This window comes from Ruditapes philippinarum, unplaced genomic scaffold (assembly GCF_026571515.1).
Source record: "Ruditapes philippinarum isolate M1 unplaced genomic scaffold, ASM2657151v2 ctg1081_1_1_1_1, whole genome shotgun sequence".
NCBI lineage: Eukaryota > Metazoa > Mollusca > Bivalvia > Venerida > Veneridae > Ruditapes > Ruditapes philippinarum.
The window spans coordinates 129,594-201,682 of NW_026858454.1; the positions used below are offsets into that span (position 1 = coordinate 129,594).

At 32.8% G+C, this 72,089-nt stretch overlaps 3 protein-coding genes and 1 pseudogene across 4 annotated transcripts; 1 reads left to right on the forward strand and 3 right to left on the reverse strand.

Moving 5' to 3' along the window:
- Positions 1–2,340: 2,340 nt before the first annotated feature.
- Positions 2,341–7,864, reverse strand: LOC132753225 (uncharacterized). The gene is made up of 6 exons (XM_060743670.1): positions 7,216–7,864; positions 6,772–6,969; positions 5,056–5,156; positions 4,619–4,735; positions 4,113–4,244; positions 2,341–3,811 (listed from the first exon to the last, which is right to left on the reverse strand). The coding sequence occupies exons 2-6, from the start codon at positions 6,956–6,958 to the stop codon at positions 3,506–3,508; spliced, it is 843 nt and encodes a 280-aa protein (XP_060599653.1). The 5' UTR covers positions 6,959–6,969; positions 7,216–7,864; the 3' UTR covers positions 2,341–3,505.
- A 171-nt stretch (positions 7,865–8,035) lies between these two features.
- On the reverse strand, positions 8,036–11,566 carry LOC132753226 (copine family protein 1-like; annotated as a pseudogene).
- Positions 11,567–19,919: 8,353 nt separating this feature from the next.
- On the forward strand, positions 19,920–43,806 carry LOC132753221 (uncharacterized). Of its 2 annotated transcripts, XM_060743667.1 has the most exons (10): positions 19,920–20,060; positions 24,255–24,498; positions 24,544–25,705; positions 26,046–26,181; positions 29,536–29,676; positions 31,788–32,108; positions 32,877–33,692; positions 38,560–38,676; positions 41,377–41,559; positions 43,471–43,806. In XM_060743667.1, exons 2-10 carry the CDS (start codon positions 24,291–24,293, stop codon positions 43,621–43,623), a joined length of 3,237 nt encoding a protein of 1,078 aa, XP_060599650.1. In that variant the 5' UTR covers positions 19,920–20,060; positions 24,255–24,290; the 3' UTR covers positions 43,624–43,806. The 2 variants fall into 2 exon arrangements, with proteins under 2 accessions (XP_060599650.1, XP_060599649.1); XM_060743666.1 differs by having other exon boundaries at positions 24,255–25,705.
- A 1,457-nt stretch (positions 43,807–45,263) lies between these two features.
- LOC132753224 (uncharacterized) lies at positions 45,264–55,536 on the reverse strand. Its single transcript, XM_060743669.1, has 6 exons — positions 54,763–55,536; positions 51,196–51,390; positions 50,004–50,352; positions 48,145–48,566; positions 46,649–46,843; positions 45,264–45,797 (listed from the first exon to the last, which is right to left on the reverse strand). The coding sequence occupies exons 1-6, from the start codon at positions 55,345–55,347 to the stop codon at positions 45,447–45,449; spliced, it is 2,097 nt and encodes a 698-aa protein (XP_060599652.1). The 5' UTR covers positions 55,348–55,536; the 3' UTR covers positions 45,264–45,446.
- Between the last annotated feature and the right edge of the window lie 16,553 nt (positions 55,537–72,089).

A 72,089-nucleotide genomic window follows, 5' to 3' on the forward strand; every position in this document is an offset into this window, starting at 1 on the left:
TTATGCCACCGCATGATATTACACCAATTTATAGATGGAATTACAGGTTTATTATTTGCTTGCATGCATCACCTAAAAATGGTCAATGCCCTATAGAACTCAATGTGTTAAAACACACACTCATGTACTTAATGTTAACATAGACTTAGTTCAAATTTCTTACATGTAGATCTGATGGCCGCCGTATTTGATTTGCCTTCATTGTCATTTGGATTTCCCGAGAAAGCTATTTTATTACATGCAATCGCATCATCCTATACAGATGGGCATTAAACGAAGTATCAAAATATCATTGTCAGTGGAAAACAGTTAAAGAAAATGTTGATTTTTAGAAGAAAATATTCTATAAGTAATTTAAAATAATAAACTGGAAACAAAGCAACAAAATTGTTTTGCCAGTTCACCTGCCGGCTTAATGGACAACGTCATGCTTGCCCTCGAAATCGTGAAAATTTTCTACTCAGTATTGGTTTTCATGTGGTTAGAATTAGAAACAGCATCGCTTACAAAATTGTCAAAGCTCCCCGATGATTGACTGTTTGACGAGAAAGTAACACTCTTAAGGTTGTTGTCAGACCCTAATGCATTAGTTGCTGATTTTGATCAGATTAATGTAAACATACATAGGTAATTCCTTATACAAGGTGGTGAAGACCTGAATATTTAACCCTTGACTTTTATACACATTGTCAGTTGCATTTCATTTTCCAGTATCGTTCAACCGAGTCTGCATCATTTTCAATGTAGCCGTTTTGGGCTTTCATATGAGACTCTCTATTTCGCTCTGTTGAATATGGGTCATGTCATAGTTTGAAAGTTAACAAGTACTTTTTGCTTTACTTTTTATAATCCAGAAGGTCTTAGACCCATGTGGCACTGTGCGAATACAAATATGTCTTTTTTAATTCGTTGCCGCTATTTATAAAATGGTTTATGAGATCATGTTAAAAATATTATCTTCAATTTTCTTATTCCTCAATATTGTTCAACACTGCATTTGTATCATCTGTCCGCTGAGGAAGGTTATAGCTTGTATATAAATTGCACTAAAAATCTGACCTGTTGAACTAGGGGCTAGGCAAAGTTGATCCCGAGAAACATGATTTGATTTAATTTGATAGGTGCTACTAGGTATTTTCTCATGCAAAACATCAAAGCATTATGCCTCGCGGTTCTGAATAAAATATTTCACGTTTTCACTTTATATGTCTATAAAAAAACATATGATACTGCATGGTGATTTTCATATTGCTGCTGTCAGTAATGAAGAAATACACGGGAGAAACGAAACGATAGAAATACTGTTATAATTTAGATAATGTCTCATACGAAAATTAGGATTGTGTGTATGGTTACACAAAAATGAAGTCGTCTGAAGCAATGGGCCATTTGATCTTGATAAATATCTTTATCTCTATTTTCATTTTACTACTTTGAAACGCGGATCTTAAGCAATCATTGTTTTAATAAAATATAATAAGAAATATGAATAATATCCTATAGTATGTGATTCAATTTGTTTGAAGAAAATAATGATACAGACAAAATATTCTAGGCCCTGTTTCCTTATTGCTTTGGTCACACATTCGTTTTAGTATTTATAAATTGTATACATTACCTATGCGTATTCCTTTATCGATCTTTATTTTTTACTAAGACATTTCATTGATTCACTCGAATTACCGAAGAAGATACCGATCACTGTTTGTTTAATTTTATAATTTTTACAAAAATTTGTAAACAAATTCTTCTTTCTTTTTGGACGGTATTACAATTCTTCTCGGTGGAATGTTTTAACTAACTCGTTATATTGCCCTTTTCAGATAGATTTTGTTAAATATCTTACATGTATTTACTAAATTGAATTCTCTTCGCCGTAAGTTATTGTTTCTTATCATTCCTAAAATTAAACAGTTTTGCTATGCTAACTTTAAAGGTTTATATGCTTACTACCCAGGCTTTTAAATGATATCAAACTTAGTCTTTTGATCGATCAAATATAACATCATGTCAAAAACATCAATCTAAGTATTGATTTATCAAAATATTCACTACTTGACTCAATTGCTTTGCTTAATAAATTTTGAATTGGGGAATATTATCATATCAAACAACAAAATTACAACCTTCAAAGTTAAAAGGGTCAGACAAAAATATTCTAACAAGTGACAACAGCTTCAGCATTCATGTCAAATGTTTCTTGGTAAATAATTGTAATTGTAATGTAAATGTAATTATGTTCATTGTTCTTGTTTCAGCAAAAATGTTAACATTGTTATATAATATATATTTTTTAAGTTTATTGTTTAATCATTTTGATAGACATTTGTGAATCACTACGATTTTTCATAGCATTAAAACTTAAAAAGATAAAAACAGACACATTTTCTAAATACATATATTCATGTATAGCCATTACAATGAAATGTTAAGAAATCGTTTTCATACCAATACTCAGAAATTTTAATTGTGTTGCTTTGTTTCATATAGAATCAGATCTATACTATGTTCATCATAACTGCATACTTAAACAAAAACATATAGAATGAAAGTACATTCGTGATAACAAAATGTCTAAAAATACTATACTGGTTTCCTAGCAGTTTCCGGCACCAAATCGCACTTTGTAACAAATAAAATAAAAACTGTCTACGGACGAGAACAAAACTTTGACAGATCAAAGTTAGGTACCTGTCCAGCATAACCATGTTTTCAATGTTGCTATTTTACTTTACTTTGTAATTGGAATATAGGCCTGAACACCTTTTTTCACGTTTATTCAAAATCTCATAGCAGTTTTACGGATCCTTTTTATAATTCAGTACCAGTAAGAAATGTTAAGATGATTTTATCAAAGAAATAGAACTTCCCAACCTTTTCCACGTCGTTTGCAAATATATTGTTCAAAAGTATTGATTACATGGAATTGGGTATCGGTTATTGCGCAGGACCATTAAACCAGAATTCCCCAGGTGGTGTTTATTTTTAAATTTCGCATGTTCTCTAAGGTAACTTTTAACAACAGACAAAGCTTCAAAACATATAAATCGCTGTATTATTTTAGGTGATGTGATGCATAGAAAATGTCTCTCTGACTTAATGAAGTCCCATAGATGCCCTACTGGTAAAAATAGACCGAACTGGACGAAAATTATAAAGGGCCGGAAAACTGCTAGGAAACCAGTATATATACAATCAAAATGATAATATGAAAATTAATAAAACTTCAAGTTACTACTTGACAAAATGGAAGAAGTAGCATACTCCAAAAAAGAATACATAAATACTTTTAGAATTGATACTTACATTATACATAGAATAATAGAAGTATTGGTTCCGGTGGAAATTTCCTTTAGAATTAGTATAATATTAAGGTACAACAACATTGCTCTTTGTATGTTAATCCCTAAAGTTTACACTACTTTATAGTCTATTAAATATATCGCCGTCAACATATTCAATTTATAGAACATAATAAACATTGTCTATAAACAATCACAACAGCTCAATGAATCAGATCTTGCTCTTTCAGATATTGATATTGCTTTGGTATTTCCATTAAAGCATGAAGCGCAAAAGCAGCCTCCGGATCTGCTCGATTATTCATTACTTCGTGGAAGTTTACAAACTGAAAGTTATCAAACTTTCTGTTAGGGAGTTCATCGTCAAACTGTTTCATAGTGTCCCATGGTCTATCGCCGACGCCAACAACGATGATGGAAAGTGGGTAATCGGAAGCCTCAATGACTGCCTTCGCTGTCGGTTCCTTATCTGGAATTTGTCCGTCGGTAGCAATAATGAGGATATGGTACTAAAATTGTATGTATCGTATGGTTATACGTTTAAGAAAGCATAAACAAATAATTCTTAAAAATTAAATATCAAATGTATGCAAGGTTTCATCTTTTAGCTTCTTTAATTCTATTTTACCTTAGGTTTGTGCTTTATTTCTTTGAAATTAGATCTATCGTTTGAGTATATTATCAAATGCGATCCTTATTTATTAACAAGATAAGAATGAAAGAAAGTTTTGAAATGAGTTTTTCTTGAAACGCAATTGCTAACATTTATAAATGTACAACTAATTAGCAACTAATCACAAACTGGTATACCTTCTTTGTTTCCTTGACTACATCGATAGCTCGATATATCAACGGGGCTAACTGTGTTGGGCCCGCAAGTTTAACCATCGGTGTGACCTCTTTGTAAGCAGCTAATACATCGCTAGCTGTTTGTAATTTCTCCTTAATCAAAGCATAAACTGTATTACATATTTTAAGATTTATCTTTTATCTATAAAAAACAATTTCAGACAACATAGTATTTCAACACATTTGTATCTTATCTTCCCAAATTTCAAAATTTGACAAAAACTCACGAAAGTGTCTCAATTTCTTTGTAATGAAATATGTATGAAGAAGATTTTGTAATTTTGACTATAAGCACACACGACATGCTTAAATTGTTTTTCAACAACAAAGAAGGTAACCTTGAATTCCCATTTTATAGGAATGATATAGTGCAGAGTATATTGCAATTTTCAAGTCCTTTTCCATAATTTCATTAAATCAGTATCATGCTTTGTTTAATAACAAAATAAAATTAAAGAAGAGCTTACCCCTGGTTTTAGTTCAAATATAGACTTGTCTTTGCATTTAAAGTCTCCAAAACCAAACACAGGAATGTTTTCTCCTTGATTGAACGGTTCTAGAGTTTCACCAAAAACGCAAATCACCTAGGGATACATACATGCATGTGATAAATATTGCAGCCGCTTCACATTAACTGTAATTTTTTCATATGGGCTTAGGTTGCAGGAAAAAAATATTAATTTACCGAAATCTTTAATTCTTTAATGGGGATAAGCATAAAATCGCGTAATATTTGACACGCAAGTACATTATAACTTATATGTACACGTGTGCATGTGGTAGTTAGCAATTGCCATCGTTCGGATAGATAATCCAGAGTGCATCATAATTTTCTTACAAAGCGTAAAAGCAATTTTGTTTTCACAATTTATTTTTCTTCGTGGAGGAAAGAAAACTTTTGTACCTTTTGGTATGGGTTAAGACCACTCTCTTCTATTGAATGCAAACTTTTGCCACCGAACGTCTTTTCCCCCGTTCTGTTGTTGCTAATAGAGTAGTCAATCCCTAACAGAATAAATATGTTTGTGGTATTAAATCATACCAAAATATAACATAACAAATCCTTAACAAATAAGAGCTATGATTTTGTCAGGATCACTTTTAAGGCTACTGAAGTTAAATGGTACGGTAATTAACCATAAAACTTAATCAATGAAAAAGAATATAAACACTTGAAAATACCAAAACGCTCAAGTACAGTAAATCTTATTCATAAAATCTTCTGTTAGATAAATGTAAATAAAACAGGATAATTAAATACTGTAAAATATATAAACTATCGCCCTTGGTATTGTTTCTGTACTGAATTCATCAATGTTAAGTTGTTAAAGAAGGGGTTATTTGTACGTTTTTTGCGTAAATTCTAGTTAACCCTTTCGCTGCCAGAGGGTTATTGTTTTATTGTTCACCTATTTGCCAGAGGATTTTCTAAGAAATTACTATGTTTTTATTAATTAATATAATTATTATTATTTGTTATATGTATTATAATGATTATATATGTTTCCAAACCTGTTAGTATAATAATAATTATTGTCGATGGTATAATTTTCTTTATATTTATTATTATTTTTATCATTATTATTATTAATTTATTATTATTATTATTATTATTATTATTATAGAAACGGCTAAAGCCGTCCATATGGCAAATAAGCCGAAAATAACAGGGACGGCTTAAACCGTCCCTATGGCAGTGAAAGGGTTAAGTTCTAGTGTTATTTCCGCTGAATCCGTCAGCTATAAAATGTTAATAACACACATCAATGTGTAATAGTGACACTGTTAGTATATACTTTCTGCATCTATTGTAATGTAATAATAGTTCAGGTATATTTCTACATATCTGATCGTTATTATTGTTATTCATTGGTCAGTTGAGTATCTACGCTCAATTGTCATGTTATTTCGCGACCCGGATCATGGTCCCATAATTCTGAATGATATTTCAATGGTTCTTTAACTCGAATCATTGAATACTTATACTGTTTACTGTAAGATATATAGTTGATAAACAACCACACAAATTACAGAGCAGAATTCAATTAAAGGAAAGGTAATATCTCATCACACTGTTAAATTGTTTACATGTCTATCCATATCAATATTTTAAGCTACAGGGTCATTCTGGAGATATTCAAGAAAGGGATAATTTGTAAGTTAAAAGGAGGCATAATTATGTCAAACTACCTATAATAGTTTTCAGAACATCAATTCCATTGTGATAATACATTGAAATTCAGATATAAATTCACTGATTCCTGAGATGGAATGGGACTGGACAGGACGGAACGTTGCAAAGTGACAAAGTGATTCATATATTGCCTACTACCCAATTCCCATTTTGTATAGTTAGGGTATGATAAATAACGAAACGTCTATGGAAATGAAATGACAGTATTGGACATTGTGGATTATATATACTTTAACAATGCAGTCATTTAAACAAGGAGTTGTAGGAAAATACTAAAATGGTTCTTTTAAAATTTTTGTCATTTAATCTGTGTATAAACTTTTAACTGAAGGTTATAAACAGATATTGCTTTTTATGCTCTATAAAACGAATTCCTTATTTAAAATGTTTCAACGTCTTTGAGAAAGATTTTTTTAAAAATCAAACCAAATATCATGTGACATGATTCTATGCCTTGCGTCCCGATTGCTTCACTGACTTCCCGCAGGTTTTTATACTCGTCACGTATGACATTAGGGTGGATCTCGACATCAGTTTCAGACGCAAATGTTCTTGAGCTAACAGGGCGGTTTCCTTTAACTGATATATATCCACTGGAATCCGTATCGCCCATGATAATGGTACCTTAAGGTGTGAAAACATTTAATAGATACAACCATCTATTGAATCCCACTGTACATATTTCAAAAAGTGTATATCAAGAATACTGTGCGTTTTTCGTTAAGGATTATAAAAACAAAGAATTAAGTTTGTTATTGTTTTGTTTTTGTGAAAAGAATGAAAGATTATTTTAAACTTTTAGAAGTAATTTGTTATACGTAATATTTTAGTGTACTTTATTTTTTCCAATTAGATGTTTGCTAAACATACCTTTGCTATCCTCTTCACCAAGTTTATTCACAATATGTTGTTTCTCTGCTTCTTACGCTGTTAACACTACGAACCTTTGATTCTTGTTAACAAATATTCCTTTTTTATAATACTGTTTTTATCTCCTCAAATTTTAGAATGAAAATCTTTCGTCTCCTAAGACAATACATATATATAACTTATTATAATATTATTATTTATATTTCATCACCTACAAATTCCGCATTTATTTTTGGAGCTTCATAATTTATTATCACTGCATGGACATATCTTCTCCTTATTAACAAGTCTTATTTTTTATTACATATCTTTTATGGTTTTATTATTCTCATTCTCATTGTTTAAATATACTTCTTCATAACTTAAAAGCTCTTATCACCTGGCAATCTTTGTTGCTATGTTTACTTTACTTAAATTTATGACTTATTTGATAGTCAGAGTATGTTTGTTTACATAACATTTTCCAATGTCGTCAAACTATCTCATTTATAAATATTAAAAATCATTGTACATCAAACATTTATAAAAATCGAAAAAAAGATACCTCAATCAAAAATGAAAAAGGTGAAAAAAGCATGTTCGATTTAATTGTGTTTCTTCATGATAGAATATATAAAGTGCAACTTATCCTTCTCACCGGCTTAAGCAGTAATCGTATAAACCATTCTAAATATACTTGATCAACAATAAAAAGATACAGGATGTGCTAAGCCAGTTCTAGGAGCCGTGAGAGATGTGGCACTTCCCTTTATATCTCATGAATAAAGTCAATATAATCGGGCTTACGATTTTCAATTAATATTTGGATTTTTTTGTTTTCGTTTATTTCTAGAGACACGGGGGAATCACGTGACTTTGTATAGTAATACGGGTAATGCGACTAATGAGCCTCGGTAAGTTCATTATTTTTATAAATGTATGTGACAAACGTGTCCTTAATCCATAATAATTAATAATTATTAGGTCTGGGCTATCATATACACGGTAAGTTTCTTTAAATATAAATACCAAGTGCATACGTTTTATGGTTTTCGAGAATATTGTTTGTTTTTGTGAAAATTAAAAAAAAACAGCTTTAGTAATTCACACGAGACGGCATAAATTTGTAACAATATGAATGAAAATAAGCTTCAAGAAACCAAGCATAATATTAACATCTTTTATCGTAGAAGTCCATATAAAATCTTGCTGAAAGATCTATAGAGTAAAACAGTTCTTTGCATGTGTATAGTAAGCAAAACGAGCAATTTTTGGAAAGTAAGTCACAATAAAAAAGTTTCACGTATGGTTTCTAATATTTAAATATACATTGAAAGGAAATAAATGTGTATAAAACACCTTGTTTCAATATATGATTAAATATGTTTCTTTTGTTTTGAAATAACGAATGCTTAATCAGTTAAATGTGCTTCCGTGGGATCACACTTTGTCAAGCTTTTATTACTCGAGTTGTTGGGCACCTGAGAAGAACATACTACCCGGATAGCTTTCTCACGATACAATAATGAATTATTAATAATAATACTATTCAATTTGATTTGAGCAAAATTCGTTTTGATTAAGCTCCCAAATGTGATTAATTCAATAACAGGTTGTTTGCTCATTTTGTGTTATACTATGTTCGCAAGTTTTATGTTGACATTGAATTTGGTAATGATATTTCGTCTATTGTTACTATACATAATATACAATTATACAATTTTTAGAATTATTTGACTATATAATACAACTGAAGAGGTTATGTAAAATAAAGGGTGTCAAGTACAAACGGGGTAGAACAGGGTGCAGCAGTTTTTACAAAACGTTAAACAATGGCAAACTAATACAATCAAACATTATGAAACAGTAAAATAATTACAAATAACAATACATAAATTATATCATACCATCGAATATACCAAAAAAAGATATACCAAAAAAAGTTTAATCCCTATCAGATATGTGTTGTTTTATTCCTTTTAGTGTTTGTGGAAATTACTTTTTTGACTAGATTACTTAGTTCCATCCTATTATATTTAAATTATTTTTTAGTTTGTTTAAGTGTTTGAAAGCAGTCTGTTACGTTGAAGCAAACACGTTAAAAATCCATTTCATTAAGCGTAGCTACTAGCAAGTACAAGATAATTGAAATAGCACTTTATTTTAATATAATCAATGCATGAATATTCATTCAATAAGACCTTTTCCTTTCAAATATTGATATTGCTCTGGTATTTCCATCAAAGCTTGATGAGCAAAAGCAGCCTCCGGATTTTTACTTCATAAAAGTTTACGAACTGAAAATTGTCAAATTTTCTTTCAGGAAGTCCATCGTCGAACCGTTTCATTGTGTCCCATGGTCCATCGCCGACGCCGACAACGATGATGGAAAGTGGGTATTCAGAAGCCTCAATGATTGCCTTTTCTGTGGGTTTCTTGTCTGGGATCTGGCCATCCGTAACAATGATAAGGATATGGTACTAAAATAATGTAAATTATGTTTTCCTTAAATACCTATTGATTTGCGTAAATTTATTTATAACCCAGCTCACGACAATGTGCTTAAAGAAAGCATAGATTTTAGGATAAGAAAATATCGATTTGAAATGTTTTGCAACATAGCTGAAATGCTCTCATTTATCAAATTGCATCGTACAGCATTCGCTTAAATAAAATATATATATATATATTCATGTACCTCATTCGTTTCTTTGACAACATCGATAGCCCGATATATCAACGTGGCAAACTGTGTTGCTCCCCCAAATTTGATAATTGGTGTGATTTCGTGGTAAGTACGCAAAATATCGCTTGCGCATTCCAACTGCTCCTTAATTTAGACAAGAATTGATCAAAGATATACTATTAGAATACATTGCTCACAGAAATTTATTGAAATCGTTGAAATTCTTACTTGATATGTCTTATTTGAATAAAAGAATAAATAACCTATGTATGGGAAGCTGCGTTTCCTATTACGGGATAAGTCATAAACAAGTTTTTTAATAAATCTATAATTATATTCACATAGATCACCTTTAGTGTATAGAATTTGAAACATTACATATCTACTTTGTATGAAGTCAAAACGTATCTATTTTATATTTACAAAGAGATTGTGTAGCAATTATCAATATTTTCTATTATCAAATTTGAGCATAGTATATCTCTAACTTATCAGATTAATTTAAATTTCTTTGTATGATACATTGCCATTTTTTTATAAATTTTTTACAATATTAGAAATCGACAAACCCAAAATGTAAGTACTTATTATTTTATTTAACCTTTACATATTTCTAAATTAAGTAATATCAAGTTTCGCAATTGATGCATGGATGGGGCATTAGACATTAATCAAATGAATATTACAATGATTGTTGACCTCTTAAAATTCCATAAATGATAGCAGTGGTTATCTTTTTTATTAGGGTAATCTTTAATTACCAATGTACAGATATGATTTTTTACAGTGTACTATCCAAACAAATAACTGCTGTCATTTGAGAAATCCAATTTGGTGCATTGTTTATACAATATACGTATAATTAAAAAGGTCTTACTCCCGGTTTTAATTGAAATACAGATTTGTTTTTAGATTTACTGTCTCCAAATCCGAACACTGGAATATTTCCACCTCGATTGAAAGGTTCTAGGGTTTCGCCAAAAACGCAGATAACCTAGTGAATGTAAATGATATTTGTATATTTCACATTAAGTGTAATCTTTGAATTACAAACGCATCTTTGAATTTCATAGGGGTTTGAATTACAAGAAAATAAAATACTTTAATTGCATTTGAGTGAGTGTTTTTATATCAATCCATTTAATATTGGATGGATGTGACAATCATGTACCCTGGGCCAGATTTATTTGAGTTAAGATAATCTGCAGCTTGGTAATACTGTTTCCTTTATCTAAGTAAGGCATCTTTTTAGTAGTTGCATCTGTTTGGTTATGATAAAACCTAAATTTCTATACAATAATAATAAAGATATTTTGGAGCAACTTGTGCAGATTATTGTTTATATTGTCTTGTGAAAATTCTATGATGAGAACTTCGTGTTGCAAAAGGTATTCTCAGTACTTATTAAACATCATTCGGAAATAATATTTAAAGAATCCCGAAAACATCATACTTGTATGCAAATAAGCTCCTATTATTTTTTATTTATAATGAATGAAAGACAAAACCTTGTACCGTTTGGTATGGGTTAAGTTTCCCCTCTTCTATCAAATGCAAACATTTGCCACCAAATGTCTCTTCGCCCATTCTTTCATTGCTAATAGAGTAGTCAATCCCTGGCATAGTGAATTCTGTTTGCAGCATTATATAATGATTTTTGTGACAAAGCAATGAAATTATATAACAAGCCTCTAAAATGAGTTTAACTGTTTTTTTTTTTTAAATTATAACTAGAAATTAATTCACTTACGAATATCTAAAGTTTAAGTTTTTCAATTCTTGGCAGATTTATGACAATTTATTTATTTATTTATCTACTATAGTGATTATTTGGCAAATAATTTTAAAAAGATACTGTTTTAAAAAAAATCATTACAGACAAATAATTTTATTTACAATCTGTTTAATGAGTTATAAAAAATTTTACCCCAAAAATCAATGGCATGATTTAGCCCTGTTTTCCTAATTGCTTCGTCCTTCTCCAATCCTTTGAATCATCCAGTATAACGTCAGGGTGCATTTCACCATCAGTTTCAGACGCAGGGTGGATCTCCTCGACTGACATATATCCACTGGAAACCGTATCACTCATTGTAGAATTTTCCCTTTTAGAAATATTAAATATGATATATTGCAGCTCAAACTAAACGTAGTACATGTGTTATTATCTTCATTTATTTGTCCGACCAAATAAATTAAAGTGTTATAATAAAACAGATTTAAACCTGTCACGTCAGAAACCGAAAACTGTACATTTTGGACGCTTGTGTGTTCCTCTAGTGATCAGTTGTTTATCTAAAAAAAAATTCTAAAAATATACATTTAGTATTTATAAAATATATGCCATACCTGTCCGTATTTCTTTGTCATTCTCAAAAAAATTTGACAAAATTTCCTTTTAATAATGACTCGAATATCACAAGTAATTAATTGCCAGACACGTTCTTTAATATTTTCAAGACTTTATAAACAAATTACCTTTTATTTTGATATTTTTCTTCTTCTTTGACGACTTTCACTCACTTGTAATGTTAAGCTTACAATATTTACTTATTCTTATCTACGTAGCCTCTCCGTGAGTTATGGGTTCTTGTTTATCCTTCTTAAGATTCAACATTCATGCTGGGCAAAACTTAAAGGCTTATTTGTTCACATTCCATGTTTTTACGCGATATTAATCAGGTTGATAAAGATATCGTCTCCAAAAACAACGTTCAATCTAAATATTCAATTACAGATAGGCAAGAAGTATTGATTTAGATCTCGTTTAATCAATATATGACACAGTTCACTTAACAATGAATTTTGCATTGGATAATATTATTTTATCAAGAAAAGTCAAACTTGCAAAGATTATAGCGAAAAACAAAATGTTCAAAAATGAAACCAACAGATTTAGAATTTATATATATTAATGTTTCTATGCAAAATTATTGCTCATATATACATGTAGTACTGCCTTCAAAATTAGATATCAATTACTTTTAAAAAATTGTAAACGTAATTACATATTTTAATGGGTTGTTTTTCATCAATTATCAGGTTGTCTAATTAAAGCGGCCTTCAACTTTACTAAATGTTAAATAAGTTATTTTTAGATTAATAGTTTTATATAATTGTCAAATCAAACGAGTACAGGTGGAAAATGAAATTTGTCGTCGATAAAATACATAAACAATCAGGAAACCCCTCGATATTTCTAATCTACCCTCCGCTCTCTATATATGGAGAATTCGTTTCACCATTTTCTATTTTTACAAACGAACGTCACGTCCGCGCTATGAATATCTTTCTGGATGCTGTTTTGAACAGGTTTAACAGTGATGTGACGCACTACTCCAAAATAGAATAACTGACATACTTAATTTAAAACGACACTACATTGTTTTTCCAGCAAAAAATAAAAGCTAAAGGCCGCGTTAAATAAGTATTGATAATTATCACAACAACTCACGGAATAAGACCCTGACATTTCAAATATTGATATTGCTTTTGGTATTTCCACCAAAGCCTCATAAAAGCCTCTGAATTTGTTCGATCAATCATTACTTCATGAAAATTTAAAAAAATAAAAATTATCAAATGTTGTTGTAAGGATGTTCATCGTCAAACCGTATGTGTTCCATCGTATTTCGCTGACGCCGACAAGGATAATGTAAAGACTATTATTTTAGTGCGTATTCGGAAGCCAGAATAATTTCCGTCTGGAATCTGTCTATCGGTAGCAGTAATGAGGATATGAGTTCATGTATTGTTGGTGTCCAAAAGAAATATTTAACATACCCATGCATTTCAATACTAAATTTGGTTAACTTCCCCGAAATTTCAGAATTAAAGTGACATTATGCTCATTTTTTCAACACCAAGTGGAGCTGTACTGACTAAATGTCAAAGATTAACTGATACAAGTTTGCTTCTTTAAAAAGAAGCCTGCGAGAGGTCTTTTTGCTGCTGTGGAAAATTTGTTCAATTCGAAAATATTTAGGGATATTTTTGCATAACAGACACAATGAATGTTTATAAATTACAATTATTAAACAAAATATAATTTATTATATATATTGCAATGAAAGTTTGTTTTACATTTCATCTTTTTTAATGTTTTAAAAGATTATATGCAGGAGAAATGGACTTTTTTCTTGGCTCATTAGGGATAATTTTTCTACAAAAAAAATTGTAAAATTACTTTATGTAAATTAAATGATATACTAGTATATCATTTACATTTGTATTTTAAATTCAGTTCCATTTGTAGAAAAATTTATATATATATTTTAAAAGTATTTTTCAAAATAAAAGTTTTCTTGCAAAGTTCAATCAGCAAATTTTCGGTCACTGTTTTGTTAAATATAAGGAAGCGTTGCCTCTACATTTTCCAAAACGAGTATAAAGTATGTTAATCAAACAAGTTTACATAAAAAATGTTGATATCATTTGATTGGAATAAACAGTTAATACTGTTATAAACAGTAAACAGTATATAAAGCTGCATGCTTCCAACCACAATATTAGAAAAAAATCAAACCTGAGATAAAATTTGTGTCATTTGCGCCAAAAAATCTCCCCTTTGCGTTATTTAGATATACCGGTTCAATACACGTTCACTTCCGTTCATATAATATTATTTGTTTGTTTCATTGTACGCCTTTTCCCAACAGTATTTTGAGTCATATAGGCGAGTAGTTTCCTAACCATCGTTCCTGGAGAGTTACACCAGTACTAGACAACCTTCCTCCGCGCTGAACTTAACAACAAAAGCAATCTCCGGGGGATCGAACCCACGGCCAGAGAGTTTACTGGATTAAAAGTCTAACCCCTCGACCACGGAGGCGGTATATATAGTACATGGTGAATATTGTAGCTATAAGGTCACTGTAACTAATTTATCAGAACATGAAATAGTAAAACGTTATTCAGAAAAACAAGACGGTAATCGATTTATACAGTTACGGAATGAAGCGTCCATGCAACGTAGTGTTAAGTAACGTAAAATGATATTTTCCGATTTTTCTATTGTTACTTCGATGTTAACTTTTTCGTTTAAGTTAAGCCGTGTTTTGAAACGGGGCATTGCGCAAAACGAATTTTTTGTAGACTGCTCCTAATGATTTTAACGCTTAAAATGAGATTCCATTCACTGCAATCAGATACGCAAAAATGGATGCCGCCAGCAATCAGTCTGAACACTATGGAGAGGTCTGATGACCTCTCCAATAATGGTGATTGGCTAAAAGTCCATACTGGTATACATGTTAAGGATAAAATATAAAACTGCCTAAAATATAAAAAGGCTGCCCCACTCCTTTTGTAAATTGAACTTTACCGGTAATTTCTTTTGGATATCTACAGAAATTCCTTGGTTCTATATATCGTATATCGTTCACGCGGAATATACATGTATTGAAAGAAATTATTGCACTTATTTTGAGCTTCACTTGTTCACTCACTATATACTCTTGGATGGGCATAATGTCACTTTAAGAATACAGAGGAAAGTGTTGCATTATTTTATTTACTTATTTATTATTTTATTTTTTATTACACTGTATAAGCATATAAGACACGCTTAAATTACAGCAGTTATTATCTTTGTGAGGAAGGCACGTGAGGGGCCTTGAATAGTTAATGAATGTAAATGATAAAATGTAGTTTATACTACAACTTTTTCAAGTCCTTGATATGATTTCTGTTATCATGATAATATACATGTAAAATAAAGAAAGTCTTACCTCCTGAACTTTAAAACACATGCATTAATATGTTGCTCCTCAAATGAACGGTTGTTGACATTCCCCAGTAAAAATTAAAAATTATCTAGGGATATAATACTGTACATGCACATGTAAATTGTGAATGAATGCATTATTAAGAAACTTTACATTGACCTTTGGGGTGTTAAAAGGGCCTAAATTATAAAGTTGCTAAAAATATTTAAACTTAAAACTTTATTAAAGCATTAGAAGTGTTTACGTAAATTAGAGAACACTTCGGGTTTTACGTTAAAAGCTATATTCTAACACTATCGAAATTTTTTCTGTATAGACAAAGAAGGGGCCCGAAGCCGCTGGCATTATTCCCTGCAACAATGCACTCCGCCGTTTCTTATTATCTCCCTGGTGTATTTTCACATTGAGGGCGGCCTTTTTTGTTTGAAAAAATCTGATAAATAAAAACAATTTTTTTGTTCGAATTTTGTTGTGAAAACTATCTAGAATTGATAAGAAAATGGTCTAACTAAGAAAATAAAATCCGAACACCAATATCTTTAAATTCAGTCGTTAACGCTGTACAGAACGTTTAAAGTGTTGTTTACGTGACGTCACAATGTAGCGCCAAACAGCACGTGCAAAACAATCAAATCAAGTACGCTATTTTAATGTCGCACACTAGTTAAGTTTCACATTTATTTTCACTTTTAAAAAATTTGTATTTCGCTTAAAAAAATTAAAATAGAGTGAAATAAAATAAACAAACAAAATTTTTTTTACCAACGTTTTCAAAATTTGTTTTTTCTCAAAAATGTTTCTACACACGGTAGATTTATCGACAGCTTTTTTCAAACCAACTGGGACAGCCTTTAAAGAACGTTTCTAATGGGAAACTCTGAGGCGAAAACAAATTAAACCACCAAACATTAGAGTCCAACTTTATAATAATAATTATAATTTTTCTTGACGTGTTTAGAACTGGGAAATAGATATTAATTCTTCGTGCATTATTGTAAAAATTGGGAATAAGCACGTTTTTCGTTCAAATGCTTTTTAATTAATCACTCAGGCCTATCGGCCTCGTGATTATATTACTACGCACATTTGAACTCAAAACCGTGCATTATTCTACAACAATGCACTCCAGAATTGATATCTATTTCCTAAATAAAAAAGAAAGAGAAAAACATAATCCCCAAAACGATGAAAATGAAGGTGATACCGGCTCGGTTTAATTGAGCCTTTTATTGGACGGTAATTTAGAAAAGGGAAAAGCTCCATGGCCATTTTATGCCCTTCAGCACCCCCCTTAAAAAGTTTAAATTAAATTTTAAAACATGAACAGGGTTTTAAAATTTTGCTTTTTGGTGAATCCGTTTGGAAAATGTTAATACGGGGGTTATCATGGAATTTTCTATTTTAAACCGGTTTTCGTGCTGTTCCATGAAAAGCGACGTATGGTCCACAAGTATGTACAAAGAAAATACAATCTACAGAAGTAAATAAAATGGATCTTGAAATGATGCATTTAAGCCGTCAAAAGACAAATTTTAAAAGTAGGAAACAGATCCTTATAGTAATTATACAGTATTCAAGTAGGATTACTACCACCCAACTAGAAAAAAAAAGAATCAAATTTAGAACAGCAAAGGGTCTAAATAGGAAGGAACCCTAAAACTCCCAAAAACTATGGCCAAACAAAACACATAAATGTCCATGCTGAAATTTCTTTCCGTATTTTATTTCATTTGGCTTTAGAACTACCAGCACACGTTAAAAATAGAATACTGTCTTTTTGCGGATTGTTATGAGGGCTACAAAGCACTTTAAAATTCAACTTTGTTGTCATGTTTATATAGGTTTATAGCTTATTTTATAAGATTGAATGTTTGTTTTTATCTTATAAATAAATATTAAAGGATATGTTGTTTAGTTCAGTGTTTAAGATTCGGAAATAGACCTTTTTTTACGACGCGGTCCGTTGCCTTTTTATTAAAAAACCCCAACCGTAGGTAGTGTTTTCCCCGCACAATCGCTCAATCTGCGTAGGGCAAAAAAAAGCATTAGGCTAACTAGAAAAATAGAAGGGAAGTTCATAAGAAATTATGAACTTTTGGTGTTCCACAAAGGCGCATACAAAAAGGACGATTGGAAATAGAGCTTTTGGTGGTTCAACAAGGTGAAATATTATTTTCCGATCTTAAAACTAAAACTAAACAAATTTTTCTTTTTATTTATGTAAAGAAAACGTTTTAAAAAGACAAATTTAAAACTAATTTACTATTTAAAAAGCGCTCCAAATAATACCTGACGGCCTAACGGGCTCCGGGGGATATAAAATCCCTTAACAGGTAATATATCCACATATATCCACTCAACCAAAAACCAAAAATAACATATAATATATAGAGGGATAAATTTGGGTTTAGTTCAGTGTAAGATCGGAAATTTTTCACCGAGTGAGCCCACCAAAAAAGGTATATTTTCACGAGTGGCGAAGCCACAGTGAAAATTGAACTTTTTTTGGTGTTTCACAAGGTGAAAATAATATTTCGATTCTTACACTAAACTAAACAAAATTTTCCCTTTTTTATTTTATGCAAAAAACGTTTTTAAAAAAGACATTAAACCGAATATTTGAATTGAAAAGCGCGCCAAATAATAAACAAAGTTGACGTCATTTTCGAACGGGCCCACCCCCCCGTCACATTTAAGTTGGTACCCGACTGTGGCTCCTGGTATTTCACTTTAAACAACGTAAGGGGCTTTAAAATTCAAAACATGAAAAATTATCAAAATTGGTAATTTCCTGTATTCAAACAGTGAAAATTAACAAGTTTTTTATATTTCACTGATATATTTTCCTATAAACACGAAAAAAGCATGTAATAAACATATAATTTAAGGTACAGTATGGTTTCAAATATCCAAAAATTGTCATTCGTTTTGAGAATATCTCTCTAAGTGGTAGAACATCTATATTCATTACTCTTAGTAGATATTTATAATCTACATTCATATCAATTCAGAAAACCTGAAAGTTAATTTCCCCCGATGGTGACATCCTACGTAGATTATGGTCGAGAACCTCTAGCGTAAGTCCGGACATTTGCTTTACTCCTTTAAAACCTTCGAAAACTCGAACTTCATAACAGACGTATACGATTTCTGGGTTTATTCCCTTCTGCCTATAAGATTCACCATGGTCTGGTTGCTATCCCTAATTAGAAGAATGTTTTTGACACCCATTGTCCCGAATGTCACGCCATGGCCAACCCTTTATGTTATAGGTTATTCACAGCAACATCTGAATAATAAATTCTTCATTCTTTTCCTAGGACGGTACCACTAAATCGACATACCCCTGCAGTTGACCTACTAACATGTGTGTACAATACCCCAGAGCAGTTCAGTGCAGTCAAGCTTGCATCGAACATGTCTCACCCTAGTATTCCAGTCCCTGTTTTAACATTTTTAAATATTCTTTATTTCATGCTTTCCAGTGTTTTATTGTAATATATCAGATGATTATATTCTGGTAAACCACTAAGTGAAATTTATAAAATAATAATTTTTCACTGTAGCGACGGACTATATCTGAAGCGGACCATTTATTGGGGGAAAAAGAAAAAATTTAAACTAAATGCGAATAACAGGCAGAAAATAATTGCTCATCATACGTAAATTTTGCTTCTATAAGGAAAAGAAAGTCGATGTCACCATATCATCATGTAAAAAATGTAACAATATTAGAGAATTTACAGAACTATATTTCAAAATTGATGATGCACATGACGACATGATGTATGACGGTCACAAAGGAGGAATGCGCGACCGTTACGTGCGGCAAAATCAGTAAAAAATACTTAAAATTACTTTAAAAGCATGAAATAAAAAGAAAATTTATTTGTTTTACATATAAGATTAAAATATATTTCATTCGTGAAACACCAGCTATTATATTTTCACTCGTGGCTACGCCACTCGTGAAAATATTGCATCTGGTGTTCACTCAGTGAAATTATATTTCAATCTTACATGCAAAACAAACAAATATCCTCTATTTTATCCTCTTTAAACAACTCTTTTTAACTTTCTTGCGATTTTTGACGCGCAGGCATGTCTACGTCCCCCGCGGATTTATTTTACAATATTGTAATATAAATTCGTGGTCCCCTTAATTAACGAAATATAGAATAAGAATATCTCGTAATGAATAATTTTCATTTTCGTTTTCATTTATTTTTTTACTTTCAACATGTTTCACATGTCCTTGATCCTCCTCTTGTTTATGATAAAAGGAAAAATTGTTATTTTTCCAGTACGTTATAATCAACGCAGTTCATTACCAAATTTAGTCGCATGAAACCACCTTGAAAAATAACGTTGTGTCGTTCTTACAGTTAAATAGACAGCATGACAAAAATTCTTTAAATGAGAATTATGTTCACAGATGTTCATCTCCAGTAAAGGTTTATATCTTATTATAATTATTTACTAAAGGTACATTCAATTATGATTGTATTTATTTAAAGAAATCCGTTCAATTGAACTATTGTCATATAATTTCGCGACTCTTGATTGAGAAAAAAATCTGACTGTCAGTTTGTGTTAAGGAAACACAAACACAGAGTCTTTTAAGGAATGCCAGACATTTTACTGTTGAGACCTTCCCTGTATTTTATTTTCAAATGATAATAAATAAGATTAAATGTTGCATTTTTCTATTTTGAGGATATTGTGCTTTTAAAAAAAAATATGATAATTTCAACAAACTTTACTGGCATGTGAGCAGTTCCCGTACAGAAGCAGTACCCATATTTTTCATTTAAACGCTTTATTTTTACTTGCAGTCTTCAATAATTCATTTCAAATCAAGCAGATACATACGCGAGACAAAATCTAAGTGTCAGTTCGGCAGTACGTATAAAAAGTCTCATTTTAAATCACTTTCACCTGTGCGTTGTCAAAATGTGACCTTGTTTTCTCTGGGGGATTCCGTCCTTGCGCGCATGTGCAAAAATACTTACACATGAGGCATGTTAAAGGGTTTTCCACTAATACCACCTGTTTACAGATAAGTAGGCAATGTGATGAAAACTTGTTTAATTATCAGAATTTTGACCAATAATATGAAATTAGGCAAGGCCTATGAACGGGGAAGTCGTTAAAAATTCCTTTCATTCTTTCCGTTTTAAAGGTGTTATTCGGTATTACATGCACCGCTTCCGTTTTCACTCGGAACACTCGACGATTATCATTTATCCGAAAAGTTGAGATTTGTTCCGTTATCGGAATACCCCGCCTATTATCATTGAGTTACATTGTAAATGGCGGCGCCCGACTAGAACTGACACTGAAAAAATCATTGATAGGTATAGAATTCTACATATTTTTTAATTGTTTTTTATTTGATTTTCTTTTACATATACATGTGTAGTCTATAGCCGGGCAAGCCAAAGCCCGGACCCGCTTCGCGGTCCCGGTCTTTGACTTCCCCGTATTACTATATAAAATAATTTTATGGCTTTGATGCGTAAAATATCATGCATACAAGCATGCCATCGCATGTGAATGCGTTGGGGTAACGGTACCGGGTAATAGATACACTCGTTTAGTCTACTTTCTATTTCCTGAATTGCATCTATTTATCTCTTAGAAAATGGTCTGTTCAACAATTATAAATAAAAAATAGGTCCGATATAATAAAATTGTATAATTATTATGGGTTAAATTTTATGTACGGGAACTACTTCTCTTCATACAAAATAATGGATAATTTCGGTACCCCATATGAGGCCTCATAACTAAGGGTTATTCTATGTTTAGAACATGATGGAATTTCCATGATTTGTTTGACGAGCCGAATATTGATGTGTAACATTCAAATATTGGTGAGTGAGCGTAATAAAAAATAATGTTTAAGTAACTACGATTTTTGTACGGGAACTGCTCGCATGCCAGTACAGAATCAGCTTTAATTGTTTGTGTAATATAAATAGATAATGGAGCACTTTTAGAATCTGTCTGCAGCAAAATTCATGTGTTAAAATCCTAACCCAAGAACCCTAACCGATAACACTAACCCTAAACCTTAACCGTAACATGGAGCTAAATATAAAATGGAGAAGAATCTCACAGTGATGTCAGTTAAAATCAGTATCGGCGGACTTATGTTCCCGCAAGTTATCACATATCGCGGGATTTTGCGAGATTTGATGCATCCTGGGTAAAAGTAGCCAAAATACCACCAAATTGAATTCCTGGAGGTACATCAACAAAAAAGACTAAATATTTTCTACTTATATAAGAAGCAATAGTTATTTATTCTAAAACGTACAAAACACACTTTTCCACACAAATATTTCTCTGATGAAAAAACATGTTGGCAATGTCACAAGCAATCGGTGCGTGGCTTGGATAGTATACATGTACATGACCACGCCCACTTATTTTTTATAAATATTTTTTTTTCCACTAATAAAATATTTTTTTGTTCAAAATGTTTTAAAAATATCTTATTTTCAATAAATCAACAAAGGAAATTTGTTTTTAAAAATTTCATCCATATATACTATAAATATAGTACTATACTATACTATATTTATAGTATATATGGATGAAATTTTTAAAAACAAATTTCCTTTGTTGATACTATACTATATTTATAGTATATATGGATGAAATTTTTAAAAACAAATTTCCTTTGTTGATTTATTGAAAATAAGATATTTTAAAAACGTTTTGAATGAAAAAATATTTTATTAGTGAAAAAAAAATATTTATAACAAATACGTGGGCGTGGTCATGTACATGTATACTATCCAAGCCACGCACCGATTGCCTGTGGGCAATGTAAGCAATAATTCACGGATATCGCCGAAGTTTAATGATAGCTTGAAAATCGGAGAAAGCGGAAAAGCCTGATTATCACCGAAGCGCGCAAGGGATTGTGGGTCTGAATCTGACTATCGTATATTTTCGGAGTTTCCTATCCGTTGTTTATATATCTCTGACCGTAACCCTAGAACTAATCTGAGTGATGTTGAGAGAAACATAAATTGATAAATACTGTAATAATTTTGTGTAAAAAGTTAAAAAATAGTTGCATACATATTCTAAAGTCTTGGCAAACCTAGATAAATATACATGCTTATATTACATGAAAAGCAATGTCATGTGACGGGCATGAATCCAATTTCGGGGAAGTAGGTCGCTACCCTCAGCAGAGGGAATTGCAGTGTTTGGGGAAATTTTTTCATTTCCTTTTCGGTCAAATATCAATAAACTACCAATTAAACTGCAATATATCAGTGTTTTTTTGGTTTTTTTTACGATACAACTTTCTGTTGTGAAAAATTTTGAGAAGTCTTCCCAGTGCATCCATACAAATATGAAATCCATGTGAAACTGAAAATGGTGCAGACATACAAAATTGACTGACAAAAACGCTGTGAAACAGATCAATTTTACTTTTCAAAAACATCATGACTTTCAATTTTTCTCATTTCATATGAAGGGTAATTTTTACCTCTTAAAGGGGAAAAAAAATATATTTTGATGGGGACCATGGCTGAATATCGGCCACAGATTTGGAAGATCTATTGATTTTATTTCCTCACAAATGAGGTGCAATGAAAAAGAGCAACTATTCACTGTAGATAGTTTATTTTTTCCTGTAAGATTTACTGTTATACAACATTGTTTTCTTTCCAGTAGAAAAGGGGAGCAACACAAGTTTAAATTAACCTATAGCTCTTCAGCGCTTCTTATGTAAAATTCTTCCTTGGAAGTATAATTTCCAATAACCGTAAATTATACCATACCCAGACTATGGTATAATTTTCAGTTTTGAAGATCGAAGGAGTAAGTGTTTCTGGGCGGAGCTATAGGTTAAAACAGATACACCATTGGTGCGTTGACGATTTCTGGGTTTGTGTAAATTATACCATAATCACGTGACCTTTCTTATGCAACCTCACTCGACTTCGTCTCGTGAGGTTAAGGCATAAGAAAGGTCACGTGATTATGGTATAATTTACGCAAACCCAGAAATCGTCAACGCAGCAATGGTATATCTATTACATACATCGCTTTTTCTTTATATACGGATCTAAAATATCAACAGCAGAATTTAAAGCGTCGCATGTTAAACTTTTTGGGATGCTGAGAGTAGCTCCCCTTACCTGCATGTACCCCGGAACGATTTGTAAACAACCTTGCTTAACAGCAAGTCTTACAGGCATTAAAATAAACCATTTTTTCGGTAGTTAGTTGCAAAAAATGATACTCTTTGCAGGCAAATTCGGGTTCCCGTATGGGCGAAAATTTCAGCTTTGAGGAGGGAGAAAAACATACTATTTTGAAGGGGGGAATTGGGCTGAATTTCATCAAATATATTGGTGAAAAAAAATACTGCTAAGCATCTGAACTCAAGCTCTAAAACTAAGTAACTCTTCAAAGTTAAATATTTTTATGTCCATAATGTCATCATATATAGCATCACAGCAACTTTATAAGAGTGTTATGTAGGTTTTACGTAGTAGTCTTTGTTAATATTTTTGTTGATTTATTTATTAAATATCATATCATATATGAATGTTATAAGTTTAGAATATATATTAAATTTCTTATTACTATTAACTGAATTCTTTTATTTTTTTCAGCCGCACTTATAAAGGAATTGACAAGTCAAACAAAAAATGTTGTCAGCACTTCATGTATGTTCCTCATGGCGCCCACCTTTAACATGGTGTCGGATGCTATATATTAAACAACAGAGGTTGCAGAGTTACTCAAAATTCTCAAAAGGCAACAATGATCATGAAAAGCAATTTGAGTCTAACTCTTCAAGAAATGAGAGAAAATTTGAGCAGAAATCCTCAAGAAGAAATTTAGACTATGAAAGATATTTTGAGCCAAAGTCCTCAAGAAGAAATTTAGACTATGAAAGACATTTTGAGCCAAAGTCCTCAAGAAGAAATATTGGCCATGAGAGATATTTTGAACCAAAATCCCCAAGAGGAAGTTCAGACCATCAAAGATATTTTGAGCCAAAATCCCCAAGAGGAAGTTCAGACCATCAAAGATATTTTGAGCCAAAATCCCCAAGAGGAAGTTCAGACCATCAAAGATATTTTGAGCCAAAATCCCCAAGAGGAAGTTCAGACCATCAAAGATATTTTGAGCCAAAATCCTCTAGAAGAAATTCTGACCATGAGAAATACTTTGAGCATAATTCCTCAAGAAGAAATTCAGACCATGAAAGATACTTTGAGCCAAAATCCATTAGAAGAAATTCAGACCATGAGAAATACTTTGAGCCAAAATCCTCTAGAAATTCAGACCATGAGAAATACTTTGAGCCAAAGTTCTCTAGAAGAAATTCAGACCATGAGAAATACTTTGAGTCAAAATCCTCTAGAAGAAATTCAGACCATGAGAAATACTTTGAGCATAATTCCTCTAGAAGAAATTCAGACCATGAGAGATACTTTGAGCCAAAATCCTCTAGAAGAAACTCCGACCATGAGAAATACTTTGAGCATAATTCCTCTAGAAGAAATTCAGACCATGAGAGATACTTTGAGCCAAAATCCTCTAGAAGAAACTCAGACCATGAGAAATACTTTGAGCATAATTCCTCTAGAAGAAATTCAGACCATGAGAGATACTTTGAGCCAAAATCCTCTACAAGAAATTCATACCATGACAACAGTTTTAGGAGGAATGTGGTTAGAAATGACAAAGAATATCCCAAAAGAACTGATCAAAATGTTTATCAAGAAGGGAAACAACCACTGCGTAGGAAAGAACTCTTGACATATGATAATACAGAAGACGAAATAGAGGCTGAAGAAATGTTCAAAACTGAGGCAGAGAGTTACCATTTAAGAAAAGATAATAGAAATTTAGACTCTGAGACACATTTTGAGACAAAATCCTCAGCAGAAAATTTAGACTATGACAGACATATTGGGCCAATATACTCAAAAGAAAAACATTCTAAGAAGAAGAAAACAGTTTTACCAAAGGACTGGAGTGAAACATTTGGGACACTCCTTGATGAAAATGAACAAAGAAAAATGGAAAAATCAGCATTAGTTGATAATGAAAGGTAAAAAATAAAACACATTTTATAATATTTGGTTATTCACTTTTAAGATACATGTACATTGTAGGAAATAAGAGTAAGTGCCATATTAAACTACTTTGAAAACCAAAACCAATGACAAAAGTTACCAATTAATTTTACTAAATGATGTCCATACATTAGATTCTAATCACTTTAAAATGGTAATAAAACCTTACCCGAAAATTAAGAGCATAAGTTACACTGCATGAAAAAGTTATTTGAGTCACAAGTTATTTAAATTCAAAAGTTGTTTATGTGTTTATTTTCTGTATGTTTTGACAAATTAAGATATATTAGTGTTTTATTAATTTGTTACTTTTAGGTATTTAGAGGAAATGGAGAAAGAAAGAAAGGAAACGGCCCACATCGTAAATCATGTACGTTTGGCACGATACGGCAGACGTCATATTCCGAATTGGTACGCAAGACGAATAAAAACGCTTGGAAAGGAAGGAAAGGTTATTTAGTTATTTTCTCTTTGTTAACCAGGTTTTCAATTTTGAAAATCCTGGTTATTAGATTGGGGTATGGCGGGCGGATGGGCGGATGGGCGGCTGGGCGGATGGGCGGATGGGCGGGCGTCAAACGAAATTGTGTCCGCTCTGTAACTCTTCAACCCTTTGAAGAATTTTGATGAAACTTCAGACAAATGTTTACCACATCAAGATGACGTGCAGAACGCATGTTCCGCATGGCTGGCTCCAAGGTCAAGGTCACAGTGACATTAACATTGAAAATCCTGTCCGCTCTGTAACTCTTCAACCCTTTGAAGAATTTTGATGAACTTTCAGACAAATGTTTACCACATCAAGATGACGTGCAGAACGCATGTTCCGCATGGCTGGCTCCAAGGTCAAGGTCACAGTGACATTAACATTGAAAATCCTGTTTACATGATTTTAACTTGTTACACTTTGAACTTTGTCTGGGACATAACTCTAAAAGTATAAGAGGTATCAACATGAAACTTTGTAGGTAGATAGATCTCATTGAGTAGGTGTGCAATGCACAAGAACCATAACTCTGCCTTGCCTAATTTTTGAATTATCCCCCTTTGTTTATTTTACACTTTGAACTTTGTCCGGGACATAACTCTAAAAGTATAAGAGGTATCAACATGAAACTTTGTAGGTAGATAGATCTCATTGAGTAGGTGTGCAGTGCACAAGAACTGTAACTCTGCCTTGCCTAATTTTTGAATTACCCCCCTTTGTTTATTTTACACTTTGAAATTTGTCCGGGACATAACTCTAAAAGTATAAGAGGTATCAACATGAAACTTTGTAGGTAGATAGATCTCAGTGAGTAGGTGTGCAGTGCACAAGAACGGTAACTCTGCCTTGTCTTATTTTTGATTTATCCCCCTTTGTTTATTTTACACTTTGATCTTTGTCCGGGACATTACTCTAAAAGTATAAGAGGTATCAACATGAAACTTTGTAGGTAGATAGATCTCATTGAGTAGGTGTGCAGTGCACAAGAACGGTAACTCTGCCTTGCCTACTTTTGGAGTTATTGCCCTTTGTTCATTTTGACACTTTGACTTTGTCTGGGACGTTACTCTAAAATTATAAGAGATATCAACATGAAACTTTGTAGATAGATAGGTCTCATTGGGTGGAAGTGCAATGCACAAGAACCGTAACTCTGCCTTGCCGTATTTTGAAGTAATTGCCCTTTGTTTATTTTTACTTTTTGACTTTGTCCTGGACAATACTTTAAAACTATTAGAGATATCAACATGAAACTTTGTAGGTAGCTAGATATAATTGGATAGAATTGCAATGCTTAAAGAACCTAAACAAAGCCTGGTCTAATTTTGGAGTTATTGCCCTTTGTTCATTTTTACACTTTGACTTTTACCTGGGACATAATTCTGATATCATCAGGAAACTTTATAGATAGATAGATCTCATTGAATAGAAGTGCAGTGCAAAAAAACATAACTCCGCTTTGCCTAATTTTGGAGTTTTTGCCCTTTGTTCATTTTTTTTATACTTTCCTGTGTCCAGAACCTTCTCGGGGAGCATCACCCGGTTCAACCGGTTCTTGTTTACCTAATTATGGCCCTTTGTTTTTTTTCCTTATACAGAATATATATAGTGAACACTTCTTCTGTGCGCAATTCCTCCTACATTATTCATGTTTTACATTGCACATAGTTACATTGTTTGTTGCTTGTATTTGTATTTCAAATACAACATATTTATCTACAATGGTGATAATTGAAAACCTGGTTTCATGGCATTGCCATGTTTCTTGTTTTGTTTTGACTGCAAAATGTCTTAACACTGGAAGTCACATTATATAGGTAAAGAAGGAAAAGGGTTATATTTTGGAAGTCACAAGTCAAAGTAAGGAGTAAAGACTCCCAAACTTCCATTCATGGAAGCCCTGACACCTATGCATGTAACCTAACATTAACTGACAAACATTTTGGGGTCTTTTACTAACAGGAAAATCTAAAAATGCCATTCTGCCTTAACATGCATGTTAATCATAGAAACACGATGTACCAACTTCACTAGAATTGTTTTATTTTGATAAAGAACATAAGACAGATTTATATTGTATCGTAAAGGGTATTAATTGAACAAACTTACTTGTTGGGTTTATTGTCCCCCACCTTTTCGAAGAAAAAAGGGGGATATAGAAATAGGCTCCGTCCGTCTGTCTGTCTGTCTGGACGTACGAACCCAGAGGTACTTGTGTGACTTGGAGAACAATGGGTAACAGTAAATTCCCTTTGATCCTATTCATTCCGTTTTTACTTTTTTTAAGCCTTGTGTGACTAAAAATGGCCAAAAAGATCAAAGGAAAAGTCACATAAGTACCATTTGTGAGTACGTCCTTCTTTCCGTCCATCTGTCACACTTTCATATCCGGTCCATAACTTTGTCATTTATCGAAATTCGAAATAACTTGGCACAAATGTTTAATATAATAAGACAATGTGTCATGCACAACAACCAGATCCCTACCTCCAGGGTCAAGGTCACACTTGCTCATTCAAGGTCAGCATTGTCTATTTGAGGGTATATGTCGTGTCAGGTCCATAACTTTCTTATCTTTGAAGGGATTTTGTCAATACTTGCCACAATTGTTCACAATAATAAGACCATGTGTCATATGCAAAAACTGGTCACCTACCACCAAGCTCAAGGTCACACTTTGAGCTCAAAGATTAACATAGTCTGTTATAGTGTATATTTTGTGTCCGGTCCATAACTTTTTCATAGATCAAAGGATTTTGAAAATACTTGGCACAAAAAGTCACTATAATAAGATAATGTGTCATGCACAACACATGCATCCCTACCTCCATGGTCAAGGTCACACTTAGAGGTAAAAAATTAACATAGTCTGTTATAGAATATATTTTGTGTCCAATCTAGAACTTCTTCATAGTTCAAGGGAATTTGAAAATACTTGGCACAAAGAGTTACAATTATAAGACGATATGTCATGCGTAACACCTGCACCCCTACCTCGAAGGTCAAGATCACACTTAGAGGTCAAAAGCTTTACATGATAGATTTTTAAATTCTGTGTTTCATTTTATTTCTTTAATAAATTAATTGTTGCATTTGCAGATCTAGCATTGATCATTATTTTGGACTGAAAGTCCTGCGATCCATACCAAAATCTTTTGAAATAGCACAATTTTATGCTTCATGTTAAACTTCCCTGAGGCAGGGGACGTTGGTAACTCTGTTACGAATTCTTTTTTTTTTCTATTTTAAATGGTTAAAATTTTAAAATCCCATTTTGTATTAGTCCATGTTTTATAAAAATATAGCATCTATTTGAAGGTGAGAGAAGCCATAGAAGTGTTTGAGACGTGGATGATAAAACAAGATAGGGTGAAACCTACAGGTTACGAGTTTTCCGTCATCATAGACCTACTCGCACAAGTTGGATACATCGATAAGGCATTTGAGCTGTATAGTCTGGTAATCTGTCAATTTAGTCACCTGTTATAACAAAATGTATTTTGTTACTTTTATATAATTACAATGATGTCTTGTTAAATTTGTGCGGAAAATTTATTTTAAACGATTCATTACTATTGTTTGCTTCAAAGACATTTACTCAGCCGATGGAAAGATTTTAATGAAACATTATAGAATTTATCCATTGATGGTCCCCTACAAAATTAGGTAAATTTGTTATGGTCTGGTGAACACAAGAGCTAGAATTAGAAATAAGCTTTCAACCAATGGGTAGATTTTAATGAAACTCCATAGAAATTTCCTTTGGTTGATTTAAAGACCCATTATGCCTCTGAAATGCTATCATTTTTATTTCACAAAAAAAATATTTATCTTGTTTATCTTGTCACAGTTTCCAAGAAAAAACTCATTTGCCATACACAACATAAACTATCCTTTACTTCCTTTGTTCTTTTTGCAAATGGTAAATTTAGTGAATTAGTATTTTGTATGGAAGTAAAAATACTACGTGTACTTTAGTTACATTTTGCTACCTTTGTGACACAATACTGCACGTTCAGCCCTACTTTCTTCAGTTGTTAAACATCTAACATACAGTCGACTATCGTTAACTCGAAGTCATCGGGACCGTCCAAAAATATCGAGATAACGAAATGTCGAGATAAACATATAAGGGTTTGAATGAGGCAGAAACTGATTGTTACAAAAAACCTGTGCATAACTTATGTCAAATAAACTATGATATCCCCATGTCTTGTTTTCATAGGCCTAGTCAAATATTTAACAAGTAACATTAGCGGAAGTTTACCAGCGGAAATACGGTTGTCTGTGATAAAAACAAATAGTGAGGTTTACTCAGTAATACACCAATATAGTGAAAACAGAAATTTTCAGTGATGTTGATCCAAATATCCTCCTGGGTTAGTTATAAAGATTTTTCCACCGCTGATGGATTTGGTGGTGATGTTGTGAAACAATATTGCAACGATAGCATTCTACCTTCACTATTTCATTTACATCTAAAGTCATAATGAATTGATACAGTGTTCGAATATTTATAAAGAACGTAAAATTCACTCATTTTGGACATAAGTCAATCAACATGCTAAATACATTAACTTTTATAAAAACAGCTTAACTTGTTACAAACATAATCATCATTATAACGCGGGCTATTGAGCAATTATTGTGTAGTTTGTGTTTTTCACACTTCTGAAGGAACAGACAAAAGAAAATGATTAGTCGAGATAAACAAAGGATAGTAGTGTGAAAATAACTGTTAGGGCTGAAATTTTACATCGAGATACTGAAAATATCGAAATAAAAATATCGAGATAAACAAATATTTCCAATATAGATAAAGCAGGAAGAAAATCGGGACTTTCAAAAGTTCATCAAGATAATGAAATATCGAGAAAAGCGATGTCGAGATAACGATAGTTGACTGTACTCTTAATCCATTATTAAAACATTATTTAACACATGTTTGACATTTCAATATGTATCACTGGGGCACAATGTGTCTTTAACTTCACTGGCTAAATTGTTTCAGTTCTCTAAACAAGATGGCTCTAATTCTAAATGACATCTTCTCCTTACCCAATTACCTGCTTGAACTGAAAGTGATAAGCTTTTGCCATCAGTATAATGCCAGGTCAGTCTACATATCAGTGCAGTCTGACCTAGCATTATACTGTTGGCTGACCAACATCAAATTTTCATCTTAATATTCTCCAAATTGATAATTGACCGTTCCAAAAATGTAAGTTAGACAAGTTCATTTCAGCAGGGTAAGGGGTAACAACTCAGCAGATTTTGCTGGAACTCATGAAGTATGATCTTTGGGGTGGTATTGTAAAATAAAATTGTTAAAAAGTTTACTTGAATTGAATTTTTTTTTGTTTTAATGGTTGCAAACAGGCAAGTGAATTATTCAGTCAGGGCTTTCTTGTTTCTTACATGCTGCTGACAAATCATGTATTGTCACATGTAAAAGTAAAAAGAAAATAAAGTTTTCATGTGGTCAGTCAATTGATTGACATAATAAAGATGTTAGTTAAGTGGCTTATTGATAAACATTTAATTGAATTGCTTTTCTTTTTGAATTTCAGATGGGAAAGCTGAAAATTTATATTGAGGATCCCATATACACATCTTTGTTTAATGCCTGTGCAAATGCCCCCTCCAACTTCCAAAAAGAGGCTCTAAAACGAATAGATTCACTGCACGCAAAAATGTTAAGTCATGGTAGACAGCCTACATATATCACAAGAATGGCTATAATTAAAGCATATGGGATGAATGGAGACATTAATAAAGCTTTCAGAGTTGCTGACGAGGCATTTGAAATGGGCGCGTCTGTAGACCTGATGAACAACCTCCTTATTGCCTGTATATCAGACAAAGAGGCGGGGTTTAGGCATGCAGTAGTGGTATGTATCTTCAACTTTCAGTCTTTTGAGTTACATTGTATATTACTATCTATTTCAATAGTAATTTTGGAACTTTAATTAAAATGTCATTGCTGTGAATATGATATTCTACAGGTTATGTAACTACACCTTGTATATATACAGTACTGTATATTTAAAGATACTAGTCAAATTATTTATTTCAGTGTATAGTTATTTTCTTGCCAATGAACTTTTTCCACAGCTATTCAGTTCTTTTTGATTGGATATAATTCCCCTAAAACATGCCCTTCAAGATTTACAATTGAAGAAAATTACAGCAGGAAATAAACACATTTAAAGTTTAAAAACTTTTGAAAATATTTTAAAACTTTACAGAGTTCCAGCTACCATCTACTGTGGAGAAAAAAATGCAAGATTTTTACCCTTTTTATTATTAGAATATTTTTAAAAAGGTACATTAAAACGGTATATTGCTTTATTTCTGGGGCGTCCGTAGCCGAGTGGTTAAGGTCATTGACTTCAAACCACTTGCCCCTCACCGCTGTGGGTTCGAATCCCGACAAGGACTTTGGATTCTTTCATGTGAGGAAGTTATCCAGCTGCTAGCTTACGAAACATCGGTGGTTCTACACAGGTGTCCGTTTGTGCCTGAAATAATGCACGGAAGGGCACCTGAGGTCTTCCTCCACCAGTAAAGCTGGAACGTCGCGATATGACCTATACTGTGTCGATGTGACGTAAAACCCAAAACAAACAAACAAACTTTATTTTTGTATATTTTTTCAGGCATGGAGAAAATTCAGGGAATTAGGGATTAAGCCAAAATTAGCCTCCTATAAGTTATTGTTACATGCTGTTGATGTGTGTGGAATAGGGGAGCCTTTACTTGTTGATAAAGTGTTAGGTATATCAGGGGGACACAATCATGCCCGAAGTACTGATAGCATAAAAGCTATAGAAGCTAGATCTAAAGGTAGAAAGTTTGAGAAGGAAGGAGAAAGAAATGTTCAAGCATTTAAAGAAATAGATAGTCTTTTAACAAAGTATAATATGACTTTTGAAAGTAACCAAGGTATTGTTGATGATGGGAATGAAGATATTAATAAGAATAATTATGATATTGATGATGAAAGTGTAAAACGTGAGCATAATATTAAAGATGATATAGCATTTGACGAGAAAGTTGAAAAAGAAACTATGATAAACAAAGAATGGTGGCAGATGGATATATTTGAAGGCAATGTCAATACTGAGATTGCAAGGAGAGAGGAAGTAGCAGAACTTTATGAAAGCCATGTTGACCTTCCTAATATACTTGATCCAAATGAAAGGCTTGCTTCTGTTATCCAAGTGAAGCAGATAAAGAAACCTGAACATCGATTAGCTCTTATTGGAGGAGTAAAGGGCATTCTGGAAAGTCTTAAGAAAGACAACCTGAAGCCAGACAGGAGGGTCTTTACTTACCTTGCCCAAAGTGCACCTGCACATTTAGAGGATGAAATAATTGACGAAATGTGGGCCAGAGGAATGAAGCCAGATGTTTTTTTCTATAATATCCTTCTTAAAAAGAGGGGAGCTCAACATGACAAAGATTCAGCTTGGGTAACTATCATTGGTATTTATAGTGTTTTATATATGTAAAAAATAATGAAAATATCGTTAAACTCCTAACTTATTGCAAGTTACTTTGGAAATTATATTTTCCATGTATTCCAAAGGCTGTTTATTCTTTCTTGCATGGCATTTATCGATCTAGCTTTTGCAAGATCTGGTTTTACTTGGGTGTTTTATAATGTGTCTTGTTGGCGGCCTCTTTGGCAAGGTGGTTATGGTCACTGAATCCTGCCAGAATACTTAAGGTGATTCCGCTTTGTCACCCATGTTTGTTTTCACAAAGTCTGTCCAAAGTGAAAGTAGTCCGAAATTCTTATAACAAAAAAGCTCACATTGTTATATGATGAGCCATTTGCAAGTACACTTCCAGTTCTATGTTTTAAAGACTATTTTAAACAAAAATAAAAATGATAACAATAAGAAAATTCACCTTGAAGACCAAAAACATTCTGTTGCAAATTTTTATGCACATTTCATGAATGGCAAAATGCTTTTTAAAGTCTGTTCTAGTGCCTACAAAAGCTATTTTTTGCAGAAAATACAAAAAAACTTTAAAAAACATAAATCTTAGGAAAGTAGTTTATCTGACCTTGAAAAAACATGGCCACCATGACATGTGTAAAAAAGTAGTACCATGAAAATAAACATCATTTACCTATTTCTTGTGTACATGACAAACAGACACACTTCACTGTTACACATAAAAAAGGTTAGATTTTAAAGTTTGATTGTGTTTTCATTTAAATTGAAGTTCATAAGGCTGTAAATGATGATTGTTTTCTTGCACTACTTTTTTACAAAAAATAATGGAGGCCATGTGCTTAGAAGGACATGAGATATGGATTTATTTGGAGTTAAGTTTTGAAAGATTTTTGTATTTGCTGCAAAAAATAGCTTTTGTAGGCACTAAAACAGACTTTTAAAAATATTTTGCCATTCATGAAATGTGCTTAGAAACTTTGCAACAGAATGCTTTTGGTCTTCAGAAATGTAGCACATTCAAGGTAAATATTCTTATTGTTATCATTTTTATTTTTGTTTATAATTGTCCTTAAAATATAAACCTGGAAGTGTACTTTCAAATGGTTCATCATTTTACAATAAGAGCTTTGTTGTTATATGAATTTTGGCCTACTTTCGCTTTGAACAGACTTGAGTGAAAACAAACATGGCTGACAAAGCGGAATCACCTTAAATATGAGGATGTTGTCTAGTAAGCTGGCCTAAGGTTTGTGGTTCTACTAAATAGTTTTGCAAATTATTTTTAAGAACAGAGCTTTTTAGCTCACCTGTCACAAAGTGACAGGGTGAGCTTTTGTGATCGCTTTTCGTCCGGCTTCCGTAAACTTTTACTTTAAAGGACATCTCCTCATAAACCACTGAGCCAATTTCATCCAAACTTCACATGAATGTTCCTTTGGTGGTCACCTTTGAAAATTGTTCAAAGAATTTAATTCCATGCAGAACTCTGGTTTCCATGGCAACCAAAAGAAAAAACTTTAAATATCTTCTTCTAAAAAATCCAAAGAGCTAGAGCTTAGATATTTAACATGAAACATCTTCTAGTGAGTGTCTACCAAGTTTGTTCAAATAAAAGTCCTGGGGTCAAAATTGGCCCCGCCCCAGGGGGTCATTGATTTTCCCTATATGCATTTAATAAAACCTTAAAAAATCTTCTTTAAAAGAACCTAAAGACCTATAGCTAAGATATTTAGCATGAAACATCCTCTAATGGGTGTCTACCAAGTTTGTTCAAATAAAAGCCCTGGGGTCAAAATTGGCCCCGCCCAGGGGGTCATTGATTTTCCCTATATGCATATAGTAAAAACTTAAAAAAGCTTCTTTTAAAGAACCCAAAAAGCTAGAGCTAAGATATTTAGCATGAAACATGTTCTAATGGATGTCTACCAAGTTTGTTCAAATAAGAGCCCTGGGGTCGAAATTGGCCCCGCCCCGGGGGTCATTGATTTTCCTTATATGTGTATAGCAAAAACTTAAAAATCTTCTTTTATAGAACCCAAAGACCTAGAGCTAAGATATTTAGCATGAAACATCCTCTAATGGGTGTCTACCAAGTTTGTTCAAATAAGAGCCCTCGGGTCAAAATTGGCCAGACCCGGGGGGGTCATTGATTTTCCATATAGTAAAAACTTAAAAAATCTTCTTTTATAGAACCCAAAGAGCTAGAGCTAAGATATTTGGCATGAAACATCTTCTAGTGAGTGTCTACCAAGTTTGTGCAAATAAAAGCTCTTGGGTCAAAATTGGCCCCGCCCCGGGGGGGTCATTGATTTTCCCTATATGCATATAGTAAAAACTTAAAAAATCTTCTTTTAAAGAACCCAAAGAGCTAGAGCTAAGATATTTAGCATGAAACATTTTCTAAAGGTTGTCTACCAAGTTCAAATAAGAGCCCTGGGGTCAAAATTGGCCCTGCCCCCAGGGGGTCATTGATTTTTCTTATATGTGTATAACAAAAACTTAAAAAATCTTCTTCGAAAAAAACAAATAGCTAGAGTTTAGATACTAAGCTTGAAACATCTTCTAGTGAGTGTCTACCAAGTTTGTTGTAATAAAAGCCCTTGGGTCAAAATTGGCCCCGCTCCGGGGGTCATTCATTTTCCTTATATGTGTATAACAAAAACTTAAAAAATCTTCTTTGAAAAAACTCAATTAGCTAGAGTTGAGATATTAAGCACGAAGCATCTTCTAGTGAGTGTCTACAACGTTTGTTATCCCCCGCCGATGGAATCGGGAGGGGGATATAGTTTTGGCGTTGTCCGTCCGTCCGTCCGAATTTCGTTTCTCTGTAGTACTCTGCAACTACTGGCTGGAATTCAACGAAACTTTATGGGAATCATCAATATCAAGAGGAGATGCGCATATCGTCGGCTTGTTCCAGTCCGACCCTTTAACTCAGAGTTATGGCCCTTGATTAATTATGTAGCATGCATATAGAGTAAAGATCGTTTCCGGAGTAGTTCTCTGCAACTACTGGCTTGAATTCAACGAAACTTTATGGGAATCATCAATACCAAGAGGAGATGCGCATATCGTCGGCTTGTTCCCGTCAGACACTTTAACTCAGAGTTATGGCCCTTGATTAGTTATGCAGGATGCATATGGAGTAAAAATCGTTTCCGCGCTACTTCACTGCAACTACTGGCTGGAATTCAACGAAACTTTATGGGAACCTTCAATACCAAGAGGAGATGTGCATATCGTCGGCTTGTTCCGGTCAGACACTTTAACTCAGAGTTATGGCCCTTGATTAGTTATGCAATATGCATTTGGATTAAAAATCGTTTCCGGAGTAGTTCTCTGCAACTACTGGCTGGAATGCAAGGAAACTTTATGGGAATCATCAATATCAAAAGGAGATGCACATATCGTCGGCTTGTTCCGGTCAGACCCTTTAACTCAGAGTTATGGCCCTTAATTAGTTATGTAGTATGAATATAGAGTAAAAATCGTTTCCGCACTACTTCTCTGCAACTACTGGCTGGAATTCAACGAAACTTTATGGGAACCTTCAATACCAAGAGGAGATGCGCATATCGTCTGCTTGTTCCAGTCAGACTTTTTAACTCAGAGTTATGGCCCTTGATTAGTTATGCAGTATGCATATGGAGTAAAAATCGTTTCCGCGCAACTTCTCTGCAACAACTGGCTGGAATTCAACGAAACTTTATGGGGACCTTCAATACCAAGAGGAGATGCACATATCGTCGGCTTGTTCTGGTCAGACACTTAAACTTGATTAGTTATGCAGTATCCATATAGAAAAATATTTGTTTCCTTGCTACTTCTCTGCTACTACTGGCTGGAATTCAACGAAACTTTATGGGATACTAAGAGGAGATGTGCATATAGTTGCCTTGTTCCGGTCAGATACTTATAACTCAGATTTATGGCCCTTGATTAGTTATGTAGTATGCATACATCTCATTGGCATTTCCAGATTTTACTATTTAACACAGTTATGGCTCTGTTATTGCCCTGAATATTTATCAAGTTCAAAGAATATTACTGTTTATTCCATGATTAATATATAAATAAAGCCTTATGTCTTCAGTTGTTGTGTAAATAATAACCAGTACTCGGCGGGGGATATAAATTCAACGAATTTGCTTGTTCAAATAAAAGCCCTGGGGTCAAAATTGGCCCCGCCTTGGTGACATTGATTTTCCTTATATGTGTATAGCAAAAACTTAAAAATCTTCTTTGAAAAAACCTGAATAGCTAGAGTTTAGATATTAAGCATGAAACATTTTCTAGTAAGTGTCTACAAATATTGTTCAAATAAAAGCCCTGGTGTCAAAACTGGCCCTGCCCCAAGTGTGTCATTGTTTTTAACTATATGTGTAAAGAAAAAACTTGACCAGCTAGACCTTAGATGTTTAGCATGAAACATCTTCTAATGGGTGTCTACCAAGTTTGTTCAAATGAAAGCCTTGGGGTTTAAACTGGCTCCGCTCCGGGGGCCTATTTACAGGTGAGCGACTTCAGGGCCATCATGGCCCTCTTGTTTCATGATCCAATCGTAAGTGTTGATTAACATTTTCGTAAAAATTTCTTAAGTAAGCATTTACTGCATAACTTACAAGGCTATTACAATTAAAATTATTATGTGGATGCACCTTTATGTGGTATTAAAATAAATATTTCGTAAGTGGCAGTAGCCACAAGTGAAATATGATAATTTTCATGCCACAAGATGAATAAAACTGTACTGGATTAATAGATAGTGAAAATACGGAAAATAAAAAAAACATTTTATTAATCAATATTTCACAATATTATATTTATAAATACAGTGTATAAGTATAATAATGTTTTTATCTCCATTTTACAGGCTTTGTATTCACGCTTGAAGCATGAAGAAGTAGTTCCAGATATGAAGACATTTACATGTATTTCTACGGCTTGCAGAACTCACACTGACAGTTTGAAGATCTTGGAAGACATAGATGTAAATATCACTACAGTGTATATACAAATTTGAGCCGCACCATGACAAAACCAACATATTGCGTTTGCGACCAGCATAGATCCAGACCAGCCAGTGCATCCGCGCAGTTTGATCAGGATCAATACTGTTTGCTATCAGTTTCTCTAATTGTAATAGGGTTAGTAAGCGAACAGCATGGATCCTGATCAGGCTGGTCTGGATCCATGCTGGTCGCAAACCCATTATGTTGGTTTTGTCATGGCATGGCTCATTTATGTTTTAATATTAAGAGATGTACTTTAGTTTAAAAGCAGCATGCCTTTAGATTCCTGCTGATTTTCATGAAAGTTTTGAAAATGTATTAAAAAGTAAAATATTTTTGAAATGAACAAAGAAAAATAATTTATACATTGCAAATGGCACAACAACTGTAAATTACCAAAAAGATGTCTTAAGTATGCAAAAATAGTCCTTACTGCATTCGTAACACAGTAGAATTATGGTGAAAATTGAGCAAAATTGGTCATTAATGGCACATAACATGAATTTTTAACTCACCTGTCACAAAGTGACAGGGTGAGCTTTTGTGATCGCTTTTCGTCCGGCGTCCGGCCGTAAACTTTTACTTTAAATGACATCTCCTCATAAACCACTAAGCCAATTTCATCCAAACTTCACAGGAATGTTCCTTTGGTGGTCACCTTTAAAAATTGTTCAAAGAATTTAATTCCATGTAGAACTCTGGTTGCCATGGCAACCGAAAGAAAAAACTTTAAATATCTTCTTTTAAAAAACCATAAGAGCTAGAGCTTAGATATTTAGCATGAAACATCTTCTAGTGAGTGTCTACCAAGTTTGTACAAATAAAAGCCCTGGGGTCAAAATTGGCCCCGCCCCGGGGGGTCATTGATTTTCCCTATATGCATATAGTAAAAACTTAAAAAATCTTCTTTTAAAGAACCCAAAGAGCTAGAGCTAAGATCTACCAAGTTTGTTCAAATAAAAGCCCTGGGGTCAAAATTGGCCCCGCCCCGGGGGTCATTGATTTTCCCTATATGCATATAGTAAAAACTTAAAAAATCTTCTTTTAAAGAACTCAAAGAGCTATGGCTAAGATATTTAGCATCAAACATGTTCTAATAGGTGTCTACCAAGTTTGTTCAAATAAAAGCCCTGGGGTCAAAGTTGGCCCCACCCCAGGGGGGTCATTGATTTTCCCTATATGCATATAGTAAAAACTTAAAAAATCTTCTTTAAAAGAACCAAAAGAGTTAAAGCTAAGATATTTAGCATGAAACATGTTCTAATAAGTGTCTACCAAGTTTGTTCGAATAAAAGCCCTGGGGTCAAAATTGGCCCCGCCCCGGAGGGTCATTGATTTTCCCTATATACATATAGTAAAAACTTAAAAAAACTTTTTTTAAAAAGCCATAAGAGCTAGAGCTTAGATATTTGGCATGAAACATCTTCTAGTGAGTGTCTACCAATTTTGTTCAAATAAAAGCCCTGGGGTCAAAATTGGCCCCGCCCCGGGGGGTCATTGATTTTCCCTATATGCATATAGTAAAAACTTAAAAAATCTTCTTTTAAAAAACTCAAAGAGCTATGGCTAAGATATTGAGCATGAAACATGTTCTAATAGGTTTCTACCAAGTTTGTTCAAATAAAAGCCCTGGGGTCAAAATTGGCCCCACCCCAGGGGGTCATTGATTTTCCCTATATGCATATAGTAAAAACTTAAAAATCTTCTTTTAAAGAACCAAAAGAGTTAAAGCTAAGATATTTAGCATGAAACATGTTCTAATAAGTGTCTACCAAGTTTGTTCAAATAAAAGCCCTGGGGTCAAAATTGGCCCCGCCCCGGGGGATCATTGATTTTTCCTATATGCATATAGTAAAAACTTAAAAAATCTTCTTTTAAAGAACTCAAAGAGCTATGGCTAAGATATTTAGCATCAAACATGTTCTAATAGGTGTCTACCAAGTTTGTTCAAATAAAAGCCCTGGGGTCAAAATTGGCAAACTTAAAAAATCTTCTTTGAAAAAAACCAAATAGCTAGAGTTAAGATATTAAGCATGAAACATCTTTTAGTGAGTGTCTACAAAGTTTGTTCAAATAAAAGACCTGGGGTCAAAATTGGCCCCGTCCCGGGGGTCATTGATTTTCTTTCTATGTGTATAGCAAAAACTTAAAAATCTTCTTTGAAAAAACCCAAATAGCTAGAGTTTAGATATTAAGCATGAAACATCTTCTAGTAAGTGTCTACAAAGTTTGTTCAAATAAAAGCCCTGGGGTCAAAACTGGCCCGGCCCCAGGGGTGTCATTGTTTTTAACTATATGTGTATAGTAAAAACTTAATAAAAATCTTCTTTCAAAAAGCCCAATGAGCTAGAGCTTAGATGTTTAGCATGAAACATCTTCTTATGGGTGTCTACTGAGTTTGTGCAAATAAAAGCCCTTGGGTTAAATTGGCCCTGCAACATTGAGGGGGGGGGGGGGTGGCGGTTGGTGGGCCTATATACAGGTGAGCGACCTCAGGGCCATCATGGCCCTCTTGTTTTTACTTTTCTTAAAAGCTCAGTTTATTTTTCTTAAGTTTGATTTCTTGAAATATTTTGATTTACATGCAAGATTTATAATTACAAAATTACAGGAGTAATTTGTTATAATATAAAACTTTGTTATAAACCCTGATGACCCTCTTGTTTATATTGTTACAGAATGCAGAGCTTCAGCCCAATAAGTTCATATTTACTGCACTATTGAATACAAAGAAAGTTTGGTTTGTCTCGATGAAGGAGATTCTGTGTAGAATGGAAGAACTGGACATCAAAGCTGATAAACTTCTAGTAAGAATTATAGAAAAGCAGATACACAGAGCTAAAGAGAGAATTGTGTCAATGGTAAAACTTATTGTTATAATCTGTTATTAGTATTAATTTTAACTTATGTATTTAGGTGTGCACAAGCCTTAATATAAACTATGAAATATTTTAGGTTTGCTTTGTTATATTCATAGTTGCTGAGTGGTTATGGAGGCTGACTTGAATTATTTGCCCCTCACTGCTGGTGGTTAGAATCATTTAATGGGCTTTTGATTATTTCATTTGAGTGAGTTATCCAGCTAGATTACAAAAGGTGGGTGGTTCTGCTAAAATGCTTCCTTGTGCCTGAAATACTGCACAGAGCAACATTCATGTTCTTCTGCAAGTAAAGCTGAAAGGCTGCAATATGATTTTTACAGCGATCTTCTGACTTAGAAAACCAGCAAATCAGGAAAACAATAAATATAAACGTTAAGATACTTTAGGTTTGTCATGTTTCACTATTTCACATTTTCATTTATCACATCTGTTTTCAATTTTTTAAATGATATTTAATGATATTTTATCTTTCTATTTTGGAATGTTATGTATTTAAAATTGCTAAAGAAAAACAACAGTGACTTGATAACTTTATCATGATTACACACAATGATATCAAACAGTGTCAAAGTACCATGATATCAAACAAACAGTGTCTTAGCATGATTCAAACAGTGTCATAATGTGATATCAAACAAACTGTTATACTATGATACTAAACAAACAGTGTCATATCATGATACCATACAAACAGTATCATAGCATGATACCAATCAAACAGTGCCATACCATGATACCAAGAAAACAGTGCTATACTATGATACCAAACAAACAGTGTCAAAACATTATACCAATCAAACAGTGCCATACCTTGATTCAAACAGAGTACTGTGATATCAAACAAACAGTGTCATATCATGATATCAAACAAACAATGTAATACCACGATACCAAACAAACAGTGTCATACCAAGATACCAAACAAACAGTGCCATACCATTATACCAAACAGTGTCATACCATTATACCAATCAAACAGTGCCATACCATGACATCAAACAAACATTACCATACCATGATTCAAACAGAGCACTGTGATATCAAACAAACAGTGTCATATCATGATATCAAATAAAGAGTGTCATACCATGATACCAAACAAACAGTGTCATATCATGATATCAAACAAACAATGTAATACCACGATACCAAACAAACAGTGTCATACCAAGATACAAAACAAACAGTGCCATACCATGATGCTTAACAAACATTGTCATACAATGACATCAAATAAACAGTGCCATACGATGACATCAAACAAACATTACCATACCAAGATTCAAACAGAGTACTGTGATATCAAAAAAACAGTGTCATATCATGATATCAAACAAATGGTGTCAAAATATGATATCAAACAGTGTCATATCATGATACCAAATAAAGAGTGTCATACCATGATACCAAATAAAGAGTGTCATATCATGATACCAAACAAACAGTGTCATATCATGATATCAAACAAACATTGTCATACCAAAATACCAAATAAACAGTATCATACCATGATACCAAACAAACAGTATCATACCATGATACCAAACAAACAGTATCATACCATGATACCTAACAAACATTGTCATACCATGATTCCAAACAAACAGTATCATACCATGATACCAAACAAACAATGTCATACTATGATACCAAACAAACATTGTCATACCATGATACCAAACAAACAGTGTCATATCATGACATAAAACAAACATTACCCTACCATGATTCAAGCAGAGTACTGTGATATAAAACAGACAGATAGTATCCTGGTTTAATTCAAACAAGACATCATAATTTGATATCAAACAAACAGTGTCATATCATAATTAACAGACAATGATTATATATCAAGATTCTGGACTGATTGCTTTGTTTTTACATTTTCAGGAAAAAGATGGTAAAGAGGAGGACAAAATGGCCATCGAAAAACTGAAAACAAATTTAAGCTGGTTTCTAAAATTCTATGACGAGTGGGCTTTAAAAAATGTATTGGAAGTAGAACAACATCCTTGGAAGCATTTTATGCCAAAACAGCAATAACATCTGATAAAAAAAAAACTTCCAAAACATGTACAATACATGAGTTATGTCCATCTGACTTTATAAAAGGAAACTTTTTTCTATGTAAAGATTGAAAAAATTCAGATAATCAATGAATAACATTTTGTTTATGTTTATGTATTCAGTTCGATGAAATAAAGTTTTAAATAAGTAATAAAACAAAATTTATCTGGTGATGATTCTTTTACAATTTAGTTTTTGCTTTCAACATAGTGTAGCTTATTAGATTATGGACTGTAAGTTCACTTAATTTTGTGAGCATGAAATTACATGTGTCAAAAAGTACAAAATTTTGAGAGTTCCTAAATTTGTGGATTGTCTTGTTATTGCAAAGAAAAGTAAAAATGCAAATAAAGTAATACGAAATAATCGTTCAACAGATGAAATGGTACTTTGTCGGATCTTAAATTCATGGATTGACCTATCCTCTAAAAGCACAAAATTATTTGTGTCCACTCTTTCTCCCATCCGTTACTGATTTTGCATCTCCTTTTGTGCCAAAATAACAGTTTTTAAATGACTTTCAGTATGAGTAACAATCTTAATATGAATGGTTTATAGGACACTGCTGGTTTCTGGAATAATATTGCAAAACCTGTTTGCAACTGTGTAATAATGTGAAAGTAAAGAAATCATTATTGCAATTGTGGAAAGTAGTGAAAGGAAGAAAATTATTGTCCTTATAAATGATGTAAAAGCATTGAAATGGATAATTGCCACTGTGTGTGATGGTAACATTGTGAAAGCAAGAAACCTGTTATTGTTGGGTTGTCATTGCTGTGCTAGTTCCATCCTGAAACTTTAACTTTTAACTTTTTCGAAATGGATTGTCTTCATACTTGAACACAATAACCTTCAGTTCAAGACCTTCAAGTACACCAGACTGAACATCAATGACAAATTTTGCTTGATTTTTGCTATGACTGGCTATAACTTTGGTATTTATGAATTGTCTTCATACTTAAACACACCTACCTTAAGGGCAGTGTCTTTTAGACTTGAACACACCTTCCTTAAGGACAATGTCTTTAAGAAAATCAAACTCATTATGACTTTGAATCATAAATAACCTCGACCTTGAAGGTCAATTATTGTGATTTCACATTTTTTGCTATAATTTGCTATAACTTTGTAAGAAATGAATGAACTGTCTTCAATCTTAGACACAATAATCCATTGGACAAGAAATTTAAGAAGATTTAATTGACCTTAACTTATAAATGACATTGACTATCTGTAATAATAAAGTTTATACTGTCATGCTTTGTTCAGCTGTATAGGTCCGAAACATGTATGCTTGAACTACAAAATGGAGCTGACTGACTCGAAACCTGATTGCCTACTTTTCATCTGTATATCATTGACGTGGGAATCAAAATATTTGCTTAGGTAGGATTGTCCGTGTGTCAGGGCTCCTGATTGGTGGGATTTTACGTGTGTCGGGGATTCTGACTGGTAGCATTGTCCGTGTGTCAGGGCTTCTGATTGGTAGGATTGTCCGTGTGTCAGGGCTCCTGATTGGTGGGATTTTACGTGTGTCGGGGATTCTGACTGGTAGCATTGTCCGTGTTTCACGGCTTCTGATTGGTAGGATTGTCCGTGTGTCAGGGCTCCTGATTGGTGGGATTTTACGTGTGTCGGGGCTTCTGACTGGTAGCATTGTCCGTGTTTCACGGCTTCTGATTGGTAGGATTGTCCGTGTGTCAGGGCTCTTGATTGGTGGGGGTTTCCGTGTGTCGGGGCTTCTGACTGGTAGCATTGTCCGTGTTTCACGGCTTCTGATTGGTTGGATTGTCTGTGTGTCAGGTCTTCTGATTTTTCTTACGGAATATTATATCTCTTGCGCGGTAAGCTGACATGCTCATTAAATGTTCATATCCTTTGCTTTCCATATAGTTGCGCAAAACAATTTCTCCCCCATTCCACTTATCATATTCAATACAAAACATCTCTATGTTAACTTTGTCCCAGGGAAGTGTGTCAAGGACGCTCTCCTCGGCCCCTTCAATGTCAAGGCTGACAAAATCCACGTTTGTTCGATTTAATGCCAGCATGATCGAATATAACGGTAAACATTGAACTTTGACAGCATTCTTATGGGTAAAATTAGTTTTCAAAACTTTTGCAAGCACTGGTGTAGTTGTAATATATTCCTGAAAGAGCAAAATAGGATGTGTTATTTTCATTGAATACTCAACATTAACTGACGGTTACTGTGGCTAAAGTTTAAATGTTGATTGTCCCGAATTTTAAGGCGACAAATCTTAGGACATTGCTTTTGAAGAAAAAACTTTTATGTTTCAGATTAAGAAATCTGACTGATGCACGTATTGTTTTATATAATCGGTCCTTTCAAATAATCTCCCATACATAGAGTATTTGAGGATATCACAAGTGATGGCCAAGAATAAAGCCATGCATTCAATTATATTCATGGTAAGCTTTAAAATTTTCAAAATTATTTTCGAATTTTTTTTATTGACAAATGACAATATAGAATATAAAACTAATATTCAAGTTTTTAAGTTAACACTATGTAATAGCAAGCACGAGGCTATCTGATTTGCACGAGGGGGCATAGCCCCGCCCCGTATAAATCGAAATTCCGGGTGTTTTGATGTTCTTTCTCTTTTGTATCATAGGCAAAAATAAAAACACGTTCCCTGTTGTCACAATATAAAACTCCAGAAAAATGTAACCAATGAACGAGCATCTGAATATGATATTTCTATCCCTTTCACGGCCGTCACAGTAAGTAAACCCCAGAGAAAATGAGCCAATCAATGGGCATGCTTCGGAGTGCGGGTAGCTAATACTTGCACTCTAGTAAACGCTCGGCAATATGATTCATCCTTGGGTGGGGGAGGGGGCTACGCCACATTATACATATCAGATAGCCTCGTGTTTCGATGTTCTTTCTATTACTTATAAAATTATTTTCATCACAAGATAAATGAGAAGTAAACATGTCTGTCTGTACTCCGGTCATGAAGACACAATTTACCTTTGATGGGTATTTGTGTAAACTTAGGCACGCATTAACAGTATATGCTTTTCTGTTTTTCTTTTGCAACGTCTGGAATACGTCTGGGAGGGGCTCTATCAACACTCCGGTCCAATGACGCGATCTTTCCAAGAAAAGTGTGTTTGACAGATATTCTCCGTCATATGCTCCACTCTCAATAAAAAATCCATTTTCCTGTAACAAGATAGGTATAACAAAATGTGTGTAAGAAAATATGTATAACAAGATCTATGATAAACAAAATATGTATAACAAGATATGTAAAACAAAATATGTATAACAAGATATGTATAACTAGATATGTAAAACAAAATATGTATAACAAGATATGTAAAACAAAATATGTATAACAAGATATGTATAACAAGATAGGTATAAACAAGATTTGGTAACAAAATAAGTATCAACAAGATATGTGTAACAAGATATGTACCTTAGATTATGAGTGTCATGAATAAATGACAAGACTCGGCTTCACCACATTCTTGTATAATAATTGAAGTAAAGTAATACTGTTGAAACATTATAAATGAAAAGTTTAAAAATCCGAATTTTCAGCAATTTTTGAATGAGTATGCTGTTAATTAAATGATGACAGTAAACCCAACATTTCTTTTACTAACGCTTGGCCTGATAGCGGCTATTCCTAAATCAGATGGTATATTTTGGTCTTCACTGTTCACTATGTAGTCAGTACTTATATTCTTCCCCTAAATTATGATGAATGGTTTTGTCCAAACTGAAAAACGGACAGGTCCATTTAGAAATTTTAGCAGGTTAGTCAAATTGAATTTCGAATTTACTGAATCAATACTAAAATTATTAAGGAATTACAATACAAAACAATTAAATTAAACTTCGCCGTGAATCATAATGGTCTCAAATGTATCCATATTTGCATATATGTAGAGATTACATGCATGCATACTAAATTAAAGGCTTCAATAAAATTCGAACTTAGGACCAATCGAATCTGATCTTCATCTATAAAACCATTCCCATGTTAGGCATCATTTCTTTGAACACTATGTCGGTCATTTATAGAGATAACACACACCAATATAAAGCTTTGCATATGAAAAAGCAGTTTCTGACATTTGGTTTAAACATATTTATCTAGGTTCGAGTGTGAAACTTATATTAATCACTTTCATGTCCGCTTTCTGGAACCAACCATTACGGGTGTCATGAGTACCCGCCTAAAACTACCAATGTAACCTATATAATGCATTAATAAGGGATCAATTATTTCTGAAGTAATAGTAAGCATTGTAGACATATCTTATAATTATGAAAATAAAACATAAATTTAAAAAAACAAATGAAAACCTATTTAACAAACTAAAACATGTCTTGCTTTATGGTGCCCAATGCAAGCGCCATTGTGTAATTCAATTCAAAATTACATCCATATTCTTTGTACTAATTGACCAAGTTTGAATTAACATTCTATAGAAAATATAAGAAATATTTACTTTGAATGCAAATCTATTATCGACGAAGGCGGCTTGTCCCTTTGAAGTATCTAATGTATCCATATCATCAAGATCGTACGGCAGATCTGAAGGTGCCACAATGAAATAATTCTTTATCAATTTTACCAGACGAGGATCATCTGCCGCTACTTGTTCTTTATTCAGCTCTTCCATTTCCGCTTCAAAATTTATCTCATATTCTTTAAAGTTTTCAGAATTATTATCTATTTTCAGGTAAGTTGAAATATTTTTCTTGATATTCTTTAAATTAAATTGATAACTTAATTCGTGTTCGTGTTCGAAGTAAGGTGAAAAGTTATTACCAGTTAACTTAATCCAAACTGCAATTATGCAAACTATAAAGAAAACTAGTATACAAAATCTTTTGTTGAAAAAGAACTTATTTGCCATGTCAGTGAAAGCTTACTTAATGTGTCACTTGCACAGATTTTCATTTACTCTAAAAGAGAAATTGTATATATATGTATGTGACAGGCTATGACAGAATGCAACTTGGTTAACAATGTTAACTTGATTGGGCCTTTGTTTCAAAATCATTAAGATTTAAATAACTTTACACTTAGACGGTTCAATGATATTACCAAACTTAAATGCTATAAAAATTGCACGCAAGAATGCTTTGCTTTGTATCATATATTGTGCAATCTCTAACGGTATGACATTTGAGAGTCATTTATAAATATTTGGGCATTGGTATTAGTTATAAATAAACTTACTCCGGAAAAAATATATTTTGGGTTTTTCCAGCTTGTCTTTGGGGAACAAACAAACGTTAAAACATTTACAGTTACACTGTAACTCGGTTGACTAATCTATTGTAAACGGCAGTGCACCGTTAAGCTATAATGTCAAAAAGTTTGTTTGTACCAGGGATTAAGCTTGAAAAACTCCACATTTGACGAGTTTCCGGATAACATCTATAGTATACATATGACTACAGACATAAATTTTTTAAACAAGTTAAATATCTGCGTGAGCTTTAATGCATTTTAACATTAAAAACTTAAATAGAGAAAAACGGAATACAATCTAAACGACGAAATTAAAAAAATATTGCAGGCCCGGTTTGATTGAGCCTGTTCATGGACGGTACTGGAAAGTACAAATTACCGTCCACGCCCCCTAGCACCGGCTTAAGCAGAATAACAGCTGTCTCTATGTGGTTCGCCCAGAATAGTTCTTTTATCTTATATTATTGTCTAAAGATTTGCAAGGATAGAACTCGAGAATATTCGCACACTTAAATAAACTTCTACAATACCAGTTTTTCTATTCACCATTACTCTTTATGTTTGGGTTTAACAAACCATTTTAAATATAATAGAAAACTTCGTTTACTAGAATGTTTTTAATATTCATTCTTAACGGTAGGAAAATTACAACCATGGAATTTTGTTCCCTAATGACCTTTAAATGAATTGCAAATGTTTTCTGAAATGTTGTAAACATAATGTATCAAGTATCACATTATTTGTATATAACACTTGTACTCGGCAACAATTTGGGTGTAATTTTCAATTGTTAATAGCCTTATACATACACTAATCAAACAAAACTATCAAAGAGAATTTGACGTGTGTTTTATTCTAACACAAATTTTTTTTAAACAAAGTATAGAGCTGCTCCTCAAATGAATACAGTTAAGCATTCCAAATAGATTAATGCACGTTCCAGCTACGATATATTGCGTTTGCGAGTCCAGTGACTTGTGCGGTCTGTCCCAGTCAGATTAGTTTATTTTCAGCAATATATACCATTCTAGTTTCACACCAAACTTGTCCAATCCGGAAAGCATTCAATACCTCTCTCGCAGTTGTGCCGGACATTTTATAAATATCTCTTACGAAATATAACATCCGCCGCAGCTTGAGCCTGAAGCGTCACCGAACATTCATAATTCTTGCTTTTCATGTATTTACATAATGCGTCTTTACCTCCAGGCCATTTATCGAATTCAACAGCCAACATTCTGATATCCACTTTGTTCCAGGGGATTGCATCAAGAACTTGTTTTTCAACTCCTTCAACATCAAGGCTGAGAAAGTCTACATGCGATTGATTCAATGCAAGAAGTATAGAATGTAGCGGAAAACACTGGACAAGGACTTCTCCCATTTTGTTAAACCTTTGAGAAACTTTTGATTTATGCACTATTCTCCCCAACACTGGTTCAGCTGTTAGATATTCCTAAATAACAAACAAACAATCGATTAGTTTAAACTTAATTACAATGTTCTACACTTATGAATATTCAGTTATCATTTACCCTGCTGTAACCGAGAGTGATTAGTCATGGCTAGCAGTATAAAACCAGGCCATCTTTCACATCTGTGCAGTCTCACAGGTTCTATATTACTGGTTGAAAAACTTCATAGTTTCATCTTGTATCCACAAATTTGAGTACGAGCAGTTCCAAAAATGGAATTTGGACAGGTCTATTTACAGGCGGGTTGAAGGTTATATTGACATTTGACATTTTTTTTTATTTCTACATTACAAATCAGAGCGAGCCCAATGCGAAAGAGTTATTACATGTGAATGTTTACAATTGTCTAGTACAATTAGAAAAGCAAAGCAGTGCTATGCTAGTCACAATATATTAGACAGAAGCTGACTACCATGTGTAAGTTAATACTGATAACAAGTTATAGATTTAAATAATCCAGGACAAGGTATATACAGAATTGTGAAGAAGATTACACATGTATACATGTTATACCACAAGAACGAAAAATCCATGGAGCGACAGATATTTCATGATCAGCTACTTTTTATAACATCACTATTACATTACAAATACATGTGCCAGAAAATTTGCAAAAGCGTTTGAAGATTTGCCCGAGCTCCATGTTTTTTTTTTGTTTTTGTTTTTTTTTTTTTTTTTTTTTTTTTGTTAAGAATATATCAAACAAAAATATACATTAATAATACTGGCGTTTAGGACCATACATATATATGTATGCTCAACGAATCTCTATGTTGCTGAAATTAGTACATAATCATGACAAAATATAGAAAGACTTATCTTACCATAGAAGGATATGGATGAATACTTAAACATGCGTTGATAGTGTATGCTTTTCGGTGCTTTTCTTGCAGCGCTTTAAATGGACGAGGCAGAGGTTCTATCAACACTCCAGTCCAATGTCTAGTTCTTTCCAAGAAAAGTGTGTTTGATAAATATTCTCCGTCGTGAGCCCCACTTTCAACAAAAAATCCATTTTCCTGTAATAGATATATCAAAATGGTTGTAATATCTTTGCTAAGAGAAACCTCTTATTGAAGACAACATTTGTGAAAACCATATTACTTTTTAATATTCCCATTCGAACAATTATAATCTAACCAAGAGCTTAGTTTTTGGAGAGTACCAATCAAATCAGATTATAATCGAATTTCCTAGATGAATCCTTTTAGACATGTGATGATATATTGGTTTGAAAATTCAGCAAAATATTAAAATGTATTTTACACTCACTAAGGTTTCATTATCGTGGGGTTATTATTATCATTATTATTATTCAAAGATGAATATATACAGTGGGTGAGATGGTATATGATGTGGTACAGTGGGTGAGATGGTATATGGTGTGGTACAGTGGGTGAGATGGTATATGATGTGGTGCAGTGGGTGAGATGGTATATGATGTGGTACAGTGGGTGAGATTGAATATGGTGTGGTTCAGTGGGTGAGATAGTATATGATGTGGTGCAGTGGGTGAGATAGTATATGATGTGGTGCAGTGGGTGAGATTAAATATAGTGTGGTTCAGTGGGTGAGATAGTATATGATGTGGTGCAGTGGGTGAGATGGTACATGATGTGGTACAGTGGTTGAAATGAATATGGTGTGGTGCAGTTGGTGAGATGGTATATGATGTGGTGCAGTTGGTGAGATGGTAAATGATTTGGTACAGTGGTTGAGATGGTATATGATGTGGTGCAGTAGGTGAAATTGAATATGATGTGGTACAGTGGGTAGGATGGTTTATACTGTGGTGCAGTGGGTGATATGGTATATGATGTGGTGCAGTGGGGTGAGATAGTATATGCTGTTGTACAGTGGGTGAGATTGAATATGATGTGGTTCAGTGGTTGAGATGGAATATGATGTGGTGCAGTGGGTAGGATGGTATATACTGTGGTGCAGAATGTGAGATGGAATATGAAGTGGTGCAATGGTAATCGCTGAAGATATGGTTAAGGCCGGGTACGATATTATACCGTAGATACGCGTATGAAAGCATAATAATTTTAATTTAGCATTTGGTTATTCGTTTGTGTTTTTCTGTTAACATATAGATATATGCAGCATGTATTTACAACACCAATAGTAAAATTAATGTATTACGTTTTAAATATCATGTGCCATTGCATATGTATACCAATGAATTAATAACATACATTATTAAAGCTTATAAGGAAGAAATGTATAAACTTGATATATCTTCTCATGTATGATACATGTAAGCTACGGTTTAAAATTGTTGTAACAGATTACTCAGAATACTACGAAATACTGGTGGGGACATTTCAACTTCATGAATTCCCGATCTTCATGATTTCAACTTCACGATTTCAACTTCATGAATTCCCGATTTCAACTTCATGAATTCCAGATTTCAACTTCATGAATTCCAGATTTCCACGAATTCACGATTTCAACTTCATGAATTCCCGATTTCAACTTCATGAATTCCAGATTTCCACGAATTCCCGATTTCAACTTCATGAATTCCCGATTTCAACTTCATGAATTCCAGATTTTCACAATTTCACGAATTCACGATTTCAACTTCATGAATTCACGATTTCAACTTCACAAATTCACAAGTTGAAATCGTGAATTCGTTAAGTTGAAATCGTGAATTCGTTAAGTTGAAATCGTGAATTCACGATGATGAATTCGTGAAAGTGAAATCGTGCATTCATGAATTCTAAATCGTGAATTCGTGAAGATGAAATCAGAAATTCATGAAGCTGAAATCGTGAATTCGTGAATCCGTATGTTGAAAATGGAAGATAAAATTGTGAATTCATGGACATGATATCGGAGCTTCATGAAGTTTAAATGGCCCTACCGGTCTTTCGTAGAATACACCACATTGTAATTTAATTACTATGCACTTAGATTTAAAACAAGATACACATTACGATGCATCATGATTACAAATACACACAATCTGTAATGTTTCATTATTCACGTTCTAATTGTTTCACGTTTGCTAAAACTACAAAAATCCCGTTGAATATGGCTTAAAACAGCTTACATGTAGAAGATGAGCTATACATAGGATCTCTCCGAAGTTGTGAAAACTACAAAAATGCATGAAAAATGAAGACACGGTAAGATTGAGTCTGTTCACTTTTCATGGGAGAAAATGGAAAAGTGCAACATCTCTCACGCCCCCTAGCACCGGCTTAATCGCTATTCAATATTCAACACATAATGTGCTAGAATAAATGATCGACCGAAGCAAATATTTTAGATTTATAATAAGTAAGCTAATGCTACAGATAAAATCTTCAAATGCAATGGCAATATCAAAGAGAAAATTTGAGATCTAAAATTTTACGATACAGTTTTACAGTTTCTATATACCAATTTAATAACTAATAATTGCAAATGTGTGTTCTTTTTTCAGTTATCTAAAGTTTAATTCAGTCGATAAATGAGCAGCGTCACGACAAAACCAACATAATGGGTTTGCGACCAGCATGGATCCAGACCAGCCTGCGCATCCGCGCAGTCTGATCAGGATCCATGCTGTTCGCTTACAAACTCTATAACAAGTAAAGAAACCGGTAGCAAACAGCATGGATCCTGATCAGACTGCGCGGATCTGGTCTGGATCCATGCTGGTCGCAAACCCATTATGTTGGTTTTGTCATGGCACGGCTCAAATGTGTATAACTGTTAAACCGTAATGAACATGTATTTGTCCAACAATAGTAGTAAATCGGAGAAGTTTCATTACTTTAGCCGATATTATAGAGCTTACTATAGAAACAAACACGTTTAAAGATATACTTGCTCAAACTTGATATATTAGAAACTATTAATTGCTACACAGTCACTTTATAAATATAAAATAAACATTATTTTACTGAACACAGAGCAGATATGTTATGTTTAAAATTATACACACTATAGGTGGTCACAATATGAATATATAATGTCATTAAAATAACTGGCAGATTTTTTTTATAGACTGTAACAGGGAACGCAGCTTCCCATACATAATTTGAGCCGCGTCACGACAAAACCAACATTATGGGTTTGCGACTAGCATGGATCCAGACCAGCCTACGCATCCGCGCAGTCTGATCAGGATCCATCCTGTTCGCTTACCAACCCTATTACAAGTAGAGAAACTGATAGCGAACAGCATGGATCCTGATCAGACTGTGCGGATGCGCAGGCTGGTCTGGATCCATGCTGGTCGCAAACCTATTATGTTGGTTTTGTCGTGACGCGGCTCATTTATCTATTCTTTTATTTAAATATACATATTCAGTAAGATTTTCATAGATTTCAATAAATGTCTGTCATAAAGATATTTTACTCAAGCATGAGCATAGAATTCGAAAACTTACTTGAAATCCGAGCCTATTGTCAACGAAGGCAGCCTGTCCCAGTGAAGTATCAAGTTTGTTTGTGTCGTGAAGGTTGTACGGCTGATCAGATGGTGGTTTAATGAAATGATTTCGTATCATTGTCACAAGTCTTGGGTCGTCTGCTGCTACTTTTTCTCTATTTAATTTTTCCATTTCCTTTTCAACATATTCTTTTGAAGATCTAACAGCGAGCAAATCGACAGCCGATAATTTCTCACCATTCAATTCTTGATCAGTATTTGGTCCCGCTTCAGCCGGTAACGGTTTATGATTATGGAATCCTTGTTTTGGATTATTAGCACGCGCAATAACTGTTTCGTCATTAGGTATTTTGTGTATTCCTCCATTGTCTTTTCCCATTTCGTTATTTCGCATAATTGCTTTATTTCCTGGGTCGTTCTGAATTTTGTTCTTCTGAATACTCTTTCCGATTTTGTTTTGAATTAAACCATCGGAATAAATAGGTATCGAATTCTTACTTGAAATCATCCAAACTAAAGCAAGAACACATAACACTATTGCAGTTACTATTTTTGAACCGTTTCCACCACATTGTTGTCTCATTTTCAATCCAAATGCATTTTACTCACAGTGTATATAGTGTAATCATAGTCAGCTTGGATAAGCACACGTTAAATTTAAACAACGTTGTCTTAGTCAGTATAGTATAGTAGTGCATATACATGTAGTTCTCGGTTACACATATTGTATTTCCTTTGATAGTTAAAACACCGATATACAAATTATTTTTGTAACCTTAACCAAAATGATCTTATAAAAGACATGATCTACTGAACACAAATGTAATATTTCTCAAACACATTTTGAAAGGTTGTAATTGAATAGGCAATTTTAACGTGCTATATTGATCATATTACCGTTAATGTTTGTATACATGGTAGTACTATACATGAACATGTAGAAAATCTATATATTTCTTAAGTCTGGGTCCAATTGCTTTAAAGGGATACTCAGACAAATTAGTGACAAAATATGAAAATGATTTTATGTATTCAAATCACGCTAAAATGACTTTTTAAAAGTTCCAACATAAATGTCTGTATAGATTCTATATATTTTGGGTTTAAAACAGTAATACATCTATATAATTATATGTTGAACGAAATCTAGACGCCGTGGTTTTAAAACAAGTCATGTGCTTGAACAAAGCCTGCAAGTTACAATAACAGATATTGTAGGATGATAAAAGCAAGTCTTAGTCATCCATTTGACATGTTCTTCAACGTTTCCAGAGTTCAATGTGACAACTATTTTGAAATCTTAACACTCTAACCTGATCCACGTGGTTAAAAGGAGAACAATTTTAAAGTGTATTTATTTCGAGTATATTTACAGAATAATGTATGAAACATTCAAGAAGAAATTAACATTCTGCCTGTGTCTGCCTTTAAGCATTTCGTACTGAAAGTTATTCCGAATATAATTTGCCTAAAACAAATAATGTTCACATTTACGCAAAAATATTTTTCCCAGTAAGTAATTATTTTCGTATAAACATGTTGAAATAACTCTAGCCGCTCACTTGGTTAAAATTTTCACCGCTTTATGTAACATTATCAATATCCGTTAAAGAACGCTACCATTTTTGAATTAAAAATGTTCTAGTGTTTGATCGGATATTTTTTGAATTTGCAAACTTACGAGGCTTGTCCCGTGCCATTTCATTATTTAAAAACGGAATGTTTTGAAATTTTGTAACATCGATCACGGTACATTGATGAGTGATTGGAGAAAGTTTCATTTAATTCTAATGCGTAATACTCGTATTAAAGCAGGTGTCCACGATCTTTCCGGACGACCCTCGTAGTATTGAAGATTGAAGTTCCATTCAACCCAAACAATTTAGTATTGAGTTTAACTAAGAATTTTTTAAAAACATTTTTGTAAACAATGTATCAGTTAGGAGTACTTATAGAATATAGAAATAAAGTAAATTTGAGCCGCGTCAGGACAAAACCAACATAGTGTGTTTGCGACCAGCATGGATCCAGACCAGCCTGCGCCTCCGCGCAGTCTGATCAGGATCCATACTGTTCGCTTACTTGTAGTATTGAATATAACAGCTAAAGTATGAGTCAGTCTAGGGGAGTTAACTATTACACTGACTAAATACGGATGAATGTAAGAGTTATGTGCTCGAAATACCTCATGAGGTAATATCGCTATCCCCTCGGTCAATATATCGGTGAATATCACATCATATTCACTAGTCAATAATTGTATCATAACATTGAAGAATATATTGAGGTATAAAAAACGCAACAAGAATCTGTTATTCATTTCAATACAAAGACGGCAATCAAGCAGTGACAAACAGAAAAAATATATAGAGGATATTTGTTTAATTTTGTGTAAGATCAGGATATATTTCACCGAGTGAGCACCAAAAGGTATATTTCACGAGTGGCACAGCCATGAGTGAAATATTAATTTTTGATGTTCACGTGGTGAAAGATATTCCGACCTTACACTAAACTAAACAAATTTTCTTTTTTATTATAAGCAAAGAAACGTTTAAATAGACATTTAAATCTAATACTAAATGAAAAGCACGCTAAATAATGATGTCATTTACGACGTTACGTCATTAAGTTGTTTCCATTACTGTGCACGCTGGTATTTCACTGAAACAACGTAACGGGCTGAAGTTCAAAACAGTGAAAATATCAAATTGATAATTTCACTGTTTCAGACATTGAAATATCAGGGTTTTTTATTTCATGCTTTCCAGTGTTTTACTGTAATATATGGGGTGATTATATTCTGATAAACCACTAGTGAAATTTATGATAATAAAATATAATTTTCACTGTAGCCGGACTTTATATCTGAATGCGGATGAAAAGAAAATCGTAACTAAATGGAATAACAGGCAGAAATATAATGTCGTCATACGTAGATTTTGCTTCTTTAGGAAAAAAAGTCGATGTCATCATACATCATGTTAAAAATGTTACAAAATTAGAGAAATAAAACAGAACTATATTTCAAAATTGATGATGTGACGTCATGATGTGATGACGTCACAAAGGAGAATGCGCGACTTTACGCGGCAAAATCAGTAAAAATAATACAAATGTACTTAAAATGACTTAAAAATCATGAAATAAAAAGAAAATGTATTTGTTTTACATATAAGATTGAAATATATTTCGTTCGTGAACACCAGCTATTCTATTATCACTCGTGGCTACGCCTCTCGTGAAAATATTGCATTTGGTGTTCACTCGGTGAAATATATTTCAATCTTACATGCAAAACAAACAAATATCCTCTACTTATTTCACTGATATTTTTCTATAAACCGCCGAAAAGCATGTAATAAAGTTTATGCTTCTATGATATCAACCAGAACAACAAAGTCATTGAAAGAAACAAGTAGAAATTGTGACAATTTGTTGGCCTTAAAACTTGAGGAAACGTGTATCACAATAAGCTATTTGGAACAATGAGACATCAAGATCTTAAATAAAAAATGCAATCGTTCTATTTATATTGATATATTGATTTTTAAATTGATACAATCAAGTAAAGAGTCTTTTTATTGTTATTATGCATCGAGCTGGACAGTGTATGTAAAATGTATCTCTATGTTATGTCAAGAAATGCGATATCTCAAGAAATACGTGTTACATTTTAAAACGGTTTTGCATAATGAATATCAGTATTTTCTTACTACGCATTCAGATGTTTAGACATTTTTGAAGTGACAAGATGGATTGGAGACGTGTTTTCTTATTTGTAATCACGATTGTGGTGCAAATAAAAAGTAAGTAAAGAAATGATAAGTAAACAAGAATGGTTTTATATAAGATTCCAATAAGTGTTTTTTTGGCAAAAAATACAAAATTTCCCAAATTTTAAAGGGGAAAAAAGGGTTTTTTATTCTTATTATTTTTAAAAAAAAATAATTTGTTTTTTTAAAAACCTCATTAAAAACCCTTGTTTTAAACCCCATTTCTTTAATAAATTTCGGTTTTTTACACAATTTTTAAACGTTATAAAATTTCACATATTAAAGACTTTTTGCAGAAAGAAAAACGGGTATTTTTTGATAATTTTTTCAAAATGTTGAAAATGAAAACAAAAGAACAAAATTTTTTTTTTTTAGGACATACATCGGTTTTCTTTTTATGGCGTCACCACAAACCCTGACTGCCTTTTTGGAAAATAAACCGCAATTAAATTACGTTTATTCGAAAGGTTTTTTTCCATTTTTTAATTGTGTAAGTCCACCCCAAGCCCGGCCCAAAATGGGGTACAGTCGGGCGTTTTTTGAAAAAAATGTAACCGATCAGTTTTAAAGTCACTACAGATTTTCAACCTGCCGGATATTTTACATAAATTTATAGGGATCTTTTTTTAATATGTTTCAAAAATGGTCAGTTTTTCTTACGGGACAAAAGTGAAGATTTACAGTTATCTTCTTTGGAGACAAAAAGAAAAGAAAAAAAATAAAAATAAAAGTTTAATAAAGGGAAAAAAAATAAGTTCGGTCGCGAATTTGAGGGGAATTTGTCTGTGGGCATGAAAAAAACTTTGGGTTTTTTTAAAAAAAATTGTTACCTACTTATGCTGTTTTTTTAAACCTTTTTTTTTTTGGTTTAATTTTTTCGAAAAAAACATTAAACCAAAAGGGCCAGCTTTCTTTTTTATTTTTTCTTAAGAATTATTCGCTTGAAAAACCCCCCCCTGGCATCTCAAACCCTTTTTTCACGTTTTTGCCGTGTTTTTACCTTTTTTGTTTTATATTGGGGCCGGTTTAGGGCCCCTTCTTTGGGCCAAAATAAAAAAAAGTTTATTTTTCAATTAAAGTGTTGGTTTTAAAACCCCATTTTAAAAAAAAAAAAACTTTTAGGGAAACACAAAACATTTAAAAGGTTTGGATTTAACCCCCAAAGATTTCCCTTTTTGGAACTTTTTACCCGGGGGTTAAAATAAAAATAAAAGTTTTTTCCAAAATTTGGGTTTTAAGAGGAAATTTTTTAAAGGGTTTTGATTTTAATATCAACATTGTGCCTCAAAAATAATCTTTTTTTAGTTTTTGATTGTAAAATTATAACCCATTAAAAAATTTTAAAATTTTGGGAAATTAAAAAATGTTTCTTTTGGGAAAGGTGTTTCAAAAAACGTAAAAAAAACAAACAGGGGGAAAAAAACCCATTAAAAAAAAATTTTTTTTAAAATTTTTTAAATTGGTTATCTAGAAATTGTTCCCGAAACCCCAAAAAGTTTTTTTAAATTTAAACACCCAAAAAATTTTAAAATTTTAAAAATTTTCAAATTAAAAACCAAAATTTAAATTTTTTTATCCCTTTTAAACAAAATTTAGGAAAAAAAACCTTTAAAGGGCCCAAATTTGTTTTTTATTAAAAAGCAATTTTTTTACTGTACATAGAAAAAAATATAAATATATGTCTTATTTTCTAAACACTGCGCTTAAAACATATTATTTGTTTATATATTTTTAATCAATTTATTTTTTAGTAAAAAAGATTGACGTTTTGAACATTTGACAATTTTATATCTTTTTTGGTGAAAAACGACAACATTATTAATGTTGTTTGTTCGTTATTAAAGTTTTCATTACATTTTTTTTAATAAAGTTTGTCTGAAAATCTAGAAGTTGTATGTATTAATTTTGACCAAGATTGCTTTATTGCCGCATTTTAATCGGCATGTCAAATTTAGTATGCATTTCATTAAATAAATGACATACATATTTGTATGAGACGATTTGAAGTATAGATTTGCACAATGATTTAGATCTATTCATTTGAAAAAATATATATTCTGGCGCTAAACTAAATGTGCAGTTTCGAACAAAATGTAAAGAAATTAGGTTCAAGAGTAAGATTTTTATCAATATATCGGACTCATAGAATAACTCCGCGGTACACTTAGTCCTCCTTTTAAGGATAAAGAAATGTTTTACTTTACGAATGAAACATTTGTATAAGATATGGTAAATATTAATGCAGGTAACATTAGCAGATAGTGTTTTAAAAGCTTTACCTGATCAAAATTCTTTTCATTCATATCTGCTTGCAAAATTATTGAAATTAGTATCTATTGTTCTTTTGAAAATTTTAAAAATCCATCGTAAATGGACTTTAGAATATATGATAATTTTAATAAGGCAATGTAGGTAACATTCGTATCTGATTAAAAAGAATTGAGCCGCGTCACGACAAAAACCAACATAATGGGTTTGCGACCAGCATGGATCCAGACCAGCCTGCGCTTCCGCGCAGTCTGATCAGGATCCATGCTGTTCGCTATCTGTTTTTGAACTTGTAATAGAGTTGGTAAGCGAACAGTCAGACTGCGCGGATGCGCAGGCTGGTCTGGATCCATGCTGGTCGCAAACCCATTATGCTGGTTTTGTCATGACGCGGCTCAAATTATTATCGTACGCCTGTCACAAAATAATGTAATATGTATGCAGTGGCAGATTTTTAAAAGCTCTAAGTGGATTGTCATATAATACAATATAGTGTTTCAAATTTATTTTACATTTGTATCGCAAGAGATATGAATAGCTTTTTTTATAGTCCTACCTGAGTTTCAACACAAGTGAAAACGTTGATCAGGAAGATTCTGCATCTTTCTACCGGAAACAAGAGGATGGGCATCATTTAATTATTAGAACAAACGTTATATCAATTAGTCTACATTACTGCACTTAATCATGAAGAATCTTTTTATTTTATACGGTTTTTGCATTTTTAATTTCTACCTCCACATATCTGAACATGTTACTGGTTATTCCGTTTTACTTATTATGTAAGTCGGAAGGTACTCCAGCCAATACAAATGTTAGTTATGTTCCAAATGTTCACTATGCCTCAGAAACAAAATCATTAGTTTTATTACATTTAAATACTGGTATGAGAGCTATCCTTAAAAATGTAGCAGAAAATTGCCCAAGTAAAGGCCATTGAGAATTTCTACTTTTTTTTATTTATTTATTTATTTATTTTTTTTTTTTTTGAAACTACATGCATAAAAGTAGAAAAATTAATGTTCACTGAAAATAAAAAGTTATTGAAATTAAAGTTAAAGCATTTCTCGGGCATATTTGGCCTTAAAATATATTGAGATTAAGGAGTGAACTGTGTACTGGTAAATAGGTAAATGCGTACATAGATCATACATCATGGATGTATGTGTATATTGGAATGATATGTATCCTTTACGATTCTTAAGTCACATCAGGAAATGTCCCGCACAAATCCAAATCCCTTTTCTGTTTGACAATGCCAATAACTAGAGGAATGAAGAATGTGTATTTCAATTATAATAACAAAAACCTGTATTTGCTTTTGAAAGAAATATTTTGATCATTGTTATCAACAACACCATAATAAGCAACAATTTTATGTGTGACTGAAAGAATCATCCAGTGTAGATTTTTTTCTTCTGCTTACTTGCTAAAATTATATTTATTCCATCTGAACATGTAAACTAAGTACGTAATATAAAACTTTAAAACTATTTTTATACAACGTGTATAGTTACACGAAGTAGAAACTCAGAAGGATCAACGCTCTGTTATGATTAACGCTCACTTCATTGAGTTATACGCATGCGCTGGTATTCCACTATGAACGACGCGTTGTAAAAATATTTGGCCTCTCGTTCTGTTTTTATTTTTATAATCGGCAAAAGGTGCCCACAGCTACGGAAGCGTCCTGGTGCCAATTTATAATGTTCTATAAAAAAAATAAACTCCTACGTAGGAGATAAAAAAGCCTAATTAGGAGTTTGTAAGTCCTACGTAGGACTTTATAACCTCCTACGTAGGACTTTATAAGTCCTACGTAGGACTTTGTAACTCCTACGTAGGACTTTATAACTCCTACGTAGTAGATAAAAAAGCCTAATTACGAAGTTTAATAACTCCTACGTAGGACTTTTAAAACTCCTACGTAGGACTTTATAACTCCTACGTAAGGAGATAAAAAAAAGCCTAATTAGGACTTTATAACTCCTACGTAGGACTTTTAAACTCCTACGTAGGACTTTAAATCTCCTACGTAGGATTTTATAACTCCTACGTAGAATACATATCAAAGAACTGAAAGCACAGAGTTCGACGGACATGGTATGCTAGAGTATAACTTAAGATAACATATTATGTAGGAAAATAAATTGTATGAGCCGCGCCATGACAAAACCAACATAAATGCATTTGCGACCAGCAGGGGGATCCAAAACCAGCCTGCGAAAGTCTGAATCGGGAATCCTGCTTTTCGCTTAAAAACCTTTATTCAAGTTTTTGGAAACTGATAGCGAATAGCATGGACCCTAAACAGACTGGGGGCGGTGCGCAGGCTGGTCGGATCCATGTTTGGAAAAACCCCAACTAGGGTTGGGTTTTTTGTCATGGCCCCGGCTAAATTTTGGTTCAAGTTGAAAAATTGTGGAAAAGCCACTTTGTAAATACCTTTGTCTGTACCCAAAGAGATAAATTTTGCCTTTCTCTGCATATTTTAAAAACGATAAATTTCTTTTATTATGTAGTTTATTTTATATTTTTTAAATACACATGTACACAAAATTTTAAGGGAAATTAAAACTTTGTTAAAAAGTAGGATTTTAAAATGTAATTAAATTTTTAAAACAAAATTTGGCTAGCATAAAAAATGCTCCGCAAACCGTTTATTTTCTATTAAACTTTAAACGGAGGCAGGAACAAGACACTTCACTACCCCCCCCCCCCCTGCCCCCTATAAAGGATTTAATCATCTGAAACGCCCGAAAATGGGATAAATTGCTCGTTTTTGTTCAGCTAGTTTTTTTGAAATCGGTAATCATAAAAGCCTTTTTTAAAAAATTTTGAAATAATAATTAATAATGCATGAAATGGTCGAGTAAGTTTTTTTTTCGAATAAGCTGTAAAGCAATTTTTTCGGGATACATCGCCAAATTGCCTTACAGACACCTCACCCTAAGACACTGGGTACACTCTAGAAACCTGCAGCCACTTTTATTAAAAGGTGAAGTGTTGCGGCATGGCCGTGTGACTAGAGCCTAATGATCGCTAGCCGCATGGTTAAACCCCGTTAGGCGCAAGCCGTTGTTTTCCTTGAAGGCAAGAAACCCTTAAAACACTTCATTGCTAAGTACGTACTGGTTTAGGTTTTCCAGGAACGGATTTCGCAAAAGTGTCTCTATAAGCTTATAGTTCCTACACAATCAAAACTTAAATAATTCTGTATGAACCCAAAGCTGAAATGTCCTCTATATTTTAAAGATTTGAGGGGGGGGGGGGGGGGGGGGTTGTTTCCCTTCGCCGATATAAAACCCGTCCGGATATGTTGAGATTTGCAAAGCCTTTCTGTATGCATTTCTTTATAAAGTCCATAAAGTCCCTAACGTAGGAAGTTATAAAGTCCTACGTAGGAGTTAAAAATAGTCCAAAACGTAGGAGCTAAAAAAGTCCCTACGTAAGGAGTTAAAAAAGTCCTACGTAGGAGTTTTAAAAGTCCTACGTAGGAGTTATAAACTCCTAATTAGGCTTTTTTTATCTCCTACGTAGGATTTTTTTAAAGTCCTACGTAGGAGTTTAAAAGTCCTACGTAGGAGTTATAAACTCCTAATTAGGCTTTTTTTATCTCCTACGTAGGAGTTATAAAGTCCTACGTAGGAGTTAAAAAATCCTACGTACGAGTTAAAAAGTCCTAACGTAGGAGTTAAAAAGTCCTACGTAGGAGTTTAAAAGTCCTACGTAGGAGTTATAAAACTCCTAATTAGGCTTTTTTTTAAATCTTTCCTACGTAGGAGTTATAAAGTCCTACGTAGGAGTTAAAAAGTCCTACGTAGGAGTAAAAAAGTCCTACGTAGGAGTTTAAAAAGTCCTACGTAGGAGTTATAAACTTCTAATTAGGCTTTTTTTTATCTCCTACGTAGGAGTTATAAAGTCCTACGTAGGAGTTATAAAGTCCTACGTAGGACTTTGTAAGTCCTACGTAGGAGTTATAAAGTCCTACGTAGGAGTTTAAAAGTCTACGTAGGAGTTACAAACTCCTAATTAGCTTTTTTATCTCCTACATAGGAGTTTTTTTTTTTATAGAACATTATGAATTGGCACCAGGACGCTTCCGTACACAGCTGCCCAAGCATTCGATGTAATTCGAAACAGGTTTTGGCATTATTACAAAGCATTTCAATAATACCTTTTACGAAAGATAACATCCGCCGCACCTGGAGCCTGAAGCGTCACCGAACATTCATAACCCTTGTTTTCCATATATTTGTACATAATGCGTCTTTAAAACCTCCAACCATTTTTCGAATTCAACAGCCATCATACTGATATCCACTTTGTTTCCAGGGGATTTGCATCAAGAACTTGTTTTTCACTCCTTAATATCGAGGTGAGAAAGTCTAATGGAAAAAAAAAAAAATTTTTTGATTCAATGCAAGAAGTATAGAATGTAAAGGAAAACACTGGACAGGGACTCTTGCTTCTTGGTCATATCTCTGAGAAAATCGTGTTTTCTGCATTATATGTCCCACTACTGGAATAGCTGATAAATATTCCTGAAACAAAATACAATCCACATATAGTGCTATACGTGATTTGATGCTAAGTTACCACTGTTTAATATCTTATGATAGCTACGAAAATCTTTACATTTTTAATTAAAACAGAGATAATTGAACATAAATATTAAGGTAGAAAAAGGTTACAGCCATAATTTTAAACATTTTGATTTTGTACTAGATCCTCAGTATAGCAAATATTGGATATAGGCTCCTACCATAATACATGGTTTTGTTTGTTGTGGGTTGTTGTTGTTTTTGTTTTATAAATAGGATTTTTTAAAAACTAAATAATGTAATGGGGTTGTCATAGATATGAAGCGTTTTACATAAAGTTTTTACTATGACCCGCATTATCGAGCTTTTTTTCCGGGTATTAATGCCATAAATTTGTTAAGGAAATTTTGCAAAATAATCCGTGTATAGCTTGATTTGATTCAATTTATATAAAAGAAAATATACTTGAATGAACCCATGTAAGGAAAGTAAGCTTTCCTCCGTAAGTATGAAATATATTTTTAATGAAAGTGAATGAATTTTCATAAAATAAGTATTGTTTAAAAATGAAAGATTTTGTTTACTTTGAAGGGATATGGATGAATATTAAAACTGCGTTATAGTGTAGGCTTTCCGGTGCTTTTGTTGCAGCGCTTCAAAAGGACCAGGTAGAGGCTTATAACACCCTGTCCAATGTCTAGTTTTTTTTCCAAGAAAAGGTGTTTGATAAAAATTTCCCCCTCGTGGGCCCATTTCAAAAAGAAACCATGTTCCTGTAAAAGAGATATCATCAATAGTACTTGTGCTTTAAAATAAACCTCAAATTGAATGAAACAAAGGTATACCGTGTTACTTTATATCATTTAAACACTTGCGTGTTTATCTTTACTCCTTTGAAAAAAATGGTGTTGTTGTTGTTTTTTTGTGTTTTTTTTTTTTGTTATTTTATTTATTTATTTCATTTTTTTTTCTTTTTTTTGCTTTTTTTTTTGTTTTTTGTTTTTTTTGTTTGGTCTTGGAAAAAGAATGGCCCTGGTTACGGTGTCTCTGGCCCAAGTACACTTCCATGCTGCTCAAATCTTTAAACTTATTCTTCTGCTTACTTGTAGCCTGGTTACCTTCTATCGACAGGGTACATTTTCCTCATTCTTCTAGTTACAGATATGATAGAATGGTGTTCATAGTAAATTTTATTACCGGGTATATCTTGACACTTTTCCATGGACAACGCATCTTGAAAATAACAGATAATAATGACGTCATACATACGTCATGACGTTAACGTTTTCCAGTATTTTACGAAAAACGCATTCAAAATGGTAAAGTGTCTAGTTTATTTTGGTATAAGCATTTTGTTTGTAGCTATAAAATCAGTAAAGCAACACTTATTTGAAAGTGTATCACATATTATGAAACACCCTGTACATAGTGTTTTCAAAGTCATTGATAAATGTCGTCCTATAAGAAGACGCGTTTCAGGATTAATTACGGCATTCATCTTTTTAACACATCAGAAGTAAAATTTAAGATATTTTACGAAACTAAACCATTTTAACGTTCTGAAAATAAAATCAATTTGTTTATTTATTAAGTAAAGATATCCTTCGTACCAGAAAAGGTTGATGGGTCAAAATGTTTGCTAGACTATAATACCAACTGGATACAAGTCCAAGTTTAAACAATCTATGCATAAATACATGTTAAAAATTGGAAATGTTTTCCAATTCTTTACAGCAATGACTTATTTAACGGCAGTCACAAGCTTTCTTGCATTTGTATGTTTTATTCTCTTGAGTGAATATACGAAGTATGTTAGGCGTGGCTAACAAATTAAAGGTTTCAAATGAAATCTATCCCGATTGTTAAGGCGTGGCTAACAAATTAAAAGTTTCCAATGAAATCTATCCTGATACATATCATGCCAATATGTGTATTGCATTAAGAAAATGTACAATATGCATATGAAAGCAGCAATCTTTTAATGGCTTGCTGTTAAAAGGTTGAAAAAGAATGTGGTATATCTAAGCTCACTAAAAATTATATGAGTTTTTAATATAACACAGCACACGATTTTAGTTCATAAATAGTTTTAGCTAAATGTGTTTATGATATATTGCATGATAGGGTTACATTTATGATGACCTGTCAATTTTAATTTTGTAATAAATTTCTCAACATTTTGATTATCCTATCGTAGTTAAATCATAGATTTCAAAAACATTATAGATGCCGCGAAGTAATATCATTGCTACATAATTTTTTTTTTAATACAACATTATCCCATGATATAAACTGAAAGGTTAGCAAAAAATGTACAACCATCTTCTTTGACATAGCTAAAACCGATAATTAATTCAGAAGGAGTAAACCCCGTTACTGCACTGGTTAATGTAACGATATGGCTTACATGTACTCTTGAAAACAAACAAGTACTTAGTTTATACGCATTTCAAACTTACTTTGAATCCAAGTCTATTATCGACGATAGCGGCTTGTCCCATTGACGTATCTATCGTGTTCATATGACGAAGGTTGTATGGTAGATTTGAATGGCGGTTTAATGAAATACTGACGTATCAGCTTCAACAAGTCTTGGGTCGTCTGCCGCTACTTTTTCTCTATTTAATTTGTCCATTTCCACTTTCCACGTACGTTCTTTGGTGACCTAGCAGCCAGTAATTCGTCAACCGTTAATTTGTCGCTATTTAATTCGTGATAATAACCTGGTCGTGTCTTACCCAGTAATTGTTTAACGCTTGAGAAAAACTTGTTTTGCATTCTTATCACGCGCAATACGCAACATGCCGTTAGGTAATTTTGTGAAATCGGGCCTGGTCTTTTTTCATACCCCTATTGTACGTATTTGTAATTACTTCTGAGCCATTGCTAGCTGTTTTTCTTTGAATATAGTCAAAAACTGTTTTCGATTTTTGTTCTTTATTTAGGTCATCTGAATTTACACGTATTGTTTTCATACTTGAAGTAATCCATACTGAAACACACAAACATAACACTGTTTATAAACACTATTGCCCCTTTCCAATTACATTCTTCGTTTCATTTTGAAGCCAGTTGAAAGATGACAAGAAAAATAATGTTCCATAAAACATACAAATGTATATTTCATTCACATTCAGCTTAGATAAACGCATGCTGAATTTGTATTAAATGTATAAGTACAGAAAGTATTGCATATGGTTAAAAATTATACGTTTTAGTTACCTTTAATAGTACTATCACGGATTTAAACTCTAACACTGAAAATAACATGTATCAAATGTTAACTTAAATGATTATCCTACAAGGAAACTGAGCACAGATGTTATAGTTCTTTCACACATTCTTACAAAGGCAGTTATTCAATATGTTGTTTTAAAACCATATATTGATCATCTTTCTGTTTAAAGTTTGCATGCATGTCGCTGTTATACATGTAATGTATAATATTTTTGATCTCTCTATACCTCTCCGTGCGATTCCTTTGAGCATTAAGTGTTGTAAATTATTTACATACATGTATATTATTTGAACAATATATGTTTAAACCAAAATCTTTAACTAATCTTTGCGAAATCCTTTGCTTTTAAAGACACATTTTTTCCATGTAAATTATTTAAAAGGTATGTACATATATTTAAGTGTAATGTTTATCCGAGGATCAAATTTATTGAAGCGTGTTAAAAAAATAAATGACATCCTTTCCTTACAGATATATGCGACCTTATCATTGAAGTAAAGGTTAAACTGCTGTAACAATTCCCACTAGTATTTTGACATCTTTTACAGTCGGGTATGGTATGGTATTGGTATGGTATGGTATTGGTATTGGTATTGGTATGGTATGGTATGGTATGGTATGGTATGGTATGGTATGGTATGGTATGGTATTATAATCAGCATTTTCTCTCTGTGTAAAAATTATGATTCTTTCATGTTTAGTATATAATGAAACATGCATGAACTGTTTTTGATCTTATTCTATAGGTCGGATTTATATAAAGTTTGTAGGTTAATTCGTTTGTCTTAATCATTAGCGTTTTTCTTAATCATTCAACAAATCAGTCATTGGCCTTTTTTAATTATATTTTTATAATTGTTTGCATAAATAATATATATATAACCATTGTACAACTCTTGTTTACAATAATGTTGGCAAAGAAGGTATGTTGTTTTCAATGTTCGCTTGAACATTTAAAGAACAATAATATGTTTTCAAATAAGAGATGTAATTTTAACTGCATATATATCTTTATTGAAGTGCAAAACGATTTATTTCAACGATATATTTTAAATATAAAAAGGATTAAACAAAAATCTTGGAAAGAGGAGACACCTCTAGTATAATGATAAAATTAAGTTAAAAATAGCAAAAAAAATATTTTTTTAAAAAAGGGGAAAGGGGAAAAATTTCATTGAAAATTAAAAAAATTTAAAAAATTGATTTAAAAAAGAAGAGTTTTAAAACCCTTTTCCCCGTTTATTTTAATTTCAATGTAAACCCCTCCCAAAAACCTGTGTTTGTTTAAGTTTAAAAAGAATCATGTCTATATAAATTTAAAAATTATAGGGGCTACAATTTAAGGTTACAAAAAATAATTTAAAATAAAGCCCCAAGAAAAAAATTCTTTCAAATGTTTCCCAAAAAATAAGAGATTTAAAATGTGTTTTTATCCCTTTAATATGCATTCATGGGTAAGGGGGATTTTCTTTTTTTTATTTTTTTTATCAGATGAAAAAAAATTGATGAAAAAATTCACCTTCATTTTTGCTCAACATAAGATCTTTTAAAACAGTCTTTTGTTATTATATTTTTTTAAAATTTTTTTTTAAATTGTTTTCTTAAAGGGCCCCAAATCATAAAATATACATATCATTTTAATTTTTTCATTTTTTTAAATTTTTAAACCCGAAATCTCAATGTGATTTTTTAAAAGGGAAAAATCGGGTTTTTGAATTTTAAAAAATTTTAAAAAATTTTGTGTTAAATTGTTTTGTCTGGTTTTTTTCATGTTTTGTTTTTTCCCGACGGGCGTTGTTGTTGTTTTTCAAATTTTTTTATTGGGAATTTGTAAAAATTGGGGGTCTTTGTTTTAACGGGCCCAAAAGTTTGCTGTCATCATTTTTTTTTTAAAAGTTTTTCCTTAAATTTTTCCTTTTTTAAAGTTTGAAAGAGCACAGGTGGGAAACCCTTTAAAAATTTAAGTGGAAACCCCTAAAATTTTTAAACCCCAAATTTTTTTTAATGGAAAAAGAAATTGAAAACTTGACTAAAGCATTTTTGTCCCTTAGGAGCTTTAAAAATATGACCTTTATAAATACCTTTTTAAGAGTTTTAGGTATCATTCAATATTTGTCAAGACCAATAACTTGTGTCCAAAATTTCAGATTATTTTATAGTCCCCTCCGTTTTTTCTATAATTATCATAATCATTGTGCAGAATGACCTGAAAATGAAAAGCGTTCAACGCGTTTAACTTATATCAGGTAAAAAAAACATTTTTTATGTTTTAGGCTTTTGACCCAAATGGAATTTCTTTAATTTTATTTTCCATAATTATTAATAAGCTATTCTTTCAAAAAAGACACAACCGTTCATCGTGCTATTTATGGAATGAATCATAAAACATGTACATGCTTATAAAAATGGCATGCAAATGCAAGTTAAGTTGAACACTGTCTTTAAATCTATTCATGTTGACAAATTTAAACATGAGATTTTTGGTATTCAAAACGTTGTAATCATCCTTAAATAGTGGCATTCATGACGATGAATCATGATTCATGATATGGGCGTATTTGAGAGATTTTTAAAAGTAAGTTTATCTGAAAAGGTGTTTAATTGCTTATACATGTACGCATACTTTGACCCACAGGCACCAGACACAATTATTTTACCCATATACGCTCATAATACTATATATAAAGAATAAAGGCCCCCAACGAGAGAAAACTATCATGCAAAACAAACAAAAACTGTTCTGTAAAAATACACCAGATCACTATTCTGTCTTTGTGGTCGACTCAAGGGATGATTATTCCTATCATAAACACTTTTTACTTCATCGAAATCCCTCAAAATGCTCCAAAATACGAGCAAGTTTCCAAATTTCACTGAAATGTCATTGCATGTCGTTTCCGACGTCCAAGCGATGCGTGTAAACAAAGGTGAATTCTGGTCAATTTCTACAAAATCAACGAATAACTGTTAAAATTTTCACATACTTTCTTTAAAACATCTTGTTTACAGTCAAACTGCGAAGTCTTTACTTCTCAACTGCCCGGTGATAACGCCAACAAGCTGAAAAAATAAAAAATATTGAGAGCTCCGTACCAGAAAGTAACCATTTCCTACTTTACCGCACTGAATATAACGTCAAGTAACGATTGGTTAGCGCAAAATCGGAAGAACTCGGATTTCCCGCTTAACCAATCGTTACTTGACGTTATATTCAGTGCGGTAAAGTAGGAAATGGTTACTTTCTGGAACGGAGCTGTCAATAAATTTATTTTTTTTAGCTTGTCGGCGTTATCATCGGGCAGTTGAGAAGTAAAGACTTCGCAGTTTGACTGTAAACAAGATGTTTTAAAGAAAGTATGTGAAAATTTTAACAGTTATTCGTTGATTTTGTAGAAATTGACCAGAATTCACCTTTGTTCAACGCATCGCTTGGACGTCGGAAACGACATGCAATGACATTTCAGTGAAATTTGGAAACTTGCTCGTATTTTGGAGCATT

Coding starts and splice junctions, on each gene's coding strand:
- LOC132753225 (XM_060743670.1), bottom strand. CDS start 6,958: ATGGGCGATACGGATTCCAGTGGATATATATCAGTTAAAGGAAACCGC. Junction 4,736..5,055: donor GTCTTAACCCATACCAAAAG/GTACAAAAGTTT, acceptor ATGTATCCCTAG/GTGATTTGCGTTTTTGGTGA. Junction 4,245..4,618: donor TATTTGAACTAAAACCAGGG/GTAAGCTCTTCT, acceptor GCTTTGATTAAG/GAGAAATTACAAACAGCTAG.
- LOC132753221 (XM_060743666.1), top strand. CDS start 24,291: ATGTTGTCAGCACTTCATGTATGTTCCTCATGGCGCCCACCTTTAACA. Junction 29,677..31,787: donor CATTTGAGCTGTATAGTCTG/GTAATCTGTCAA, acceptor TTTGAATTTCAG/ATGGGAAAGCTGAAAATTTA. Junction 32,109..32,876: donor GGTTTAGGCATGCAGTAGTG/GTATGTATCTTC, acceptor ATATTTTTTCAG/GCATGGAGAAAATTCAGGGA.
- LOC132753224 (XM_060743669.1), bottom strand. CDS start 55,347: ATGAGACAACAATGTGGTGGAAACGGTTCAAAAATAGTAACTGCAATA. Junction 51,391..54,762: donor ACAATAGGCTCGGATTTCAA/GTAAGTTTTCGA, acceptor TATCTATTACAG/GAAAATGGATTTTTTGTTGA. Junction 50,353..51,195: donor TTCATCCATATCCTTCTATG/GTAAGATAAGTC, acceptor TTTGTTATTTAG/GAATATCTAACAGCTGAACC.